Source organism: Pseudochaenichthys georgianus, chromosome 13 (assembly GCF_902827115.2).
Source record: "Pseudochaenichthys georgianus chromosome 13, fPseGeo1.2, whole genome shotgun sequence".
In the NCBI taxonomy this organism is placed as follows: domain Eukaryota; kingdom Metazoa; phylum Chordata; class Actinopteri; order Perciformes; family Channichthyidae; genus Pseudochaenichthys; species Pseudochaenichthys georgianus.
The window spans coordinates 11615581-11687669 of record NC_047515.1 but is presented as its reverse complement, the minus strand read 5'-3'; the positions used below and the strand labels follow the sequence as shown (position 1 = coordinate 11687669).

The 72089-nt window shown below is 41.8% G+C and overlaps 1 protein-coding gene across 1 annotated transcript; it reads right to left on the bottom strand.

Annotated features, from left to right (window-relative positions):
- Positions 1-21034: 21034 nt before the first annotated feature.
- LOC117457673 (alpha-2-macroglobulin-like) lies at positions 21035-49559 on the bottom strand. The gene is made up of 36 exons (XM_034097871.1): positions 49460-49559; positions 48998-49178; positions 40833-40989; positions 39897-39949; positions 39656-39676; positions 37708-37873; positions 37545-37629; positions 37297-37447; positions 34618-34735; positions 34401-34510; positions 34141-34308; positions 33753-33980; positions 33316-33379; positions 33067-33212; positions 32009-32158; positions 30940-31086; positions 30747-30840; positions 30489-30633; positions 29806-30031; positions 28338-28464; positions 28034-28155; positions 27892-27943; positions 26999-27082; positions 26740-26916; positions 26336-26411; positions 24845-25001; positions 24361-24435; positions 23780-23942; positions 23497-23684; positions 22897-23109; positions 22375-22493; positions 22147-22237; positions 21986-22054; positions 21793-21898; positions 21601-21642; positions 21035-21439 (listed from the first exon to the last, which is right to left on the bottom strand). The coding sequence occupies exons 1-36, from the start codon at positions 49543-49545 to the stop codon at positions 21435-21437; spliced, it is 4362 nt and encodes a 1453-aa protein (XP_033953762.1). The 5' UTR covers positions 49546-49559; the 3' UTR covers positions 21035-21434.
- Positions 49560-72089: the final 22530 nt, after the last annotated feature.

Below are 72089 nucleotides of genomic sequence, written 5' to 3'. Positions count from 1 at the left end.
AATCAAAACAGAGACCAAATTCAAAGACCATCAGAACATCAACGAGAATAATCGTCTGTGTGTTTGTGTATGTATTTGTGTCTGGCAGGTGTGGTTCACGTAGGGCAGGGGTGGGGAACCTTTTTCCTCTCAAGGGCCATTTCAATGTTTTCAACATCCTCCGAGGGCTGTACAAATGATTGACCTCTGCTTAAAAATACTAAAATCACAGCCCATTCATTTCACCTTTCTTTCATGCTGTGCAAAGAAAAAGCAACCTTTTAATCCAGATATCTTACCATGACTCGCACATGCATTCACGTGCACAGTTGTGGCATGACCACCAAAACAGAAAGATATGGACACAAGATGTGTGCGAATGTATTTAGTTTCCTATTCATGTGGACATGAAGATTTTTGCACTTTGAGAGCAACATTAAGAGATCTATGGATATATTACTCAACACCCATATGAAACAGAAATGTAAGCAGATTTATTTTTCTTTATGGATATTTTACAAATCACTCCCCTTTCAAACTGTATTCTTGTTTATTAATAACAACTTTTTGTTACCGTCATATAGTAGTTTTATACCCGTTTACTTTATTCTCTTATTTTTGTATTTACTATAATGATCATATAAAGATGTGCCTTTACCTCACTGGTTGTAGAAAAAGCTTCTTATATTCGTTAGCATAGCTAGCTAACCAGATGCTAATAACAAAAAGTTATTGACTGTATGATCAGTATGACAGATGAACAGATCGCCACTGAGCTTTCAACTAAAGACACAGCCACGCAAAAACTGCGGCATGTGTACGGCTCCTTATCGGTACTGACATTTTTGGATGTGCAGGGCGTTCTGGTGCTCTCTGTCAGAACTGCACACCTGTCAGACGAGGCATATACCACGTGATGACACGTTAGGCTTGTGTTGCGTTCAAGGATCCCGACCTTGGCCAGGAAAAACAGGCACTCGCTTGTTTAATTTTTTTGCGGTGTAGATTTATTTAATTGTTTTCTTTTTTGCGTGTGTTTATAAATTACCTCGAGGGCCGTACCAAATTGAACCCTGGGGGCCGCAGGTTCCCCACCCCTGACGTAGGGGGCAGGGTTTCCGCTAGGATTTTTCCTCGCCGGTCAAATGTCCGGGCAGAATTTATTTTACCGGACTAATTTGAAACTTACCGGTCATATTTCAATAATAATAATCAATCAATCAATCAATGTTTATTTATATAGCCCAATATCACAAATGTTACATTTGTCTCAGTGGTCTTCACAGTGTGTACAGAATATCAGTATGACAATACGACACCCTCTGTCCTTAGACCCTCACATCGTACAAGGAAAAACTTCCAAAGAAAACCCAGTTTAAAGGGAAAAATGGGAGAAACCTCAGGGAGAGCCACAGAGGAGGGATCCCTCTCCCAGGACGGACAGACGTGCAATAGATGCCGTGTGTAAATTGAAAAGATAATACATTTGCAACATAGGTAGTCCAGATGTTTGGAAATGCATGTGTGTATAATAGGAAGATGAATCCACGAGGATATCCATCCAGGACTTATGATCCAGGACCACAGCCACAACTCAAGATCCAGGACACAGGACCGCAGGATCATCCATGACTCCGGATCCCAGCGTATATAGACACCAAAAGAAAGACATTTGGGGAAGCTGGGTTAATCGGAACATGAGAGTACACAGGTATAGACAGAGAGAAGGAAGAAGTAAGATGACCCCCGACAAACTAAGCCTATATCAGCAAAACTAGGGGCTGAATCTAATCAGCCCTAACTATAAGCTTTATCAAAAAGGAAGGTCTTAAGCGCACTCTTAAAAACGGATAGGGTGTCTGCCGCCCGAACACAAACTGGAAGCTGATTCCACAAATGTGGAGCTTGATAAGAAAAGGCTCTGGCTCCCATTGTACTTTTAGAGATTTAAGAGTTGTGTAGCTTCCGTTAGCATGTAATTATCGGACTATGAGCAGATACAGTATGCTTCAGTTTAAAACTCAGTTCACGGGCTCATTTTTATATTGCTTCAGTTTATAATTGTAACAGATCGAAAAATTCAGATTCATTTTTCAATAAATGATTCCACAAACAACAAACAACATAATTTTTACATTCAAACAAACTACTTGTAGTAGATAACGTACATTATTCAAAAGTTTACATCAACTTTGAATAATATCACGGGAGAAACGGAGCCTCTCTTTTCCCTCTCTCTCTCCTGACAGCCCGTCAGTTTCTCATGCAGCTCGCTAAACAGAGGGCGGAGCTTCAGGTGATCCTGCAGAGCTGCGTGTCTCGGTCAGACTCAGCAGCTGATCTGATCTCTCTCGCGTCCGGTTACACTTCACTCGCGTTTATGTCCATATCGATCAGATCCAGCTCTCCTGATCGGCCTTTATAGAGAGCACCGATCAAACTATTAAGAGTGAATATCGGCCGATAATGACCGGCGGCCGATCGATCGGAGCCTCCCTAATTATTACCAGACATTTTGACCGTCAGGTTTTGAATTTACCGGTTTTTCATACATTTTACCAGCTAAAAACCGGTAATTACCGGCTAACGGAAACCCTGGTAGGGGGATGGGCACATAAGAGCGGGAAACATCACCTCCCGGACTCTGCATCCCAAACACTTTGTGTAGGCCCGTTGTTTGTGTGTAGAGTCAACAGACCTATAGTATGTATGCTTGGATTAGTGTTGTCACGATACCAACATTTTGGTTTCGATACCGATACCAAGTCAAGAATCGCGATTCCGATTCTTTTTCGATAATTTTCTTTTATTATTTTCATGATCAATACAATTGTAGTTCATGGTCTCTTCTTTATACTTGAGTTTATGTGATTTCTTTGATAGTTAACTTTATATTTTATTAACATGTATTAAGTACAGTAATATAAATAATATAAATAATTAAAACTGCGGTCGCACTTGTGCGCGCAGTGATGAGCGGGCCCTCGCGTCCGTGCGCCTGTCGGGGAGGGCAGCCGGTCGCGAGTAGTTTGGAGCCATTTGGAGTAATTTGTGACATATAATTGGTCAAAAATGGTACAATCTCCTTTAGCCTACGAGCTCCGATCATTCCGATCATTCCCCTAGGAGAAGTTTGCAAGAATGTGCTTAAAATGCATGAAAAACGCACATTTTCCAAAATGGCCGACTTCCTGGGGGGCGGGGCTAATGGAAGGCAATTTGAAATATGTGTGCAATAATTATAGTAATGTGTATACAGCGTTTCATGAATATCGGAATAACTATATCCGAGTAGTTTGGAGTAATTTGCGACATGTAAATCGTCAAAAATGGTGTATTCGCTGTTAGCTTACAACCTCCACGAGTAATTTTTCAAAAATGTGCTCCTCAATTAAGTATCATATTGGATAGGGGCTAAACCTGTCCTGCATTGGAATTGTTCTGATCATTCTCCTAGGAGGAGTTTTGTCAGGGACCAAGCAGTAAGACAACAGGACACAGGATGGTTTAAATAAACTAGGGTTTTTATTTACCCAAAAATCCACAAAACATCATATAATAGCAAGGCCTATAAAAGAGGTCAACAGAAACTACCTCAAAGAAACATAACAGGTGTTAACTCAACAAACGGACCTCCTACAATGAAAAACCAAGGAACCTATATAGTGGCTTGGCCAAACCAAGTTGAACCCAAGGGATAATTAATAGTCACATCATACACAAAGGACACTGACAAAACCCAAATCCCCCTTTTGACATGGAAGCAGGTGGTTTGTCCCAATCTGTCCCAATTGGCTCCTTGCAGTATTTATGAGCCCTCAGCGCTCGGCCACGCCCTTTGCTGAACCAGGAAGTAACCTCCCCCAATGGACATGGTAACTCAAGAGACAAAGAATGTAATTAATACAAACAAATACTTGTGTATTAGCTGTGCTAAAATGTTTGAAGTAATGTCAGATTACAATCAAATAAAGAGTTTACCATCTAGAGCAAATGTGTGGTGTTAATTGGCATGTTTTATTGTAGCTGCACTAAAGCAAAACTACTGAAGATGAGGATGCAGTGTAGTTGGTTTACCCTGTGTGGCTGTGGCCATCACACACTCCCCCCCCCTTCAAGACTCTCGCTGAAACAGCGAGAGAGGTAGTCGGCTGTGACATTGTCCTTGCCTGGGATGTGCTGAATGTTAAAGCGGAATGGTTGCAGTGCCAGGTACCACCGGGTAATCCTTCCATTGGTATCCTTCATCCTTCCCATCCACTGAAGCGCTTTATGATCAGTCTCCAGGGTGAATTCTCTACCCAGGAGGTAATACCGGAGAGAGTCGAGGGCCCATTTGATAGCCAGTGCCTCCTTTTCCACGGTTGAATACCTGACCTCCCTGGGGAACAGTTTCCGGCTGATGTAGGCCACTGGATGGCGGTTGTCTGATGACCCCTGGAGAAGCACAGCGCCCAGACCCCTATCAGAAGCATCCGTTTGCAAGATAAAATGTTCATCAAAGTTTCGACTGTAAAGAACAGGTTTCTTACTCAATGATCCCTGGATGTCGTGAAAAGCTGCCATGGACTCCTCTGTCCACTGTATCTGATTTGAAGACCGGGATCCAGTCTGGTCTGTGAGTAGAGCTGCCCTGGCAGAGAATTGTGGTACAAAGCGGTGGTAGAAGCCTGCCATGCCCAGAAAAGATCGGAGCTGCTTCCTTGTTTGTGGCACAGGACATGACTCGATGGCCTGAATAATAATAATAATAATAATAATAATCCTTATATTTATTATAGCGCTTTATCAAAGACTCTCAAAGCGCTTTACAAGTACACATTACACATACAGATCATACATGTAATGGTCATCTACTGTGGACAATACCCACAGGAGCAAATTCGGGTGAAGTGTCTTGCCCAAGGACACAACGGCCTGACGCAGTGGGGCGGGAGCGGGTTTCGAACTGGAGTTCCCCAACGCCCCCTTGATCTGATGATCAAACGCACAGACCACTGCGCCACCCGTCCCGACATCTTGCTGACCTGTGGCTGTATCACCCCGCTTCCAATGATGTGGCCCAGGTACTCCGTCTCTGCAGCGGCAAAGACGCACTTTGATTTGATTGATAGTCAGCCCCGCAGAGTAGAGGCGATTCAAGACAGTGTGCAGATGTTCCATGTGCTCCTCCCAGGTGGAGCTGTAAATGACAATGTCATCCAGATATGCTGCAGCAAAACCAGATAAATCACAAAGTACCTGATCCATAAGCCTCTGGAAGGTCGCTGGAGCACCATGCAGCCCAAATGGCATGACCGTGAACTGGAAAAGACCCAATGGTGTCCTAAAGGCTGTCAGCTCCCTAGACCGCTCAGTCAGTGGAACCTGCCAATAACCCTTGGAAAGATCTAATGTGGTTAAGTATTTGGCTTTTCCAAGCCGTTCAAGCAGTTCATCGATTCTTGGTGTTGGATAAGAATCAAACAAAGAAATTGAGTTCAGGTACCTAAAATCAATACAAAACCTAAGACTGCCATCCTTCTTTGGCACAAGGACCACTGGGTTGCACCACTCGCTTTTCGAAATCTCAATGATCCCCAGGGACAGCATCAGATCAACCTCCTTTTTTAGTGACGCCCAGGGGCGTCGCCTGGACCTGGAAATATTCGGGGCTTAGCCCACAGTGGCGGCACTACAGTCAAATGTTCTACTGCAAGACTCTCCATACGCACATACACAATTGCGCCATCTGGTGTCACAAACGTGTGCCTGCATTAGCTTTGTTACGGCAATGGATTGTGGGAGATTCTCAAAGCACGTGAGGATCTCTTGAGGGTAAGGTGCCTGTATTATCTCGGTGGACAAAATGTATGTTTTTATTTTATAAGGACAATAACGTACTGTTGTGTTTGTTTAGTTTAATGTTAATTGTTTAATGCTCACAGTCACAGCAACATGTTTTTTGTGTGATTGGCTATTTGTTTTATATGATTTATCAACGTGATCATCAATAGCTAATCTGAGCACCAGAACCCAGCTCACGTGTCCTTTTATGCTGTCCATTGAAATGCAGGTATGTGAGTTTTGTACACCAGTTTATGTATGTGTAATGTTTCACATTGCTCCACATGATGCCTTGACTACAAAGATGATGTGTCTACGCTTCTTCCTCTGCGTCACAGTTTCGGGAATATCAAGATCATTGCACAGGGCCTTGGTCTTGTCATAGACCTCATGTACTTTCTCGTTACTTTGGTAATTTTTCAGTGTGTTCTCATCTGCTGTTTTGTAATCTACTGCCTGCACCAAGTCAAGTGTTTCTTTCTGCAGGTATTTGTGCAGGCCCTGAGTGGTTGAGAGCAGTGTCTGGAAGCCCTGAGTGGTTGAGAGCAGTGTCTGGAACATGACAGCATGTAGATGGTACTGCATTTTCAAAGCTTGCTTTCCAGTCCCTTTGCTAGAGGGGCTGAAAGGCTCCCTAAAGTCTTGATCAAAGCAGGGAGGTCTTTGACATGCCCAGCGAACAAGTTGTTTGTCCCCTACCTCTAGCTGTTTCTGAAATGTTTGCAATCTCTGATGGTGGACAAGAGATGTGGAGAAGAAAGAGTAGAGACACTCCAGGAGATCAACGCAGGTATGTGAGTTTTGTACACCAGTTTGTATAAGTTTAATGTTTCACATTGCTTGTGAAAAATATACTACCACTATACGATCACTGATGTTTTGTTGTTGACTGGACACTTATTTTGTAAAAGAGATAGCATGAGAGGATCTCTTAAGCAATGCAGCTCACGTGTCCTTTTTATAATCTGTCCATTGAAATGCAGGAAAGTAATCACCAGGTCTGAGTGATCTGTTGCCGAGGGGACACTACACCGGAGTTACATAAGCAGGGATAAAGTGCTATTTTGGGGGGAACTCACCTCCTCTGGGGTCCCCCAGGAAGATTTTTTTTAAATGTTGAAGTTAAAAGCATCAATCTTGTGCACTTTGAGAGCAACATCAAGAGATATGGATACATCTCTCAACACCCAGATGTCAAAAAGAAATCAAAGAATCAGAATCGGGTTTATTATTTAAAAACACTTCATTTTCCAATTAAATCATAAACTATGTCAAATTATTAGAAGTTGTTAGTAATCAGATTAAACAGAAAAAAGGGATGGAAGGAGGAAATAATAATCCCTCATCTCTTGCTGTTTGCGGTTGAAATGATCTCTTTTGCTGGCCAAACATGCTGGATGGAAAGCAGTGATGTCTCACTTGCCTTGGCCCTGTATCTGCAGTCCCTAAATCAGTCATGTTACCCATTGACTCGTGTCTGTTCTGGTGTTCCTGTTCATTGTTGTCTCCATTGTCGTTCTTGTCTGTTGTATCTCCTTCTTGTGTGTCCCTTTCTCCTTTTCTCCTTTCTTCATCCTCTACTCTGTTTGGCTCATCTGTGATGACTGTGTAGGTAAACACAAACAAGTATGTAAGTCAATCAGTTTCCAGCTCTGTCAAATAAATGAATTTCAAGATACACACATTTGTCTTCATTAAAATGAGTGTCACCACACTGTCACAAAATGTAATACTAACCAATTGAAAATAGTTACATGTACATTGGAAACCTCTTGTAGATATCACTATTAAGAGTAGTTATCTGCCAATAGGACAGAATCATTTCTATACAAATGCAGTTTGAGTAATTCACTTAATATATTCACTTAAAACTTTAATATAGTAATTTTCACTTAATACTCTAATATAGTCATCTTTCTGCATTCAACACTAAGGAAAGCTGTACAATTTGACATGAGGAAAAAAGGCCTCCGACAATGCAGATCATTTTTTGATCATATCAATTCTAAGATGGGGGTCAAGGCTTAATATGTGGGAGCATAGTGTCCCTTCCCCCTTTCAGGAGCCCCACTGGATTGGCTTTGATCTGAAAGCTTGTTAGCTTGCTGTCCATCTCATAATGTTCACATAGAAACTAGCTGTCAATAGGAAATATCAATCAGAAGAATTATATTTTCATGCAAAATCTGTCACAAAAAGAGGTTGCACATTTAAATGCAGGTGTTGTTATGGCAACGTCAGTGGCCAGACAGCCACATTTACTGCTGCAAATACGTTCAAACATGCTGTCGACACGTAAAGCAGTGGCAACTATGCCACCATTTCAGCTGACTTTTTCTCAGAAATACCGTCACATAACATCCATATATTTCAGTGCTAGGTTGATGCTTAGCTAAGCTAACTATGAACCACTTTAACTGGCAGGACTCAGGATCAACTACTACTGTAAGGTAGCTTCTAGCTTCATGTCGAACACAGACAGTAAGTCAACATTTCCCAGAGAGCTTTCTTTGAAATCACCAAGTAACGCTAAAAAACACAACATTTAGATTGTATGACAAAGTGTTTATTTAATATATCTGGCTAGCTATAGCTACTTGCTAACGGTTTAGCTTACCCCCGCGATTCAAAGTAACGTCAACGTAGCTATAATTTATGCTTTGCTTACATGTTGACATAACTTGTAAGTTTACTGACAGGTACATACCTTGTTCACCTGGCTCAGGTGGTGGCTCTGGGGTTGTTGTGTGAGCCACCACTTGAGAATTGCCGTCTTTTTTATTAAAGAAATGTCTAATGTCCATCTTCAGAATCTCCGCGTCCGGGGCTGACAGTTTAAAGTTTAAACATTGTCACAGAGGAGAGGTACGTACCTGTCAGCCAATAAAACACGTTTATTTCCATGCAACTCTCTGATTGGTCTGGTGGCGTCGTCTTGCCTCTGTGTTGCATTCACTGAACATGGGAATTTACAATTCTGCCGTCCGTCCTATAGGTAAAGTAGGTTAATGTATTATATTAGTGAGGGAGAATTTGTCCGGGGCTAAAGCCCCGGATGACTACCCCAGGCGACGCCCCTGGTGACGCCAGCAGGCGTTCCGGAATCCTGTAACTCAGCCGTCTCACAGAAGCACCTTCTCTAACCACAATGTCATGCTCAACAATATCTGTTCTCCCAGGATTCTCCTGAAATAATTCTGACCTACAGATTGTTCTCACCTGAAGCTGTTTGTCTTCTGAGAGGTGGCTGAGGTCATGGCTCACCGTAGCCCCCCCTGGAGATAGGTATTGCTCCTCCACTTCCTCTTCCTCTTGCACATCCCTGATGAGCATCACTCTTGCTTCTTGTTCAGGTCGCGGCACCCACTCTTTCAAGAGATTTATATGTAGTACTCTACTGGAGCGTGGCTTCCCAGGGGTCGATACCTCATATGTTGTGGGCCCGAGTTGCTTCTTGATCTCAAATGGTCCCTGCCACTTTGCCAACAGCTTGCTGTTATCACTTGGGAGGAGAACTAGTACCTTTTGTCCTGGGTTGAAGGATCTTTGCCGAGCTGACCGATCATACCAGGACTTCTGCTGTTGCTGGGCCACTGCCATGTGAGATTGGGCAAGCTGACTCATTTTCTCCAATCGATCTCTCATCTGAACAACATGGGATACAATGTTAACAGAACCCTCCCTCGCCTTGTTTCCCAAATCTCCCTCAACAGTGAGAGAGGTCCTCGTACTTCATGTCCATACAAAAGTTCAAATGGAGAGAAACCAGTGGAGGCTTGGGGTACTTCCCTATAAGCAAAGAGGAGGTATGGCAGCCACTGGTCCCAGTCTGTGCCACTGTTGTTGACAAACTTCCGTAGCATCTGCTTCAGGGTTTGGTTGAAACGCTCCGTCAATCCATCAGTTTGGGGGTGATATGGTGTGGTCCTCAGGCTCCGAATACCCAGCAAGTGATGCACCTGTTTCAGCAGAGTGGACATGAAGTTAGTTCCCTGATCAGTTAATATTTCATGAGGGAAACCTACTCTTGAAAAGAACTGAACCAAACAGAAAGCAACTGATTTTGCTTTTATGGATTTTAATGGAAAAACTTCTGGGTACTTTGTGGCGTAATCTGTTATGACCAGCATGTACCGGTTTCCCCCCTTGCTCCTCTCAACAGGACCAACAATGTCCATCCCAAGGCGTTCAAATGGGGTGCCAATGATGGGTAAAGGCTGGAGGGGAGCTCTGGAGGGGGTTCTAGCAGATGTTATTTGGCACTGAGGACAACTTCTGCAGAATTGAATTGTGACCTCTCCTCGCAGGCCAGGCCAGTGAAAATAGTGTTGGATGCGAGCTATGGTTTTATGCTTACCCAGGTGGCCAGCCCAGGGGATAGAGTGCCCCAAAGAGAGAATGTTGTCTCTAACTGCTTGGGGAACCACTAGCTGCAACACTGACCCCTGCTGACGGTAGAGAATGCCATTTTGCAGAACATACTCGTCTTCGTTGAATTCCAGCTCAGCCTCTGGCTCTTTTTCCTTCGCCGTCTGAAAAAGAGAAACTAGGGATAGATCAGCTTTCTGCATTTCCATGATATTGGCTGGCATTTGAAACTGTAAGGTTACATCTGGCTCAGTGCTGGATGGTGGGTTCACAACTGTGTGTTGGAACTTTTTCTGCCTCCTCTGTCTGCGAGTTTTCCGAGGTCTACCAGATGTTGTGTCAAGCTCCTGATTGAAAAAAGGTAAAGCACTAAGAGTCTCAGAGTGCTCATTTGGTGATTTTGCCTGTGCTCTAGTAACTACAACATTACATTTTTGGCTTTGCTTCCCCTCCAACAAATCAAACAGCACTGGAAGATCTCGCCCCAGCACTGCTGGATAAGGCAAGTTATCAACAACCCCAATGTTCAAGAGGTAAGTTTGACCCTCTACTTTTATGTACATGTCAGCTGTCGAATAGCATTTCTCATCTCCATGCACACAACAGATTGGGATCGTGTCTCTTGTGCTAATAATGTTGGGTGGTACAAACTTCCGGTGTACAAGAGTCTGACTACTCCCAGAATCCAGCAAGGCCTTGATAATCTGTCCATTAACTTCTATGAGTGTCATCTTAATAGACTGGTCATCCTTACGCACATGCTCAATATGAGGGCGAGGCACAAAGCACATTTGTGTCATTTTGGCTGCATTTTGTGGGCACATAGGTTTTATATGGCCTTCTATTCCACAGAGATAACAAATTGGCTTTTTACCAAGAGGTTTAAATGGGCTGCTAGCTGACTGCTTTTCCCACATGGGAGGCTTACCCACACCGGAGGGTGCCTCCTGATCGTACTGTCGAGCTGGTTTGTGTCGATCCTTTGAACTCCATGAGTTATCCATTGCTGTCCTTTATTACGGGCAGCAACAAAGACGTCAGCCAGTCCAGCAGCCTCCATCGCCGATCCTGGGTCACGCTCTCGGATCCAGACTTAAAGCTCAGGGGACAATATTCTCAAATATTGCTCTAGTATGATTATTTCACCAATTTCATGTATGGATTTACCTTTTGGTTGGATCCATTTCCCATAAAGTTCCTTGAGTCTTACATACAACTCCTTGGGGCTCTCGTCTGGGTTAAACTCCAAGGAACGAAATCTTTGCCTGTAGGTCTAAGGGTTGATGTCATACTTAGAAAGAATAGCAGATTTTACTTGGTCATAGTCAAGGGAATCATCAATGTCCATATGCACATAAGCACCTCTAGCTTTGCCAGTAAGCAATTGTAACAAGTGAAAAACCCAATCTGCTTTCTGCCACCGGCATGCTATAGCAATCCGTTCAAATGTAATCAGAAAGTGTTCAATGTCATCATTGTCCGTTAATCTTTCCATTCTGGGCTCATGGTGTGTGCGAGACTGACCTGCAAGGTTTGGATGGGCAGCCATGGTAAAAAACTCCGCTTGCACCTGAGGATGGTTGCTGGTGGATGGTAAGACTTCCACCTCTGATGGATCCGGGTCTGCGGACAGAGAATCTGGTACTAGAGATGTTCTGGCCTGAACTTCTAACTGCAAAAGCTGAAACTGCTGTCGCATTGTTTCAAACCGCTGTTCCTGTCTTGTAGTTATCTCGCTCTGCTTTGCCGCTTGAGCCTCCGTCTGCCCCATATGAGCCTGAAGCAGGGCCACCAGGTCCGACATGGATGGCTCCTTACCTTCACCCTCAGTGCTTTATACCACTCCAGAGGCCCCATTGTCCTCCTCTTCACTACTGGCTTGCTTCTCCTGGACATTTTAAAGGCTTGTCGGTCCTCCCGGTGTCCTTGTAATTATCCCTCCACGTCCCGGACGCTGCATCTTTTCTTTTTTTAAAAAAAGAAAATAAGGTGGAAAAAAACACCCGTGTCCTCCACTGAATGATCCCACCACTGCCACCAATTGTCAGGGACCAAGCAGTAAGACAACAGGACACAGGATGGTTTAAATAAACTAGGGTTTTTATTGACCCAAAAATCCACAAAACATCATATAATAGCAAGGCCTATAAAAGAGGTCAACAGAAAATACCTCAATAACAGGTGTTAACTCAACAAACGGACCTCCTACAATGAAAAACCAAGGAACCTATATAGTGGCTTGGCCAAACCAAGTTGAACCCGAGGGATAATTAATAGTCACATCATACACAAAGGACACTGACAAAACCCAAATCCCCCTTTTGACATGGAAGCAGGTGGTTTGTCCCAATCTGTCCCAATTGGCTCCTTGCAGTATTTATGAGCCCTCAGCGCTCGGCCACGCCCTTTGCTGAACCAGGAAGTAACCTCCCCCAATGGACATGGTAACTCAAGAGACAAAGAATGTAATTAATACAAACAAATACTTGTGTATTAGCTGTGCTAAAATGTTTGAAGTAATGTCAGATTACAATCAAATAAAGAGTTTACCATCTAGAGCAAATGTGTGGTGTTAATTGGCATGTTTTATTGTAGCTGCACTAAAGCAAAACTACTGAAGATGAGGATGCAGTGTAGTTGGTTTACCCTGTGTGGCTGTGGCCATCACAAGTTTGCAAGAACGTGCGTAAAATGGCTGAAAAACGCACATTTTTCAAAATGGCCAACTTTCTGGGGGGCGGGGCTAATGGAAGGCAATTTGAAATGTGTGAAATCATAATAGCAATATGTGTACAGCGTTTCATGAATATCGGAATAACTATATCCGAGTAGTTTGGAGTAATTTGCGACATGTAAATCGTCAAAAATGGTGTATTCGCTGTTAGCTTACGACCTCCACGAGTAATTTTTCAAAAATGTGCTCCTCAATTAAGTATCATATTGGATAGGGGCTAAACCTGTCCTGCATTGGAATTTTTCTGATCATTCCCCTAGGAGGAGTTCGCAAGAACGTGCGTAAAATGGCTGAAAAACGCACATTTTGCAAAATGGCCGACTTTCTGGGGGGCGGGGCTAATGGAAGGCAATTTGAAATATGGGTGCAATCATAATAGCAATATGTATACAGCGTTTCGTGAATATCGGAATAACTATATCCGAGTAGTTTAGAGTAAATTGAGACATGTAAATCGTCACAAATGGTGTATTCGCTGTTAGCTTACGACCTCCACGAGTACTTTTTCAAAAATGTGCTCCTCAATTAAGTATCATATGGGATAGGGGCTGAACCTGTCCTGCATTGGAATTTTTCCGATCATTCCCCTAGGAGGAGTTCGCAAGAACGTGCGTAAAATGGCTGAAAAACGCACATTTTTCAAAATGGGCAACTTTCTGGGGGGCGGGGCTAATGGAATGTATGTACAAATATGTCCGCAATTCCATGAGGAATGTCTGTGCCAAAATTTGTGAAGTTCTGAGACTTATATGTGACTACCACACAATAGGGGGCGCTAGTGAGCAGTATTTTTGAAAAATTCCTTTTTTTTTATACATTCTTGAAAAGGTCGTGGGCTGTGATGCGTGTCCCAAGTTTTGCATACCGAAACACATTTAAGCACATCGTCATAAAAAAAAAAGTACAGGCCACGCCCACAATTATCATTCGTTGTGACACTTTCAATATAAGTCCATACTCATCCCCAGAGTATGTCTAAAAAAAAAAAAAAAGATTTCGTCCATCATTTCATGAGTTATACATTTGTCATGTTTTTGGCGCCCCCTATAGTCCAAAATGGATATTACTTTTTGTGCTTATTCCCCAATACAGACTGAACCTTACCACCAAAATGTGTGTTTTTTTGGTACATTGTTGATGAATTATGAGCATTTCTATCTAAGCCCCGCCTTTTTGCGAACACGTTTAGAGTAATGACGGCCACATTTATCGACTGAACATGCTCATTCCCTACGATAATGTGTCTGACCCTCCAGCGATAAGGTATACTGAGTTTGGTGTTGTAAAACAAAAATTTGAAATGTATGTGAATATTTAACTGTTTTGTAAATTATGCTAATTTAAAAAAAAATAAAGTAGGCGGAGCTTAGGAGTTCAAGGAGATTATATGTAGAGCAGGTCCACCCGGATATGTGTGCAAAATTTCAGGTCATTTGGAGTTACGGTGCGACTTTGTAAATGTATTCCGAATTGGGATTTGTATAGGTGGCGCTAGCGAGCAAGTTGTACAATTGACTCCAGAATAAGGTATTTTTCACCAGTTATGGCATCCGTGCAAAATTATACAACTTTTTCAGCATCCTAAAGGCCTGAAAACAAGGATTCCGTAATTATATAATAATAATAATACCACGAATAACAATAGGTATCCTTGCACTTCGTGCTAGGACGTCGTTGGGTCCTAGCACTCTCGTGCTCGGGCCCTAATAAGAATTAAAACTGCGGTCGCACTTGTGCGCGCAGTGATGAGCGGGCCCTCGCGTCCGTGCGCCTGTCGGGGAGGGTTGCTGGTCCCCCCCCCCCAGTCCTCCGGAATGAGCCGTTTTTCATCCCTCTAAATTGTTTACCTGACTTTGCGTTCCTTTGTTCTGACCAGGAAATCTTAGGCATGTGCGCCAGTTGTGTTGGTACCATTTTTCCTGCATCAACCAGGTAGCGATATGCCGACAGTGAAGAATAAACATATTTATATCTAGTTTAGCGAGTTCCAGAGGTAGATGGAATAGCTAAGTGTGTTTGGTCTAACTGTTAGTGTGTGTTTTGCTCAGCTCCGCAGTCCGTCACAGCAATAATTAAAATGTAAACCTAAGACGCAAAGAAGTGCAAGATAACAGATAAATATATAACAACCACAATGTAGATTCAATAATATGAGAGAAGTTGTAGATTAAGTGTAGACAGTATTTCAAATAAAGACAATGCAATGTAATAAGTATATACAGTATATGCAAAATGACAAGTACTATATGGCACACAGATGTCATTTTTTAATTATAAGTAAAAGTATGTAAGGCTGAAGTGACAGCAGTGATGAGCTCTACACGTCTACACTCATACGTCTGTACTGCAGTCAGCGGAGGTTTGGGTGGATGATGATCCTGAGCGCTGTTCAGGCTTGCTTTATCCAGCACCTCAGGTGGCAGCTCTGTCCTTCTGATTGGCCGTGCACTTTTCAAAGTAGGGGTCGTTCCCCAGCAGATCCATTTATCCAGAATTGTGGTAATCACAGAGAAAACAAGAGATCATAATAAAGACATGGTTGCTAAAGCATGATTGAACAATGTAACTGTAAGCCTTATAGACAGAGAAGGTGTTTGTGTGGGGGAGGGGGGGTGTGTTTATTTGTAGGCTTTAGGAGATTTTTCATGAAACCATATGGTGCTTCACATAATAAATACAAGGGCTGTAGCCTAATATGTATATTTATTATATGCTTTAGGAGCTGTTTGTGTTTGTTGTAGAACGTGTAGGTGTGTCTGTGTGTGTTTGTGAGCGTTGATGTGCCAGGCAGACAGGCAGGATTCAGTAGGTTATCTGACATATAAATGTTCCAAAAAAGTGGCGGGGCTAATAAAAGGCAATTTGAAATATGTCCACAATCATAAGAGCAATGCGTATACAGTGTTTCGTGAATATCGGAATAACTTTTTTTTTTTTAACGTTTTGTGTCATTTGGAGTAATTTGTGACATGTAAATCGTCAAAAATGGTACATTCTCCGTTAGCTTACGAGCTCCCCGTTTGAGCTAGCAACTATTTTCTTCACAATTTAGCATCATATTGGATAGGGGCTGAACCTATCCTGGATTGGAATTTTTCCGAACACTCCCCGAGGAGGACTTTACAAAAATGTGCTTAAAATGCATGAGAAACGCACATTTTTCAAAATGGCTGACTTTCTGGGGGGCAGGGCTAATAAAAGCCAATTTGAAATATGTGACCCGCTCTATCGAAATCAGTCGGAAGTCGCAACGGCTCATTTCAGAATAAACGTGGATTTACGTAAAAAACTATTTTTTCAGGGTTCGGGTGTTTTGTTTGATTTTAAACAAACCAAGTCTTGGCTTTCAGAATATGAAACTTTTATTTCCAAAATCACACGATAAGTACATTTTTGAAGCTTGTGAAGGGACGAAGACAGGCACCTCTCACTCGCACTCTGCTCTTCCAGCAGCGCCGCCCCCCCTCCCTCCGGCTGACATTATGAACGTAAGAGTATAGTAATCATAGATAACACGGCAGGGTCCGTTACAGTTTGTTTTCATCTGATTTAAATTAAACAGAGTCTTGGCTTTCAGAATATTAAACTTGTTTCGGCAAATTCAGATGATAAATATAACTTTGAAGCTTGTAACGGCATAATTACAAGCGGAGAATGGAGTAATTTAACGCCACAGCAGGCATAACAACAGCCGGTGTTTCTCGTGAGGGTTTTCCCCGGGAAACAAACACAATACACACAAACGCAAAAATACACAAACACACACACGCACACACGTATACACACACACTCGCGAGCTTCCCCTCCAAACGAAAATATCTTCCCTCCGTAGTATTTTGATCATTTGCTCCACTAATAATCAATCGATGGATTCCAGAGAAGAGGAAACTTTAAAGGCCTTTTTCTCAAAATGAGGACTCGGTGACAGTCATTATATAATGTGACATATTTCGCTTAATATTTGGAGTACAAAAACAATCCTGATATCATTAGAAAGCTAGGAATATCCTCTTTCCAACAGTGTACACAACTCAAAATGTGTCTTCGGGTCAATGCGACTGATTTCGATGGAGCAGGTCACATATGTGTGAAATCATAATAGCAATATGTATACAGCGTTTCGTGAATATTGGAAAAACTATATGCGAGCAGTTTGGAGCAATTTGCGCCATGTAAATCGTTAACAATGGTGTATTCGCTGTTAGCTTACGACCTCCACGAGTAATTTTTCAAAGATGTGCTCCTCAATTAAGTATCATATTGGATAGGGGCTAAACCTGTCCTGCATTGGAATTTTTCTGATCATTCCCCTAGTAGGAGTTCGCAAGAACATGCGTAAAATGGCTGAAAAACGCACATTTTTCAAAATGGCCGACTTTCTAGGGGGCGGGGCTAATGGAAGGCAATTTGAAATATGTGTGCAATCATAATAGCAATATGTATACAGCGTTTCATGAATATCGGAATAACTATATCCGAGTAGTTTGGAGTAATTTGCGACATGTAAATCATCAAAAATGGTGTATTCGCTGTTAGCTTACGACCTCCACGAGTAATTTTTCAAAAATGTGCTCCTCAATTAAGTATCATATGGGATAGGGGCTAAACCTGTCCTGCATTGGAATTTTTCCGATCATTCCCCTAGGAGGAGTTCGCAAGAACGTGCGTAAAATGAGAAAGTATCTTGTGCGAACGAGAAAATATTGTGCGCACAAGATACTTTTTTTCCCCATTAACCTTTAAGGGCTCCGTACTTATGCCTCTTCATGCGGGAGATTATATCGGCAGATTGTAAACTAAACACTGCCTTGATTAAATGCCATCATGTTCAAAACCACATCAAGGATTATTTCTGAAACAGTATGGAGCTCAAATGCTTTTTCTCTTGCGGGTTTACCACAAGGTGAGTTCTTTTTTTATGTCCTGCTTCTTTACACATACGTTCTCCAGTACAGCTTAGCTCTGAGTGTTAGCGATGCTTGCTAATATAAACAAAGACCATATTACGTCCCACATTTCCGATATTACGTCATATCGGCATAAAATCTGGATCAGCTAAATTGTACACCCGTTTTTAGAGATTTGCGCACCGAGGAAAAGAGAGAGGGTTGTATTTTCAGACACATTGTAAGTTTTCTGACACACCGGGGACACATATTTATGCAGGGTTCGAGTTATGTGGGAGCCAATGGGAGCTGAGCTCCCATAAGGAGGGGTCTGAGCTCCTATGAAAGCAGTGAAATCATACATCTGTGGGGGTCGCTAATACATTACCAACAACCATTATTTTAATCACAAATGATGCATGTGTCAATGCTAACGAGGTAAATAGGCTAAAACAAAAACATGTTTTCCAAAAGAGCTACACATCGTATTCTCTCTTGAATGACAATATGCCTGCGCTTCTTCCCAAGGTATGCAATAAATTATTGCGCAATCTATGCCTGTGAACGTGCTGCGCAAGCCGAGATGTGTTATGTGGTGTGCGTAGTTGAAACTTTTCATATTTAAGTTTGTAGCAAGGCTGCTGCTGCTGTGTGTGTGTACGTGCGTGTGTGTGTGAGTGCGTGCGCTTGCGATAATTTTAAAGACCCCCATAAAGCTCAGATTATAACTCGAACCCTGTATTTATGTATAGAAGACATCAAAAAGTGCATTTTGCATGATAGGTCCCCTTTAAGACTACAGGAGAACAGAGAAACATTGTGTTAACCAGTGGCGGCTGGCCCATAGGGGTGCTAGGGCAAAGCAGCTGTTGACACCGCCAACAACCAGGGGGCAGCAGAAGCACCAGAGTGAGTGATTGACGTTTGAATGAAAGACAGATATGGCGCATTTCCACTGCAGGCCTCGCTCGGTTTGGTTAGGCCTTATTATGCCCGGCTCACTTTAATGCTGCGCTTCCATTACAGTTTAGGAACTGGGCCAGTTACTATAGTAACGCAGTGTAGGCGGAGCCGTGACGTCATCTTCAATGAGAGCCCCAGAAAAACAACACAGCCGTTAGCTCTTAGCACTCAGAGCTCACAGCTCCTCATATCTGTTCAGAAACTAGACAAAAGTTAAACAAGTACAAACCACAGACTGTCTGTGTCATGGAGAATACAGTCGCTGGTTTATTTATGTCTGTATAGGCCGTTGTTGTGAGTGTGGACGGTCGGAGCATATATAACGTTAGCTTAGCCAAGCTACATTTAGAAAACACGCATTTTAAAAGGGTTTTTCGCCTGCCGTCTGTCTGCAGACTTGTCAAAGCATTAATTCATGGTTTTTACTAACCGGTATCAGTATGTTGTTACTTCGGCATCATTTTGAAACGTGTATTACAATTAAATCACGGTCAAATATGTTCATCTTGTTGTAGTTGTAGCCCCCTTGCCAGCGATTCTCTCTCTAGTTTAGTATACTCAGTCCGACTCAGCCTGGTTGTTCCTGGCCCTAGAACCACGATTTAGTCGGGCCAGAAAAAAGGTGAAAAAGTAGCCCTGGGCCAAAACTAGGCCAAGTGGAAACGCAACCTAAAACGGGGCCCGCACGGCTCGGCACGCTTAAAGCGAGCTACCCGCTGCAGTGGAAACGCGCCATTAGACGGAGACGGAGGGTGTTACTCAATCTCGAGTAAAGCTGCTCCAGAGCCACTATTTCAAGCATACTACGCCATCGAGTGCCGCCGAAGTACTGTTCCAATGTCCAGCATACTTGGAATTCTACCGAGCCCGGCGTACTTCGTTTGGAAAATGTCGAGGCTGCACACGTGTAGAATGTGAACATGTGTCTGAAGCAAGACGCTCGGAAGACATGTGCTACCAAGCAAACGTACTCCAGATTGAGAAACACCCGGAGTGTGAATATAGCACCCATAAGGTTGAGGTTGTCTACCTGCACATGCATGTTTATACCACAAGGGGGCAGATCACCTGCTGGTTCATCATTGTTTTATGCTGGAGATGAACAGAAGAAGTGTGTCGGTGTGTTGTGCTTGGAGATCGTTTGAGATGCTGACATCTTGCACATGTGCCTTGTGGAAGTTAATAAATGAACGTTTTCTACACCTATAATACCCTTGTGGTCTGAGTGGTGTAACATAAACAAAACTAGATAGCGAATATGGAGAAGGAAAATGATGTTTAATCACTTAAAGAAACACCCTTTGAGAGGAGGACACTGGAGGGAAAGCTGAGAGTAAAAGAGCTCGGACCTGATCAGCCTGACATAGGCAGGAGTTATGGACAAAGGAAGGCAGTATCCTGCTCATTTTCAAGGAGCTGCTTTAGCTAGAAGGCTTGGCTAACTACCTGTAGCAACACCAGTGCTATATTTTTGCTTCCCCTGCTTCCCTTTTCAAACGTCAGGATCAGACCAGTCTATGGACCAGACCCAGCATGGATCCAGACAGATGTGAGTGACATAAAGCACATATCAGAAAAAACTAAAAAGCATGAACACACGAACGCAGCTGTCCAATGATGAGGGCTACAGGATAGGGATCAGTAAGCATAATAAGGAGGTTGACAAAAACAGGCACTAAAATAATAGACTGTATCAAGTGCTGTGTGCCTTTGAGCTAGCCCTGTGTTGTAATATGACATATGTTTTCAATTCAATTCAAAACCTTTATTTATCCAGGTAAAATCCCATTGAGATCAATGATCTCTTTTTCAAGGGAGACCTGCTGTTTTGAGTTTGTGTATAAGTTTGCTTACATTTTGGTAGAGCCCCCCCTGGAGAAAAATGCACCAGCCGCCACTGGTGGTAACTCTGATGCTAAGGTCCAGTCAGTAATAAACAAGCAAGTCCAAACCTCTATTTTGACCATGACACTGAAGGTCCTGACGTCAGTAATTGGGGTGTTAAAGTGAATAGAATTCTGGCCAACAGGTAGGAAGATTTTAACAATCATGAAAAATGAACAAACTGAATATGACTATTACCTCCCATAGGCTTTGATACAATAAACTTTACTCCACTTAAAGATATCTGTTCTGGACGCAGTCCTGTTGTCCAACAGATGATTAAAAAAAGTATATACTTCATATTAAAGGATAAAAGACAATAACATTAACACATGGCTTCCATCATTAATGACTTCATGAATGTAGACAAAAGTTGGACTACAACACATTGAGGTACACTTTTAGCATTCAGTTTGTTTTTATTCAACAATCAATAGTCACCAGTCACATAACTCAGCATAGTCTGAGTTATGTTATCCAAAGCTTCCTCCTAGGGTTGTATACAAATGTCCACACCCAGCTGACCTGCACAAATTCTACACTGTGATATGATACATGTAAAGCAGAAGGAAACAGTGGAAGACCAGTTTTAATGTTTTAATGAATAGTTTTTCCAAAAAGCACACATTTCAGATATGTGCTGTAGTTTAACAGCTGTTAGACATTGGAGCAGTAAACTAAGCTAATTAACAAAGTTAACTGGTGTGAAAGTACATCAAATGTATCTTTGATAACAAAAAGTATTTGTATATCGTACTGGAATCCTTGAAGGCCCGAGGATCAGACTTCACACTTTAAGCTGCAAAATACAATTTTAAAAGAAAGTCAGTCACTGTGAAATCTTACAGTCCACAATAGTTGTTTTGCTGGATTTGGTTTAAGGTTACACAAATACCGCATGTATAAAAGATATCTGTAAAATAGACTGTATTTCCGCTTTATGTAAGCACAGATTGTTACCTGAAACACAAGGGTGTGTGTATTCTGTCTCAGCATGGTCACCTGAGAGGAATGAAGGAAAAAGAAGCAGAAGATAAGGAGACAATAATCTATCCAAGCACAAAATCATTTTAAAACATTACTATTCTGATAATGTTCAGGTTGGAGCAGAGTGTATCAGTGTGTCTCTGTTAGGGGTTCGTAAGGATTTACTTGGCTGATAGTAGTCATAGATCTTGACCACGGCTGGCTTCATGTTCTGCACTGGGATCTCCAGTCTGAGATCCAAGCTGTGGTTGATAGGTATGTCTTTTGGTAACTGTTGGGATAAAAAGAAACATACCATGAATAACAAATGTGAAGGGCATCATCAGTTGCTGCTGGCTGAGGATAGGATTTCTCTCACCTCCTGTATGTACACCAGAACATGATCCTCCTTCTGTTCAACGCGATCCACCAGCAGGGCTCCTTTGAGCTGTGAGGAGATGGTAATCAGCCGGGTGGCTCAACAACAGATGAAGACTTTTTTACTTCGAGCTAAAGGTGAAAGTTACTGAAATAACTCACCCTCTTCAAAGATTCTTGGTCTGGGACAAATCCAGAGAGCATTTTGATATCCAGTATCACCATGTTTGTGCTGGTCTCCTTTCCACTAAATCTGTAAGGCAAGTGCTATTCATTTGTCCCATGTCCATCCTCCAGCAGTTACATAGTTCAAGCTGGTAGATGCAGAGGATTGTATCTAAGAAATGTCATGGTTCTTCTTTCGCGTGAATCTGCTTGTTGATAACTTACCGGGACTGAAGATTCAGAGTGAGTTTGGTGTTTTTGATGGCGCAGTCAAACTCTGGTCTTACATTGACACTGAGGGTCGTTGCGTCAGTAGGAGTTGGGATGTTATAGTGTTGAGAAATCTGGAAAAGAGAGACACAAGGAGAACACTATTCATAAAGAGTGAACCTGAATCTCGAGATTGCCTTTGCTTTAAATATATGATGTTGGTTTCCTTTTTTGGGACCTAGGTGGAAGGTAAGTTTGTATACCTGCAACGCCACGTCGAAAACACTCTGTTGGCTGCTATGTGCACGGAAACTTTGAAGGGACCTTTGTGTGGACTCCCAAATTAACAGGAGTTAAATAAAAGTGGCTGAAATTCATTTCTACGGTAGAAATGAATTTCAGCCACTTGTATTTAACTCCTGTATTTAACTGTGTTGAGCGATGAGGCTGCTAACATTACGATACAGTTTAATCAGAAGTTGTTGTTGTGGTGTACGTATTTCAAAGAGAAACAGGTACATCTGCATGACCACTGACCTGCATTGCAGCACATGCAGTGCCCTTCACCTCCAGGCTGAACTTTCCTGTCACGTCCTGCAGCAGCTTCTCCTGGTAGAGCAGTTTGTTGTTCTGGTTCACATCAAATGTCAGAGTGTCACTGGGAGACTGGACTGTCACCGTGCTTGAACCTCCTGGACTGAACACCAGAGCGGAGTAGAGAGCCAGAGCCTGAAGAGCCACCACTGTGTCCTACAACACATTTACACACACATATTAAATACTGTGTTTTATTATTTTGGTTTATACATACAGTAGATTTCATATGTAGGAGTTCAACAATTGGTTATGTCGCTTTTTGGTGAAAACTATTTCTATCTTTATTATATGATTTTGAATGCTTCACTTGAACTGAAGGATTTAGTATTCCTGTTGAGCAGATTTTTTTTAGCCTACTGGTATTTTGGAAATATATGGTTTTCGCAAGAAGGTGATTGTTAAGAATGGTTAAGCTTGTTAGGTCAGATCAAAGTCACATATGTACATTTCAATTTAAATTAACTTTGTTTGTTCATCATTTTGATCAGGGTGGCTTATATGTTTAACTGTAAGTCCAGCTGTAAGCAGTGTGTGCTGTACCTGTGTGGAGGAGAAACCTCCGTAATAGTTCTGCTGGCCCGCCAGCCATCTCACGATGCCAGCAGCATAGCCCAAGTCTTCAGTAGTGGGAGAGGCACTGAGTTTGGCCAGCAGCACGTAGGAGCTGATCTCCACAGACAGAGAGGCTGATTTTTCTGATGCTGTCTGAGACCAGTGAAGGAAACCTCCTGAATCAGCCATCCACAAACACACAAACAGATACAAGGTAAGCTACACCCACATTAGTGAATCCAGAAAGATATTTTTAAGAAAAATTACTCACCATTTTGTATTCCAACAGTGTCTAGGTGATTGAGAAGGTGAGCACGGGTCTCCATGTCGCCTGCCAGGGTGAAGACGTACGCCAGCAAAGCTGTGGTGTAGGTGTTACTGAGGTCACTGATGGACTCTTTGAGGCAAGACAGGCTCTTGGTCACCACAGGATCCTAGATCAGATTCAAATAACACCATTTTTAACAGTCAGCATGTCAAACCTGATTTAATCTATCAAAGCACCAAGTTTATTCTAGTTCATGATGCATTAACACATTTCTATATAAAGGAAAACAAATGTGAATGCAGGTGATAATATTAACAAACATCAGAAAGTTTGGGCTCAGCAAGTCTTTACCAATACGTCAAACCTGAATAATGAAAGGGAGAAAATACAACTTGCATCGACCAGAATGAACCAACAAATATCATTGTTTAAAGACGCCTACAATCATAAAATGTACCCAAGTTCCTAAATATATTAATAAAGATAGTCCAGTGGTCTTATATCCCAAAACTATTTTTAGCAAGTCTTTCATTTATATCTTTCGGCATCAAACACTTGGGTGGAAGACGCTTTGTTGTACTCACTTCCACAGATGTTTTCATCTCCAAGAAGGCAGCAGTGATGTAGGCACTGACAGTCACTTCATCAGACACACCACCCTGACACACACACACACACACACACACACACACACACACACACACACACACACACACACACACACACACACACACACACACACACACACACACACACACACACACACACACACACACACACACACACACACACACACACACACACACACACACACACACACACACACACACACACACACACACACACATGGAAGTTAACTTAAGTACTGCTGTGTACAAATGTCAATACACATTTTGTGAAACCGGTCCCTAGGTTAGCATTAGTTACTACTGAGCCATCTTTGAAAGTCCTGATGGTGTATTTGCATTTAAATAGAGCAGCATGTGGTTTAGTGAAAACAAAAATGTATAACATTCTTAAGTTTCAGTTATTAACAGGTATTTCCATGAGAAGAACGACTTTGATTACCTTCATTCTGTTGTTAAACAGCTTTCCTGACTGTTCAAAACAGCCATTTTCTCGTTGTTTCCTTTGGAGCCAATTCTTAGACTCTTCCATCTTTGCTGGGTCAATGTAGACAAAAGACTGTGCTTTGGCAAATGATCTCACCACAAAAGCAGTCAGCCTGAGGATATTAAAACAAAGTTATACATGACTGACATAATTAAACAATCATGATCTGTTTAATGTCTCAAGATAATCACAACAATATACAAATCATGTGATTCTATTTTATGCATTAATTAGAAAGACTTGAACTTGCGTGTGTTCACATACAGTAGCACATTAATGGTTTTATTGTGAAGAACTTATGAGTAATAAAATAAAATGTCTAAGTACTTCTACATCATCTACTCTGTTAGCACTAGTGGTAAACTGTATGCAGGGGCGCCGCCAGGGATTTTGGGCCCCATGAAAATATATCACATTGGGCCCCACCACCAGGCACAGGCCACGCAAACCAAGCACAATTGCTGTAACCACACCTCCAGAACCCAACCGACTCATTTATGCTTTAAATATCTCTATCTGTACAGGCTTGCATCTATCTTAGTCCAATACTAACTGGACAATATTTACTGACACTGAGCTGTGAAAATATAACACTGTGCAGACTGCAAATTCTACTGCAACATTCTGCTGCAGTAGAATTCACTATTTGATATAACACTAACATTCCTGACAATAGACCTCAATAGTCATCTTTTATGGTGGACATGCCTTTTTAATAACATTTTTGAATGGAACATTAAAAAATCAAAATAAGTATAACTTAAATATACATGACCTCTTAAATTAAAATAAAGTGAACATTAACACCAATATTATCATTTATAACATAACATAAGCAGCAGATTTTCTAATTAAATATACATACCAACTACAAAATAAGCGAGTATTAAAGTGTAAATGGACAACATAACGGAAATGAAAATGAATAGGCCTGATGGTGGTGCTAAATCAGAGCAAAACTCTCTTGTCTTTCTCTCCTTTCTTTTCTTTTTTGAAAGCCTGACTTTGTTAGTCGTTGAGACATCATACACACGTAAGTACTCGCATCCCTGCCTCACATGCTCTCACTCTGCTAGAAAATGCGGTGCCGCACAGCGTTTGGAGACAGGACCAAACCATTACATGTAAATAGAGGGGGGTGTTCGATGCTTTGGATAATTAACTTTTTGAACAAAAAAGGTGAAATGAATCGTAAGTTTAGTGAGTACATTATCAATAATGTTATATTAATGTTAATTATTGATGATTGATGAAAGGTTACTTGAAAATGTTTTCTTAATGTTCTACAATTTTTGGGGCCCCTATCAGTCACGGGCCCTTAGAATCGTCCTAACTTTTCACCCCCTTACGGCGCCCCTGACTGTATGTCTTGGTGTGACATGGTAAATATTGCACAGCATGTACATATCATTATTTGGGTTGATGATCGATCAGTGGTTTTCTCACCAAGTGTTCCCAGTTCCTGTTCCAAATGTGCTGTATGCACCATCATCATGTTTGTAGTTCAGCTGTCTCTGGTAGCCTGCATCACAAAAGTGACACGTGTCAAATTACAAAAGGGTTTTGCTAAATTAATGAATGAAGTAACACTTTACAGCTTGTGATCAACCTGGAAACCTTAAAGTGATTCAAATAAAGAACGCAAATTAATCACATTACCAAGTTTGACCGAAACTTCCTCTCATATATTCAGGATGTTTACCATTATTTGCATAGCAGGGAAAAGGCAGAAAAAAAGGGATGAATCGGCACGGGCTACATAATCATGCAACACTTTCTGATACTGGTTGCATTTTTGTGTGCCAGAATGTTACTCATGCTACATTTGACATATTTCACCAGAGACTCACCAATGGTCAGGAAGTTGGTAGCCTTGTCCTTGATGGCTGGGGTCAGCTGCTGAGTGTTTTTCAGGTACTGGAGGATGTAGATGTTGGGGGCCAGGAGAGCCATGTTCTGCTCACCACATCCATACGGCATCCGCAGCAGCCCATCCAGGTTGTTTAGAGCCCTGCCCAGAATGTCACCTGCAGAAAAACAATGAAGCTAATACTCGAAAATGTAACTCAAAATACAACAAAAACAACTCAACAGAAATGAATGTATTACCCAAGACTGATAGCGAAGCTCGGGCAGATCCAAGAATGACGTTCTCAGGCAGCTGTATTTCTATTTCCTCTTTCAAAGCCTCTCCTGTGTGAAGACAAGGTACAGTCAGCTCAGCACTCAAACAAAGATAGATTTCACGGATGGTTAATGGATCATCGATTGAAACAGGACTGAGAATAAGAATTAGGTGTTCTTCCATCAGGGTGATAAAATGTATTTAAATAATGACCTTATATGAATCTGTGACTCATTGACAAATAAGTTAAGTGCTACCCGCAGTTAGTGAATGTATCTATTATATGTGACTGACCTGCTCCATCAAAATCAGTCACATGGACCCTGAAACACATTTTGAATTATATACAATGTTGGAAGAAGGAGATTCTTTGCTTTCTTTTATATCCTTATTCTTTTTGTTCTCAAACAATCAGAACAAATATCCCCACAAGATGCTGAGTGTGGTCAAGACAAAATGATGAGAAAAAGGCCTTCAAAGTTTGCAGTATAGTTTTAGCCATAGTTTTTAGTTGGTTTGCTTTTTTAAGTGATATTTTTCTTATGGCATAATATTTTTGCAGGCCCCCCCTCAAAACCACCACTCCATTAGATATATGTATTTGTTTGTCCATAAAAAAGCTTGCCAGCAGGCCGTCCCTCTACTAATGTTCATTCAGCGGCTTATTGTTCACTGAGATTCATCGGTGTGTTGTGTGTATTTTCTGAGGCAACACACAACACAGCGCCTGTTGTAATACCTCTGTACGAGGTTTTGGACATAAATCCACGATTAACTCGGTATTCGCAAGACTGATTTCGAAAAGAGGGTCACATATTCTTGATGGGAAATCTCCTAACTTATCATAATTGGTTGTTATTTTTCTGAACAAACTGACCTTTTGGGCAGAGCAGCCAGTTGTAGGTCTTGGACATCTCAGTTCCTTCAGCCTGAACGGAAAAGATATAATGCGAGTTCCAGAGTTACTTTCTAGTTAATGGATGAACTTGTACTTTATCATTTTGTTTAAACGTCCTGACCTTGACTATGAGAGAACGTTTGACCACGTCGATACGACCCCTTTTTGGCACGCTCACAATCTCATTGTCACACGAAGCTTGGGATGCCACAGCCTCAGCAGTCACTGACACATTCATAACACCTACAAGAGAACAACAAACAAGATGTGACTTGATCAATCAATTGTGTTATTTTATTAATAATAGTCTATAAACATTCTGTCACTAAGTTGGATCTTAATGATGTCACAAAGGTAAAAAAAAAAGGTTTAATCTACCTTGGCACACTTTAACATTTCACATCAGTAGAAAAATCTTCTCTCACCTAAAGCTGAGGGGGCCATGGTCCAGCTGAGGGTCTTGCGCTCTCCACCACACAAACAGGATGTGTACTGGTCACCAGAGAGGGGGGTAAGGGTGTAATCTAAGGAGGGGGTTGGAGCCACAGTAACCTGTTCAAGAGAGACAGCAATATATTTTAGAAAATGTAGATTTATAGAAAAAGCAAACAAAAGAGTGATGCAGAAATTATTCTTGACACCCAGAAATGGGTTTGAAAGATGTCTTCACTTGGTCCACGACCATTTCTGAACTTCGCCTTTTATTAAGCTCTCAACTAAATGAGATAAATCACAAACAATAAACTCTTCTGAGTAGACTTCAGCCTCCTTACCATCTTCATCCTTGATGACATAAGTGCAGCCTTTGACTCAATCAACAATTCCATCCTCCTCTCACACCATCAACATAACTGCCTTCTCCTGTTTTACATCATTTCGCTACACCAAAATCCGTAAATAACTGCCATTGCCCCACTGCCCAACTCCCTCATGGTGTCCCCCAGGGTTCAGTCCTCGCTCCCCTCATTTTTGTCCAGTATATCTTTCCCCTAGGAAGCATCCTACGTCAACATGGCATCTATATAAAAAAACTGCCCAAATCCCCTCACCCACTATGCCCAGTCATTTTCACTGAACATCTCATTCTCATCGCCCCCTGCACAACTATTGCATCATCTTCGACCCCACCTTCTCATTCCTACCATATCAGCAAAACTGCTTTTTTTCCATCTGAAGAACATTGCTGTTCTTCTTACACTCCCTATCCTTGCCCTCATCATTACCAGACAAGACTTCTTCATTAGAATACTCTAAGTGTTCACCAAACAAGATCACCAATGACTTGGGTCCATGAGTATGGGACTAAAGCCTTGGTTACAAGGATTGTATCCAGATTGACTTCAGAAAGTCTAGACAACAACAACAAGCTATTTGGAGATGTTTCGACCGACAATACAGATTTCTAAAGATGGGCACAGTGACAATGTAAAAACTATAAGGCAAAAAGAGCTGAGCAGTATCCATTCCGCTACTGGCTATCAACGGTATGATGCACAAATAAATTATCCGTTGACATTTTGAGGGGAGGATCTGCACAGGCAAAGCTGGGAGGAACCTACCGGAACAAGACAGTTTATCAAGAGACAGAATATTTTCTGAGCTCGGACTTCACATGTTCAATGTTTGGAGGGTGAAATGTTGGACCTTTTCTCATGCTTCCTTATAGAAAGCAGCTACCTTTTACTTGCACCAAAGTCGTTACCACAGTGCAATACAAGTAAGTAAATACAGTGAAGGCATCATGAAACCATAAACTGCATAAATATTGGGTGCATTTATTTAACATTTCTTACATTTTCACCAAATAATGAATTGTATTGCACCTGTTTAGCATGTTAGCAATTATTATGAGCATGCTGATGTAATAATAGGTCATGTGAAAACATTAGTTACCATGATGCAGCTGGTCAGGTAGTTGAAGACGGTTGCCTTCAGTTCAAAGTGCTCCCCTCGGATGATGGAGTAGGGCAGGCTGAGCTCGAGGAAGAAGGGCTGGAAGACAGTGATCTCTTTACGAGGAGCCAAGCCAAAACCTTGAGAGGACAAACAGAATGCCTCCGTCTCCCAGGTGGTGATGGTGTCTGGGACTGTGACGGACACATCCTTCGTTCCAGACTTTCTGGATCAGCCGAAGCACACAAACAGATTACGTGACCTGGAGAAATATACTTAAATACTAACTTACATACGTGAAATTGTTTAATTTCCTTGATTTTTGAGATCTCAAAAACTCAGAAACGATTACTTGGTTCAGTCTTGCTAAATCAATTCTGGCAATATTCTAAAGAAAGAACCATAACCCTAAAAATGATGCATACTAGCCCAAAATATTTCCGCACATACCGTCATTATATAAGAAACGTCTCTAAAATGATGAATATACGTTTTATAGAATCACAAATACCCTTTAATTTCCCTTCAAGCCAACATGTTAAACACGACTAGATGAGCAGCGTCATTAAGGGATTTTCTTGCTATTCATGTGTGCTGGGAGTCTGGTCTACATATATATCTGGTTTAAATGAATACATTTACTGAATTCATGACCCTTAGAACTCTTTATTGCATATTCTTACCCAACTTCCAACATGTCCCATATCCAGGTCTCAGGGAAGAAAGTTCGAACGGTCTCAATTGGTGAATCATCAGGAGCACCAGCACCCGCTGACACAAATGACCTTTCCATACTGGATGCCACAGCAGGAATATCATCATATAAAACTAAAAAAATCAAAAAAAGGAATCCAACAAAAGCAGGAGAAAACATGGTAACCTGTTTGATTGCTGGTAAATGTTAAGTATGTGTCACTCAATAGAACAAGAAAAGCAATTACCATAGTCATGGCCCTGGTGGTATTCTCTTCCTCTGTACTTGAGGCATGTCGGCACTCTGATAACCAGGTTTGTTGCCATCTTCATACCTACATTCTAAAGACATGAATACAGGAATCACTGAAAAGTTTATAAAAAATGGGCTACCGCAACATATATTGCTATATTAAACATCATTGTTTGTGGAGTTAGTACCTGGAAAACTGTATGAGCATCATCTCTCTGGTTTCCATCGGGAAATGGCATAGCGTATCTTCTGGGTCTCACGAGCAAGCATTCTCCACGATCTTCAACATTATATGGAACATGTGTTGCTTTTCTGACAGGCAACAAGTTGAATATCTGAGAAGAAAGGTATGATTCACCACTATATTCTCACAAGAGTTTTATTGTTTTTATGACAATCTGACAATTGAGAAACTGCGGATTACAGGGATGCATTTAACCCTTATGTTGTGTTGGGGTCTCCCTTGACCCGTTTCAAGTTAAAATGATAAAATAACTAGGCTCTAGTTTTTTTTTACGGAACAAGGCTTCAAGATACCCTCCACAACAGCTATATAAACACTACAAAACTGATTTTGACAATTTTAGCTAAGTCTGAAGGTCTCTAAAAAAAGTGTATATTTTGGTGTTCGGGTCTGGGAAGACCCGGCAGCATTGTTGGGGGTGACTCTGGGTAAAATTTGGCCCAATCAAGATTAATCTTTGACTATAGACACCCCACCCCCACCCCCTTCATCCACTGTAACAATAATTAAAAACTTTTTTTGGGGAGATTGTATTCTAATATTAGTCTATTATAGTCAGATAACCTAAAGATCCACTGTCTTCACTATAGTGAATATAATGAGTGAATTGAATCACAAGTTGTACTTGAATATGTGGTGTAATGTTTTTTTGGGCCATAAAATGCAATTACAACAGGATTGTACGGTTATGAATGCATAATAAGTTAGTTATGATGTAATTAAAACAATATTGGATGATAGTCTATTTTTGAGTGTTTTGGACTGAGTTAAATCATGGGTCAAAATTGACCCGCGGACACCATGAATGGTAACAGCTTTCAAACACAACACAAGGGTTAACAGAAAGTTGGTAACAATATGTAACTGGTAGAATAATAGAATAAAGAATGATTGACCACCAAGGAAATATCAGAAAAATCTTGAACCTCTGCATGACGAATGCAAATTAAGGAAAATAAAATGCTATGGTAACATTAACTTTGTATCTATTTGTGGTTGATTCTAGCAGGTACCTTGTCTGCATCCAGAGTTTTCCCTGGCTCCTTGATGAGGACGCTCTGGTCGACAGCGCTGACACCACACAGAGAGTCTGGCAGGGCCTTCACCTGCAGGATGGTCTGCTCTCCGGGGACGGCCGAGGATGGAGAGAACTCCAGCGACACCTTACATATAAAAAACATCTCACCTGAGACTTCAGTGGCGGTAGAGGACCTGAAATGTTTTGAACTTGACAAAAATGTGTAGTTTACCTTTACTTTTCTCCATGCTCTGGTTCTGAGGGGAATGGCCCCATGCCAGAGACGCACATGGCAACATTGCTAGCATTTTCTCTTTAGTGGACTAACATGGCCTTGCTGTTGGTCCTACCAACGCTTAATAAATTACATGTATTTTCTTTGAAGTGGTTCCATGGCCAGTTCAGAACACGTGCCTGATTGCAAATCAGTTTTTCCACTGCAACTACGCCAGCTCTCGGCCTTTGAAACTGGTTCACATTTCTGACCAACAATCTGCTATGCTGGAACTGAGAACCTCATCCATGGCTATACCACGCTTACAGTCCAGAAATCAATGCTGCACTTATTATACATAACAATCCATTCCTTGTAAATTGGCTGAACTTAACACTGATTTTCCCGCCATGGCTTTAGAGAAACATAATTTCTTTACCCACAAAATGAACTGTCTTTTGTCTTGTGTGCAAGTAGAGCAAGGACTGCACCTGGATTATAAATCCTTAATATTGCTTAATAAGGTTTAAGGTAATCGTTGTAAAGAGATATTTGCATATGAGTGCAGAAGGATTATGCTTTTAGTCCAGTTCACAGTCCATTTGAAGACCGTTTGTAACCTAGTAGTATTGACAAATCAGGTTTGAGCAATTTGTTAGTCGAACAGACTTTGGCAGGTGGAAGAGTCCGCATGGATAACAAAAGAGGTGTTGCAAAATGGGCCTAAAGAGTTATAACCAAATGGTTTTGAGATTGTTAACTTGATAGCTAGTGTGATATTTTTAATTTCTCCCAAAAATTACTTGCATCTGAAAATAACAGAAACTTCTGAAACTGACCTTGTTCCTGAAGCATTTCTCAATGGAGAAGTCGGCGCTGTTGGCGATCACAGTCTCACTGGGGAGGATGGCGTAAATTATAACCTGGATGTCTGGAGCCATGTCTGGAGACACTGTGAGCTTAAAGGACACCTGGCCCTCATTCACTGAAACACAAACCAACTGTTATGAACCACAATCATCAATCATATGATTTTGTTGGCAATGCTTATTAAAAGGGAGATTTTTAAGATGTCATTCTTTACTCACCTGATTGATCTTCCACATCAATGCGGTTATGTCCTTGCATGACAATGGCACCTCTAGATAAGACCTGGGGAATTTCAGAAAATTGTCACAAAGAACTAGATTTGTACCACAAAGCATGGCTGGCAGTGTTAGCTCTGACTTTAACAAACCAACTCCAACTATGTGCTTAAGCGGCAGGAAAGGAGGGGTTTGTTAAAAACAGCCAATTAAATGGAGCATCAACATATCCAGATCATCATTTATTAGACTTGCTATGAATTATTGATTCATGCAGTAATGAAATGTATAAAAAGAGGAACTCAGCTGATTATACTCAACTGGAAAACAACTGTACTAGCGGGTGTAAGGACTTAGGGTCAGGGGTTGAACGTGTTCCTTTCAGCCAGCACTCGGTTGTGAAGGTCATTATTAAAACAAAAAATGATTTTTTTACTCACGAGATACATCATATCCACTGAGCCCTTGGCCTCTCCAACCACAGTGTATTGGATAAAGATTTCTTCTTCTTTGTCACATGGAAGTGGTTTATCCTTCTTCTTCATCTCCAGGAAGCTGACAGTTTTAGTATCAGGAGAAGAGACTTGGGCCAACAAAACTATTTGATCTCCAGTCTCGTAATGTGCCGCTCTATAAGGAGCGTAACCCAATGTCGGTGTGTTGCTTAGCTAGACAACAGAAAAAACGATGTTAACATTGGTTGGGATAGAAGAAAGCTACATGTTGTACCACTTCGCCCAGTTAATGTACATTGAAGAATTGATTTCCGGTTGTTTTATGCTGTGACAGACAACATGTTGGATACAAGATGGTTATTTTCCTATTTACCTGGACATGGATGTCCCCATGTAGGTTAGCGGTGCTGAAATTGAAAGGGGCAACACCATTGCTGTCAGTGGTAAGATTCTGCAACCAACGTGCTGACCACCTTTCACCCTCAAAAAGATACACCGGCATGTCAGCAATGGGTGTATTGTTGTAATAAACTGCTTTAACCTGTTGTAAAGAAACAAGTTATATTACTGAGAAGGCATTTCAGAACAATTTGGTTGCATGACCCTGAAGAAGTGAAGACAAGATGCACTCACTTTTCCCTCCACAACTGATCCTTGGTCATAAATCTTGGGTGTGTCAGTGAAGGACAGCTTTCCAACAACATATGAAATATCCATAGACTTCTCTTGTTGGTGTGAAATACCTGTAGAAGGATGCTCCATATCAAATACATGAATTATATATTGTTTAAATGAGATATATTCATCAAGAGTAGGATCAAATTATGAAGAAATAGATCAAAATACTTGCCTGTGCCCTCCTCTTCCACTTTGGCACTGAGTTTTAACTGATCTCGCAGCACTTTTTGTGCAACTTTTGTGAAAGTTGACATTGAGAAGATAAAATTGGCACAGCCTTTCTTGTTCGTCTAAAAAGCACAAAAATATAGATGAAATACAATGAAATACATTCTGGATCGTGTTTCTACTTCAACCCCCCAGGAAGTGAGCTGGCCATTGAAGCACATTTTAGTAGTGGCCAAATGGTGGTACTACACTTATGTTCTAGTCCACGACATAATGAAGGCCTCCGCCCACTTAACAGTAAAAACAAGGCATCGGCGCCAAGCAGTATTTGACTTCCTCTACAAAAAAAGGACAGTAAAAGAAACAATCTAATTCAGAAATCAAAGTTTAAGTGCTAGCTTGCTGCCTGCCACTCATTCACTGGCAGACTGACCCCTATTGATTTATATCAACGCCGAACAAATCAACGCCGTTCATCAATCTCCAATAACATTGTTTAATTATTTGCTTGTCTGAACATAATATCTGCGCTCCCTGTCGATAAAAAAAGGCGCGGTATTATAGTTTTTTTGATGTGATCGGCGAAAACTTCAGAATCTGTATTTAGCGCCAGTCAAATGATAGAGTGTTTTCACCCAAAAAGGGGCATGGCCTTGCGTAGAGGGAAAGTACCCAGATGTGTTGCTCTCATCTATTGACTTACATTGGGAAAGAGACATTTTCAAATGGTCGTACAATCAATTACCCAGTAATTGTATAGCCCCTATATAAATCATAAGGGTCTTAAAGTTGTAAATGTGTTAAAAGACGAATCTAGAGTTATTTTCCTTCTGCATTAATTTGACTGAGTCGAAAGCTGGATATCAGAGGCGGGGCTTAAGAAATATCAAGTGTGCATGCTCTATGGCAGTGGTTCCCCACCTGGGGGGCGCGCCCCCATTGGGGGGGCGCCAAAGATCGCAGGGGGGGAGCCAGGCCTCAGATGATTTGAGGCCAAATATCATATTTAGATTTTTTTTACATATAATTGTAACGCAATTAGGGCTGTTAGTCGATTAAAATATTTAATCGCGATTAATCGCATGATTGTCCATAGTTAATCGCGATAAATCACACTAAATGTGTGTGTGTGTGTGTGTGTGTGTGTGTGTTGGATCGTTGGAGCTATGTGCAACTCAAGGCATATGCTCGAACGGGAGCTGCCTGGACGCTGCAATCATGTTGCTGCAATCATGAGTGTGCTGACTTTTCATACAATGTCCCACTGTCTGCTTCCTGCATAAAGTCAAGTGCTCGGCGCAGTTGTGTGGATAGAGCGCTCCTCTGTTTTCATTGAAACAGCTCCTTATATCCGTTAGCGCAGCTAGCTAGCACCAGATGCTAACAACAACAATGCACGTAAGGTCTCTCTCTCGCTCGCTCGGGCCACACATACACACACCCTCCCGGTCCTCCCGATGGCCAGTCGGTGCTTGCCGGTGAGCGTGGAAGTGTGGTCTGCCACAAGCAGCAGCATCAGTTTGTAGATGGTATTTTAAACTCGATGCGCTCTGAAACTACGGGGCGGCCGAGGAAAAAAAAAAGCCTTGTCTATACATTACAATAAAATATAAAAATAATTGATTCATTCATTTGAATACAAATTCAAGTTGCTATAATAGGCATACAAAGAAAGAAATGTATAATTCTTTCTTTAATAGACATTTTTCTTCTGCCCGTAAAGTGTCCAAACCGGGCTTTTCTGGATAAGCGCATTTTTAAAACATAGTCATTGTCCATGCCGGTTTCAGTTGGATTATTTGTCACAGTTGCTCCGATCAGATCGGTCTCCTCCATTTTGTAGATTATTTACGACTTTTGAATCCACATAAACATATCGGCAAAATCCGGTGTGTTTTAAACAGTTTAATCCCTTTGTGAATTTGTTCCACTTCCATTGTTTTCTGTCCTTTAATTTCTTCATACAGCGGGAATCCAAATGAATGAATCCTGAGTCCAATAACTATCAAAGTCACTCCAATAGTGCTCCTTAATTACGCTTTCATCCTCCTTTAACAACATACTTCACATTCATCCAGTTTGTGATAGTAGTTGTAGCATTTTTGAGACTTTTAAACTTTAATTAATTAATGCTGATGCCCCCCCGCGCAACTTCCAACAGGAGTCATTTGGGGGGGGGGCTCTTGAGAAAAAACGTTGGGAACCCCTGCTCTATGGGACCAAGAACAGATTTATTTAGTTTTTTAATCTCCAGTAGTTCCATTTTGGGCCACTGAGCGCCACTGAGCAAATCTTGTAGGAATGAACAGGCTAGCTTCAGACGCTGTATCCAGTTCTCTTTATATCCATGCATTAAGAAGGAAACTCTATTTGCTGGTGACGTTTGTGAAATGCAGCTCCCAAGATAATCAGTTAGCTTGAGTTCACTTTTTTTTACAATGAAACTACTATATCCATTGTGATTAATCAGTTGATATGCTCATCAATTTCTACACTACACTGACAACGTAGATGACAATATATCTAGTCCAATGTAGTATTACAGTAAGTGTGCACGGTATGTCGTGTTTGAATAATACAACTTAATACAATATGTAAACATTCTGTAGGAGGTAGATATGTAAGGTCTACCTTTATGTGCACATTTTAGATGGACATGAGACTGTCGCCTCAGCAACTGTACCTTCTTTGTTTCCTTGTAGCATGGGGCGGATATTTCAGGGACTCCCTCTGGATTTTCCGGGGTGTATACTAAGCTTCTTTCAATGTAGCTATTAAAATGTCTGCACATCTCCAGGTTAACACTGCCTGGCACAGGCTGTCCATATGTATACCTAATTAGGTTGATAAGAAAACTGTGTTTAGAAAAGACCCATTCACTCACCAAGCAGGAACTATTCAAGAGCAAATGAGCGAAGAGCTTTCACTTACGTTGCACACACTTCTGCTTTGATTTCTTCCTGATCGATACTTACTTCGTCAGATGCAGTTAATTTAACATCAAATTTAGGCAAAACTGTGGACAAAATAGGATAATTAGCATTCTTGCTTCATTACTAATGGATTGTGTTCGATGGCTTAAAACATACCTTACCATATTTCTCCACTTTGAAGCTGTGATATATTTTATTAGACCCAGTCGACACAGTAACTTGGTAGGATCCTTCACGAGCCTCAGAGTTCAAGGCATAAGAAAGCTGCAATATTTTACTATCAGATGTTTCATTAAGCCACTGTCCAATCTTGTTCCTGTTAGCATCCTATGCAGAAAAGGGTAAATTGGAACAACATTCAGGATTTAAGATTCAAAGGTTTTATGTCATCTACAGGGTCAGCTACAGTGTATGACAATGAAAATCTTAATTCCCCGGCTCCTCCAACAATGCAACATAAATATGTATACAAGACATAAAACACTTAAATAATAAAAATGATGCAAGAAAAAACTGAATAGAAATGACAAAATTAGAATGTTGATTTTTTATTTTTTTCATTCAAACAAGATGGTAGAGGAATTGTACTTGTTGATTCTCAGAGTGAGAAGCGGGTAAAGTAAAGATGTTTGTAAGATATATACGATACTGTATGTGCAGGTATTCAAACTGAAAATACAGGAAATTAGCCTCATGTTGTCTTTCAATTACAATAAAGGTAGTTTGAAATTGTAAGTGGAGCTTTGTTCACACTACATTTTATTGATATATGGAGGATATACACTTCAGTTATATCTTTGAGCTTACAGATTGATTGTCTAAAACAGTGGTTCTCAAACTTTTTTCAATAATGTACCCCCTTTGAAAAGTAAATGCAGCCAACTACCCCCTGATCAGCGCAAAACAATTGTTAAGGACAAAATGCCTATATAAAGAGGTACAGTACAGCGCTGCACCATCAGTGTCTGATTTATTATAACAACAACTTTGTAACTGAGAAACACTTAAATGCTACATTTCAAATGTTTCCAATCCATCACTAAATTCATGGCAAACCTATTTTAACATCATGCAATAACACTAAGACGACATTAGTTGCATTGAACTGATCTTTTTAATAAGTTGTACTTACAATTTAGTGAGAAACATGGGCTTGTGCTTCACTGAGGAACTTTGTCATTCTCAGTGACAGGGAGGCAAACTGCAGTTATTACACTTCGCATTTTGAAATATGTGTAACTCTGTTAATATAAAACCCACACTTCTCAAACTTCGTTTCCTAAAATTAGTATATTTATTTATTTTGGGGCGTGGGGAATGAAGAGAAACAGATATATGAGCATTTTATGAGCATGCATTTTGACCCCTCATATAAACATATGCATAATGCTATACTTTGCGGCCACACACCGTTGCCAAGCAACGCTTATTGTTTAGGTCCTTTGATAAGCAGGCAGTCATATCATTAACTATAACTAGCTAGATCTGATAGATTTGGACATAAATGTGAGTGAAGTCTAACCGGACGCGAGAGAGAGATGCTGACGGAGAACACGCAGCTCTGCAAGATCACAGCTTGTCCGCTGTGACGGACCGTTGAGCGGAGCAAAATACACTAAGAGTTAGACCTAACACACTTAGCTAGTTTATCTACTCTGGAACAAGCTAAACTAGTTATACATATATATTTATTCTTTACTGTCGGGTCACTTATTACAGGTTCAGCGAGCTGCACGAGCCTGACGAGCTGTCAGGAAAGGGAGAGGAAAAGAGAGCACCCCGTTTATTGTTCCCATTTTATTATCCAGAATTATTGTAAACTTTTGAAGAAAGTAGTTAATCTACTATTAGTAGTTTGTTTAAATGCATTACTTACGTTTTTTTTTTCATTAACATAAAATAAATCTCACGTACCCCCTGCAGTACTCCAACGTACCCCTAGGGGTCCGCATACCCCCATTTGAGAACCACTGGTCTAAAAGAGAAATCAGTAAACTCGACCATCTTGCTTTAAAGTGTTCCTAAATAATCAAACTTGTCACCTTCAGACTATATTACCAGTTCATGTATATTATTTCTATATTTATTCATGTATATTTGTATTCTTACCTCAATTTCGATGGTATTATACTGCAAAAAGGAAAAATAATTGTTAAAGGATCAGCTGTTTTCATCATTCAGTGCTCAAAGACAGTCACAGTAATAGTTTCACTGTCATCACCAATTCAAATAGGATTATGCGTAACAAAATGTTCCAAATGTGGCACAAATAAAAACCCGCACATTTAACGTAATCACTAAAAATGTGTTTCATGAAAGAGATATAAGGAACGATTTTTCAAACACTCACCATCTGTTGGGCAGGTCTCATCTTGGTGTCCAGTGAGATGACTCTGAATTTCACTGATAAAAAATGCAGAAAGATTACATGAAGCTTTTACAGCTCTCCTACAACAGTGTTTCACATCCTAAAAGGGTTGTGAAACTGATCTTCTGTCAACTCAAAACATTATGTAATGAACTTGAAATGTACAATTAAGAATATTAGATCATTTTCTTTTGACATGTACAGTATTTCCTCTGTCTGGCAACATGTCTAATTATAATCAGTGAAAAAACTATTTCCCAAAAAGTAAACCTCCCTTTTTGGCTAACGGTATATAACTAGCTATTTGAATTAACGTGTTATATTACTGTGATATCCAGAATGTAGGGACGCATACTTTATTATAAATGCCAACATAACATTTTTAGTTCTAAACACATTTTAGTTTTATATAAGCTAATGTTTCCTTGTTAACGTTCTTTTTTTCATATTTATGTTAAGTTATCTTTTTTACGGGAGTGGAGTAGGGACATCTTTTTTGTTTTGTGCAAGCTTTTGGACAGATATTAAAAAAAAATCAAATGTGGCCCTTATCCTCTTCTTTTTCCATGTATGCAACCAAAATGTTTTTCATGTTAAGCTAAGTTAGGGAAATGTGCCAATGATACTTTACCAGACTCACATGTTGTCTCTGGGCTTCAGTCACTTTTACCCATACTGTGTGTTCTTATACTGGGGTACACACACATTTTATTCTCAAATATGGTAGTACGGTATTGGGTAAATGTAACACTCACTCTTCTATTGGCTAGCACTCCAACACATTGTACGTGACAGGCTAAGGGGCGGGACATGTCTTATACAAATGAATTGTTTACTCCTTGCTGCATGCTATTGATTGTAAAGGGGAACCCGGGTACCAACAGTTCACAACATCATATATCATTCGCTCAACGTTACCTGTTTGTCCAGGAAGGTAGATTGGTTTATCTGTTTGGATAAACGTCATTGGTTGATAGCTTCTGATCATGACTTTCCTGACTTCTTTTGAGTAAAATGTGTCGCCTCGTACTTCCACCTGGAACTCCTGCACCACATCATCTTCCACTGAAGGAGTCTGTGACAGAAAATATAATGTAGACACAAAGGGAGCCTTCAAACGATTGAATTGTACCTGTTGCAATGATAATAAAGGAATTATATTATATTCTATGTTGTACTATTCTACCTCTTACTGAGAAAAAATGTATGAGAACTTAACTTACTTGATCTCACTTGATCTTTGAAAAAAGCTAATAGCAAAAATGTATTCTGTGTTACAAAAGCGTTAGTCATTTTTACATTACATTATTACATTGCATTTAGCTGACGCTTTTATCCAAAGCGACTTACAATAAGTGTGTTCGACCAACAAAATACAAACTTGAAGAAAACAGAATCATATAAGTACATCAGGTTTCATAGAGCAAAAACATTTCAAGTGCTACTCAACTGGCTTTAGGTAAGCCAGTCCTTTATTAGTATATAAGTGCTTTGTTAATAGTTCTATCGCTCGAAGTGGAGTCGAAAGAGATGAGTTTTCAGTCTGCGCCGGAAGGTGTGTAAGCTATCTGCTGTCCTGATGTCAATGGGGAGCTCATTCCACCATTTTGGAGCCAGGATAGCAAACCCACGTGTTTTTGCTGATGGGAACTTGGGTCCCCTTCGCAGCGAGGGTGCAGCGAGTCGTTCGGCTGATGCAGAGCGTAGTGCACGTGCTGGGGTTTACGGTTTAACCATGTCCTGGATGTAGGAAGGGCCAGATCCATTCGCAGCATGGTACGCAAGTACCATTGTCTTGAAGTGGATTCTAGCAGTTACCGGAAGCCAGTGGAGGGAGCGGAGGAGCGGCGTGGTGTGGGAGAATTTAGGAAGGTTGAAGACCAGACGAGCCGCTGCATTCTGGATGAGCTGCAGAGGTCGGATGGCACATGCAGGTAGACCAGCCAGGAGGGAGTTGCAGTAGTCTAGGCGTGAGATGACGAGAGCCTGGACCAGAACCTGCGTCGCTTTCTGGGTCAGCTGGGGACGTATCCTCCTAATGTTGTAAAGCGTGTATCTGCAGCAGCGGGTTGTAGCAGCGATGTTTGCAGTGAAGGACAGGTTGTTATCTAGGATCACGCCCAGATTCCTTGCAGTCTGAGTCGGGGAAACAACAGAGGTGCCGATGTTGATTGTTAGGTCAAGAGTGGAACAATCTTTTCCCGGAAGGAAAAGCAGTTCAGTCTTGTCAAAGATGAGCTTGAGGTGATGAGCAGACATCCACCGAGAGATGTCAGCTAGACAAGCAGAGATGCGTGCGACGACCTGGGTCTCTGAGCGAGGAAAGGACAGAATTAATTGGGTGTCGTCAGCGTAGCAGTGGTATGAAAAACCATGCGGGCTAATGACAGATCCGAGCGAGTTTGTGTACAAGGAGAAGAGGAGGGGACCAAGAACAGAGCCCTGAGGGACCCCTGTAGTTAATTTACAAGGGTCGGACTCCGACCCTCTCCAAGTAACCCTGTAGGTGCGGTCTTTGAGGTATGAGGTGAGGAGGGAAAGTGCAGAGCCTGAAACTCCAAGTTCTTGAAGAGTGTGAAGGAGGATCTGATGGTTCACCGTGTTGAATGCAGCAGACAGGTCCAACAGGATGATGACAGAGGAGATGGAGGCTGCTTTAGCCGTGTGCAGTTCCTCAGTGACAGCAAGGAGGGCAGTTTCTGTGGAGTGACCTGCCTTGAAACCAGACTGGTGCGGATCCAGAAGGTTGTTCTGATGGAGATAACAGGAGAGTTATTTGAAGACAGCGCGTTCAAGTGTTTTAGACAGGAACGGGAGGAGAGAGACAGGCCTGTAGTTTATAACATCAGACGGGTTGAGAGTGGGTTTCTTTAGGAGAGGGTTTACTCTTGCCTCCTTGAGACTGTTTGGAAAGTGACCAGAAGTTAGAGAAGTGTTGATGAAATGGGTGAGAAATGGTAGAATATCAGGAGCGATAGTCTGAAGGAGGTTTGAAGGGATAGGGTCCAGAGGACAGGTGGTAGGGCGGGCAGAGGTAATGAGGGTAAGAACCTCACTTGGAGAGCGAGGGGAAAAGGAGGTCAGTGTGTGGGTGAAAGGAGGGTCTGGTGACCCAGCGGTGAGTAAAGGTGAGTCAGAAAAAGAAGAGCGAATATCATCAACCTTTTTTTCAAAGTGGTTAACAAAGTCGCTTGACAGAAGGGAGGAGGGGGAAGGGGCTTTAGGGGGGTCCAAGAGGGTGGAGAAGATGGAAAATAGTTTTTTAGGATTGGAATAGGAAGATTGGATCTTATCTTGAAAGAAAGTGCTTTTTGCCTGAGAGATCGAAGCAGAGAAAGAAGAGAGGAGAGCCTGATAGGTTAGGAGGTCGTCATGGTGTTTGGATTTCCACCGTTTCCGCTCTGCTGCCCGAAGGACGGTTCTATTAGCACGCAGTGCGTCATTTAGCCAGGGAGCAGGAGGGGACTGACGAGCCTGCCGAGATGTGAGAGGACAGAGAGAGTCCAGAGAGGATGAGAGAGTAGAGAGGAGAGTTTCTGCAGCAGAGTTTGGAGGTAGGAGTTGGAACGAGTCAGAGGAAGGCGGACAGGTGCAGGATGAGAAGAGATTAGTTTGTTATGTTTGGAAAGGGGTAGAGAGAATGAAATGAAGAAGTGATCGGATGTGTGGAGCGGGTTTACAGAAGTAGTGCAGTTCCTTGAGAATATGAGATCAAGGACATTGCCAGCTTTATGAGTTGGTGGGGATGGAGACAGTGAGAAAGCAAAGGCGGTTAACAGAGATGTTAGTTCGTCTATCTTCCCTGTCTGGAGGTTGAAGTCTCCGAGAAGTACAGCGGGAGGGCCATTTTCAGGGATGTGTGAGAGGAGATTATCTAATTCCTCCAAGAAGTCCCCCAAGGCGCCTGGTGGACGGTAGAGAACAACAATGGTTAATTGTATAGGATGGGTTACTGTGACGGCATGGAATTCAAAGGTGGAAGGAGCGAAGTTAGGTAGCTTGAAGAGGGAAAAGCTCCATTTGGGAGAGAGCAGGAGACCAGTGCCACCTCCTCTGCCAGTGGGTATGGGTGTATGGGAGAAGGAATATGCTGTGGAGAGAGCTGCTGGGGTGGATGTGTTGGATGGAGTAATCCACGTCTCAGTGAGAGCAAGGAAATCCAGAGACTGCAGGGAAGCGTAGCCAGAGATTAAGTCAGCCTTAGGAACAGCTGACTGGCAGTTCCACAGGCCGCCTGAAACTAGATGTTGGATGTCAGTGGAGCATGTGGGATAGACGAGAGCAGGCCGGTTATATCGATTACGAGATACGCGGGGCCAGTGATAATTGCGAGAAGATACATAAACAGGGGCTTAACAATAGTGATGTTATGTATTGCGCCGAGGCTTCGGAGCGTGTGTCGAGTAATCCCCAAAGCTTTTTGTGAAGCATGTACCGAGGCTTGTATCGTTTTGGGCCAGTGACGTCATCGATGACAAACGAAGCCTCGCTGCCTGTCGATACCACGTGACTGCTTCAGGAAGCGATTCAGATCGGTTGAACCGTTGAACCACAACGCTCATAATACCCATGGATGTATACTAAGAACCATATTACCCCTCCTGTACCCGGGCCCGATGACACGATGGAATCAAGAGAGCTCAGACCCTCACTCATATAGAGGTCGGAACATGTCATAAGTAGGCTATAAATAGATACAAGCATAAATAAATGTCGGAATAAAAACATCAATAAATACAGGAATACATATCTTACAGTGTTTTCAAGGAGATTCAGCGTGTGTGCTGTAGCTCAGCCTGAAAGCAGTTGACTCATGACCGTAGGGTCCCTGGTTCAACGACTGAACAATATGTATGTTTTGTTGTTTATAAAAGCTACAGCTAAATGAGATAATGTAGTTAATAAATGTATTCTTTGATATGGTTTAGCCTTTCTCAGGCTACAACATGGTTAAGTTTACGAATATTATTAAGGAATATAAATCCCTCTTTGCAATGTTTACCAGCGTCCTTTGGATTTTCAATCACAATCATTCAACTGTAATACAAACAATATTGTTAACATGAAAATATGATTTAATGTTCGTTGTTTAGAGTTATTCTAAGGCTTTACTCATTGGGAACTCGGTATGAGATAGAGCACACTGTTGAGATGTCCAATCTGCCTGTTTTACACACTTTGACCAACAGGGGGGGTTTGTGTTCAAATGAAGCCCATGATGAAGCCTCATGAGATGAACCCTTTTGCGAACCAATTGGCTGGAAAGCTTCAAAGCTTCATAAGGCTTCATCTCGCCATCACTACTAAACAACCGAATAAAATAAAACACCAGCGATACTTAGCTCAATCAAAGTAGGATTTGCCACCCTCGTGACTCCAGCAGTAGTGATGGCAGTTTGACACTGAAGCTTCGAACGGAGCTTCAACCCTGGACTTCCTATTTCATAGAAGCAGTGCTTCAAAGCTTGCTTCAAATCACGTGACATGTGACGTCCGAAGCAGCAACTGCTTCAAATCACGTGACATGTGACGTCCGAACCAGCAACTGCTTCATTTCCTGAATGAATCACTTGACTGGTTCACGGTCCATTCACGCGATTCAATGCACTGCCTCGTCTCGATTCTGACAGGTGACAGGTTGAAACAGTTTCAAATTTGAGCGCTTCAACACTTTATAACCGCTCTAAACAATGCGCAATGTGTGGGTTGTTGAGTTGTTGTTGGCATTGCATTTGAATTGGATCATTAAAGAGCAAGCCAGGAAGAAAGATAGGTCGTTATGGCTCGGGAAACACTTCAAAATGTGGAGAAGCTGTGAACAAAAAGAAAATGAGTAATATAAAAACACTTGAATGGTCTAAGGAATAGATAGCCCAGTGGATAGAGCCGGCGGCCAGGATGCAGCGATGTCCTCCGCGCAGCTGGTTCAAAGCCCGGAATAGTTACACTTTTAATCATTGCTTTTCAACTTTAATACTTGAATGACTGATAAAAGGCCCTCTCCGCCCCAAAAACATGTCTAGCACTCTCTCGTCTCTTCTCAATAACCCAATACACACAAATATCAATCTTTAATTGCAAATAGAACATGATATTCAGTCTTAGTGTGTGTGTGCATCGAATATTTTTCAAGGCACAGATACGTTAAACCCACTGCAGCCTTGCACTTCGCCAGGAGAGGTCGCTGTAACTGAAGCTTCGAGAAATGAACCTATTTCCGACACAATTGTCCAAGTGGTTCGACGCTTCATTCAAAGCTTCATTTTGCCATCACTATCCAGCAGGACTCCTTTGTCTTTGTCAGTCTTACTCCCGCAGGACTGTAATGTCTTTGTCAGTCTTCGTCTGTCTGACGCTCCAGGAAAGTGCTACCTAAAATGGACACCTGCTTGCTGAGTTCTCACAGCTGTGGGGCCACGTCCCTTTAATTAGTTAACTCTCTGCAGCTGGTGGCCCTCAAAAGGAAATCGAGACTAGCTCCCTCCTGAGTTGTTATTGTCTTTTCAGTGGCCCAATGGTTTTACAATTACATTAAACCCTAAGTTATAAAGTTATGATTGTAACCCTTAATACAGTTACACCTAGTCAATAAAGCTCTTAGTATTCTACAAATGTTTAAATCAAAGTTAACCCTAGCAGTCAGTTAGTTCAGTTTTAAAGAGCCTGTGACACGGTTTTCCCCGATCATCCAAACCCATCAATTTGAGTACATATTGTCCCCTTGAAAACCGTTACTGAACTGATTTTGGATATTTGTACTTTGATAACCATTAATCTGCCTTCAATGTTGACAATTTTCTGGATCTTCTCGCGGATTCTTCAAGTCCCGCCAAATGATGGGTGACGTCATTGCGGGCACAGCGCTCCAGCTGCACCGTCCAGGATCCCAGCATCTGCATGTAAACCTTTATATATATACAGTCAGATGTAAACGCACGACAGCGCACACAGCAGCAAGCTCAGACAGCGATGACAGGTTAATGTTGAACGTGTCTGAGAGCTCATATGAGGCTGAAGGATCGGTTTATGTTGTATCTGTTAGAAGTTTAGGAATGAGGTGCGTCAATATGGGCGATCATATGGTCATGTAGCCAGTGGTGGAATGGGACTAAAAATCATCCCGGGACTCTCGACCGGCCCACTTCGGTACCGCTAGTAAATTGTCAACGGGGGGAGCGGGGGATGTAAAATACAAATATAATGTATAATGTCTGTGTCTTTGACATTAGCGCTGCTAGCCACCTGTGCCCTGTACTACGAAGCCAGTTCAACAGACCCTGGATATGTTTGAGTAACAAACAAACTAACAACAAACTAACAAACGAGATCTCGCTAAGCGGTCCTACGACGCTGGTTATCAACTCGGTAAATCAAGCCAGGGTTTCTCTCTCCAGCTGAGAGCGCGTTCACGTCTAAGACACGGGTGGATCTGACTTTAATTACATTTGTCTCGAGTGTTTCGTCAACATAATGTGTTAAATAATACTTCTGCATACAGTCTGTGACACTGTGAGTGTTGCACGGCCAGATGAGGCTGGAGAAGCTTACTCAGATAAGGAAATATATGATATATTATGATATTATATGATCGATGATCTGATTGATGATGTAATATGAATGATAAGTGCGACACGTCGGCGTCTTCTCTGCATGGCAGTTTAAACTGTATTTCCTTTATCCTGTAATATGACTTGAGAGATTTAAACTCCGCACACTGAGTGGATCTCTTTTCTATAGACGCCGGAGGCGGGCAGCGTCAGGTAAAAGAAGTTATTTAGCCTTCTCAAACCTGAGCCTCACGCGCCGCCTATGGGGGATGTGCTAGTTACTTATCCGACCGGCCCACTTCGGTACCGGCCCATCGGGATTCGTCCCGATGGCCAGTCCACCACTGCACCCAGCCCACGTAAACTGTCAACGGGGGGAGCCTCGCTGCGGGGAAACGGTGGACCTAGTGTCCCGATCGGAGTGGGAATAATAATAATAATCCGTGCATTTTATCCATTAATTTCCCCAACATTGTGGTAAAAAACCACACGTTTAATCCACGTTGGTGTACTACAACTACAAAAAGCATCGGTTTGTTTTCTCATCAGTAAATGCAGACCGGCTCAAACAAACAATTTTTAATCATCATCCTCACTCATCATTTAATGTATCATATGTTCGCCGAATTGACATGAAAGCACTAATAAATGTAGTTTCATCCACTTGAGTTTATAACCACAAAAATAATCGATTTGTTAATTTTGTTTTTATATCACATCCGACGGGAGGAAATTCAGCAGCTCTCACTCCCGATTTTTAATCCTAATGTAATCATCATCTTCACCACGATCATTTATGTTTATGTCGCCGAATTGACATGAAAGCACTGACAAATATGAATATACTGTAGTCAACTTCATTAAAACGTTATTAACGTGCCTAATCTCAGTAATTCACCATTTCTACGCATGACACAACACACTTTGTCCGTGTTTGGCTCTCGAAGCGTTCCCGCATTGACGTCACTTCCGGCTTCCCCCAAAACTTCAAAATGAGTGAAGGAATTTCCCCGCGATGTTCGAAATTATTGATATTTAACGAAACGGTATCGCTTTTTCTTTTTTAAACTGACGGTTCGAGATTACTAGTAGCCCAATATTTCATTGCACAACAGTTGTTGGGATGGTGTCACAGGCTCTTTAAGGTTTCAGTCAAATTACTTGTCCCAAGTTTCTGCCTGACAGATACTGTAGCGGTTTTGAGATTTAAAATCACAATTTCAGTCAGATCAACTACAGAGCATTTATACAGAGTACACACACTGAAACAGAGAAGTCTAAAAACAGAATGTGACTCACACAATTCTAGAAGTCACCAGTTGTTATCCTGTCAAAATCGAATTGCACACACTCATTTAAGCCCATTTTTGCTTTTTATATAGTTTACTTTGTGTTACAAATCTGTGAGTGTGTGTCAGTGTATAATGTATAACTGTATGAAGGATGAAAGCTAATTTAGACTCCACAACAAAACATTTAGCATTCTAAAGACAACCTTTTTACATTGTACATATGAATCAAATCTGGAGAGCTGACCGTGAACTGAGTGCAGATATGAAAGTCTTCACTGGACGTCTCCTGGATGAGGGTTGTATTCGTCTCTTCCGACATCAGAGTGACGGTCATCACAAGAGTCTCGTTGGGCTGCAGGAGACTCGCACAGAATTTGGTCTCAGCTCCAGCTTCAAGAACTGCAGGAATGGCTACCATGTACTGCCTACAACCACAGAAACACACACACACACACACACACACACACACACACACACACACACACACACACACACACACACACACACACACACACACACACACACACACACACACACACACACACACACACACACACACACACACACACACACACACACACACACACACACACACACACACACACACACACAGTAGATATCTCACTGAGTCTGAAATGGATAAGCTCTCTTGACTTATGAAGAAAGTCTTTAACCAACACTCATTTTGGAATCAGACAGTACTTACGGTCCTGCCACTGCTGGACCCACACACATCCAGCTCAAGAAGACACACAGTGTCCGCCCCCACATCTGAATCCCTGGACGACCCATGACTGACTGCAATGATCCTGAGTCACCCTCATGTTAAATAGCCCCTGATAGAGAATCCCACCCCTTCTTCTTACACACAACAAAACCACCCACTCAACCACTCAACCACCCACCCACACACACACACACACACACACACACACACACACACACACACACACACACACACACACACACACACACACACACACACACACACACACACACACACACACACACACACACACACACACACACACACACACACACACACACACACACACACACACACACACACACACACACACTTTTTGGCTAACGGTATATAACTAGCTATTAGCATAAACGTGTAGGTTCAGAGTTAAAAACGTTTGTTATTTTATAACTATACAAATTAAACTGTGAATTATAATAAGCTAGTAATAACATGGACTACACATGCTCTGCTTTATTCAGTTAAACAGAACCTTGTGAGCTTTACATCTAAGCATTGTAGAGCTATTTCATTAGATTTCACGGGTGTTTATATTGCTTCACTTTATATGTCTTTTGAGGATATTATGCAGATTTTAAGCATCGTCTTCTAGGTTGATATCAGGATGCTTGGGCTGTACCTTTTTCAAAAATAAATTGGGTGATCAGTGTAACTGGAGTTGTGTTCTGTAATACTGCCCTTTAACCAGCCAGGCTGTTTGATTTTGTCTAGGGCCAAAGTAGACCATTTACAGGAAGCAAACATTTGTGAACTGTCAATACTGGTCATGAGTTACAGCACACACAATTTGCTTAGTGTCAACAATAAAACTAAACTTTTTTGTATCTTAGGAACTGGACCCGCATATAAGGGTATTTAAGATGATTTACGGTGTCACACTTCAGTTATATCTTTGACCTGTAAACAGTAAATAAAATGGGAGTAAATTACCGGCGGTAACAGTCATGACTACGGATGGGTATCGTCGGTATTTTTCGATACTCTTATCGATACTTCTCAATAATTTGGTGCTCAAAATTATAGACATGAATACAAGATGTGAAGATTAAACAGTCATTTTATTGTAATTTTCTTGCAGCAATAACTGTATAACTTATACACTAGCTTCTCAGAAGCAGACACAAATAAATAAAATGATTTAACTAAAAAAATACTGAATTATAGTCCTGTAAACTTAGCTTTAGTTTAGACGGAAATTGCACTTTTTGGTGATAGGAACATAGGACTCCATCACTTTTCACTCATTTATCAGAAAAACAGAAATCCCTAAAAAATATACCATTCATTTCATTTCATTTCAAACCTTTATTTAACCAGATTGGTCCCATTGAGATCATAGATCTCTTTTTCAAGGGAGACCTGCAGCATATAGGTTCCACATGAAACATAAAACAATAAAGGGCATTATACATTATATTTACCATTACTGAATTGTCTAGGGTGCTATTGAACACTAACCAGTAGTTGTATGGACATATCTGGTACAGTTCTATTGCAAATGAGATTTCTTTAGACATAGGCCTACCTCTTCTCTGATACAGTCACATTCCGAATGGGGGATAAGTGGCATAATAGCCTATAAGTTAAGAATGCTCACTCTGATGGTCATCATATTTGGAGAGGGAAATACCAGGTGGCTGAACTACATCACCAAATAGTCAGAATAAGAGTAACCCAATACAATAAAGTGTATTAGTTCTAAATTGCAAGCCTCTAAAACATAGGTGTAAATAGTACAGGTTTTATTGAAACTGGAACCTTAATTCAAAGTACAGTATACAATTCATCAAATAATTCTGTGTGAGGTCAAGTATATAGATACTAGAATATAATGTTAAATGTCAGGTTCCTCAGAAACGTTAGGGGACACATTTTGACATTCTGCACAGCAGGTGCAGAACTCCGTACAGGGAAGGCCGACAGAGAGGCACTGGTACTTTCCACTCTCTCCACACTTTGCAATACAAGTGAGTAATGTCTCTCACTTCTGTAGGTGCTGGGGTTTTTGTAATAGCACTGGTTGAATGGCCCCATCTCTGACAATCCACCCCCTGCCAACAGGACTCCATAACAAGGATTTGGGTTCGGGCTATTACATGTTGTTGAAATGCATCCTCTGTTGGCGGCAGATTCTCCGAGGCTGCATCTGTTGTTGATGTAATTATGAACCTCAGTTCATCCAAGTTTGTGCACATCAGTCCAATTTCCTTTTTCCCATATAGCAGAAGCGCAAATTCTCTTGCGACTGGCAAAGACTCTTCCAAGCTGGCAGAGAGTCCAAAATGGGCCAGATCTTTGAGCTCACTGAGATGGGTCTTGAGTTTGGTGAATGCTGTTGTCTTTCCCATTCTGTACAAACTAATTGTTGTACCACAGCCAGTGAGTGCATGACATGCTGGTAGACATCATTGTATTTGCAGGACCATCTCCAACTAAACGGCCTCTTTGAGAAATTCCAGTCCGGTTTCCGTTACGCCCACAGCACTGAAACAGCTATGGTCAGGGTCACAAACGACCTGCTTTGTTTTATATACTGATGCATGTTCACACACCTACTAACTTCACACATTACTGATTAACTGACTTCACAATTTACTTAGTTTTTTTTAAATAAATGTACTTTAATTGGAAATGAATCATGTGTGGTCTCCTTTTGTTGTCCGTCCTTGAGCCAGGGCATGACACTATCCCTTGAATATATAACCTGAAGTTTTGAGGGTCTTTTTGTATAAGGGCAGCACTACAGCATTACAGATAAGCTTTTTCTCACAGTCGAGAATCTCTATCCACTTTTCAATGCGTGGCTGTTTTATTATTTCTCTTTGGGGACGGAGATCCTGGAAATGAAACCATAATATAACTCATATCCATTAGTCCTAATGCACTAATGTTGAAAAAATATGCAGTTGCATGAGCAACGGACAGAGCGAAGATTGTTATCCGGATATTGTGAATTCATAGAGTTTTCAAATAATGTGGTGAGACAAGTACAGCTTAGGAGTATATTGTTATTGTTTAAAAAAGCAGATCCTAAACATGTCATTCTGAAGAGCAAATACATACAACTTGCACATGTCACTGTTGAATCAGTAGAAAAATAAATAAACCAGTTGTTAAAGCAGTAGCAGAAAAGATAGTCACATGGGAGATACAAACTGACTGATTGTTTAAAAAAAAAAAAAGAGGCACATGCTAGTTCTTTGTTTAATAACTTGCTTGTGCCTTCAAAAATATAGTTTTGATAATAAGTTGAGGACAATGTTTTGATCTAAATGTTTCCCAGTATAAGTTTATTTATCACAAAAATATTGTATTTTAATACAAATTATCAGAGGGGTTCATTGGACCTTATACTCTGCCGACATTTGGATGTAATTTGGAAGGGCTCAAAGTGTGCGAAGTAACAAAGTGCAAAAATAAGTAACATATACATTTGTAATCAGCAATCACCCATAGAACTCAGCCAGCAACAATATGTACTGCACAGTACGGCACCACTTCAACCCTTAGATGCATAAGTGGGTCTTTTTGGACCCGGTGAGGTGGTTTTCTTAGAGTATCTTTGTAAATACAAATTGTTATCATTTCATGGAACATGAAATGATAACATTTGTTTTTTAAACATGTTTTTTGAGGAATAGCTGTTCCAGCTATTCCTCAAAAAACATGTTTTGGATATCATGTTTTTTCTTAACCATAATGACAAAAATGGCATAAAAACACATACTATCCTAATACGGGTCCTTTTCGACCCACTTATGGAAGAGTGTAGGGTCCAGTCACTCGTGCATCTAAGGGTTAAGACTGTCTTCCATCCAACCTTCCCTCCCGACTCCACCCCAGCAGCTTCCCAATCATGCCCTGCCCAGTTCATCATGTTGATTCTATCATTTCTGCCGTGCACTGTTGCAAGTCACAGAGGAGAAAAGACCAAAACACAACTCAACGGTAAGAGATTAAAAAAAACCTTCAAAAGATTTTTTAAATATTGTAGAATCATTTGAGACTTTATGAAACAGCAACTGTTGTCTTATGATTGTGTTAAGTTGAAGTTTATTTACACATTACAGCATGATATTAGGGTTGGGAATGGGTTACTGCTCCAATAAAAGCGAAATTCAAGTCTAATGCTTGATCTTATTGAATGGTATTAACAAGATTTAAAAAGGTATTTTGTACTACTTGGGGCAGGCAAGGTCAAAAGGGATGATACAAATAAACATTGCTTGTGTGTACAGTAATTGTGTAATTTACACTTTATTTATATTCAAGGAAGTATTTATGTGGATAGATAGCACATAGGCAAGGCTATGTGTTACTCTTGTCGGAATGAAAAGACATGCATTATTGTAATCGAATTATCACTTCAATTACAATTTTAAAGTGTAACGTGTAGTCTATTAATTTATGGATTTCTCTCTTCTCTCCTCAATGACTGTGTGAGGGCTACAAGCCTCACAAACGAACACACATCGTAAAGGTTATGATTTTGTTTACATTACACAGAGATTAAAGTATCTATTGTGATTTGTGTTGTGTGTAATCCTATTGTCAGTGTCTTACAGCTCACCTTGCTCCTGGCAAAAGGCTGAGCTGATGAAAAACACCTGCCTTTATAGACGTGTCAGCTAATTGGACTACACCATTCCTCTCAAACCCTGAGGGGTGTTTGAAGAGGCCACTCCATTTAAGCCACCCCTTTTTAGAGCCTCTTTCCCCTGCATGCAATAATGGACTGATCAGTAGTGCTATAAATTCCTGCAGTGTGGAGATGAGGGGGGGGTATGTGAGTTGCTCTTGGACAGAAGAGCACACAGGATGTCACCCATTTTTGTGACGGTCTGCTTATGCGTTTACATGCTAGATTGTGTCTGTTGATATCTACACCTTTTTGTTTAAACCTAATTGATTTTATTACCCATCTTAAAACTGTACATATATTGGGTCAATACAATCTGTATTTTTGCACCTCAACCTGCACTCCTGTTTTTTCTGTACCCTGGTCCTTCACAGACTGTACAATGTTTGTTTGTGTCAAGTGTCAAAGTTGGATCAGGAAAAATGCACACCTATGTGTTTCTGCTCTTCCTCTTTATAGGGAAGCTCACTTAAAACATTTATTTTTATTTTAAACTAATATCACAATTAAGTATTTAAAGGATCTATTTAGACATATCCTAATGCATGATGTAAGATTATACTGGTGGATGTGAGCAGCTGTAAGCGGTTGATTTCCTAGCTTTGAGAATCAGGAAGACACTAATAACATTTTAATGTGGTCACTGCTGCATGTGTAACAAGTTTATCAATCAGCAGAACCAGCCCTAATCAGATTTGAGATATTGGATTACATCACTGTTACGCTGTTGAGTTGTTTCTGTTGTGCTTGTGTTTTTTCCTGTTGATGTTGTTTGTTTGTCATCCATCAAAAAGCATTTGATCAAAATGGTAATTTGCCATAACATAATGTATTCCAGTTATGATATAATAAAGGTTCTGCTGTGTGATGTTACATCATTTACAGTATTAATTCTACATTTTAGATTATTAATGCTATAGTCTAAATAATGACACCACCTTCATGTTTGTGCATTAAGTACTGAGCAACATTGGGAGCTTAAAGGGGAACTCCACCAATTTCACATATGAAAGTATGTTCACCGATATTGGGGTGTGTGATTACAAATGTTGTACGTTTGTGTAAAGCCTTTTTTGGCTCTTGAGGCAGCTGTGTAAAGTCCGATAAATCCCCTCAGTTTGTCACTTGAGTCAACGTTGGTTCGGCTTGAGATTACAAGTTTTAAAAAGACAAACAAATCTGAATATGGGGATTAAGAAAGTTAGTGAGTTTGCCAGCCTCCTGCTACCCTGACGTACTAATGGCCAGCGGTTCAAGGCAACATTAACATTGGCCGAGATGAGCTTTACATACCGAAATCTCTGGGCGAACTGTAGGCAGACTAATTGCATTTAAAAAAAAGTAGGTGCCAGGTTCGCCAAGAATGAAGAATAGTTGGAATAAATACCTTCTTTATAAAAATAACACAATTGTGAGTTTGACAATTTCATATAGGAGGAGTGCATTAGGATTAGACGCATGGCTCAGTCAAAACTTCAGAATTACAATTTGATGAAATGTAAAGCTTAATAATTAGCACTTTGATTGTTTACTACATGTGAGAGTGAAATTGATACAGTCAAATGTGTGGTAAAATATGATCTATATGTTGTTATTATATGTTGTAACTATTACTGTTATTTGCAATTTTTGTAGGTATGTGTCGGTGTATTTACGAGAAGTACTGGTTAGCTGTTTGCCCCTTTTCAGTCTTTATGCTAAGCTAGGCTAATTACCACCTGGTTGTAGTTCAATACTTAAGGCACAGACACGAGAGTGGTATCAACCAGGGGCGGACTGGGACTACAAATCAGCCCGGGACTCTCGACCGGCCCACTTCGGTACCGCCGGCCCACCGCGGTACCGCAAGTAAATTGTCGACCGGGTGTGGGGGTAGACAATTTACTAGCGGTAGACATTAAGGGTAAATAATGTCTACCGGGCCCGGAGCATTCGTCCAAAAAAAAATAATCGACTAATAATGAAGAAAATTAACACATTTGTTGCAATAGTAATGTATGCACTAACTACATTACTACTTGTACTACAACATTTTAATCATCAGTTCTTCCTCATTTTCCTCAATTGTTCATATTTGGTTTATTAAAATAATGATATTGTGGTCATTGTTAAAAAATGTCTGCTATTATTATTATTTGTATAATGCACTTTCTGCCTTCCTGTCATTAGGAGTTAGACATGTAATGGCCATGTAATTTATTTGATTAGAACCTGAACCTTCATTATCCTAAACTGCTGGGACATTTTGCCAATACCTTTATATTGTCTACTCTTCACTTACTTGTCAGCATAGGTCGGCATTGATGTACAGAGCCGACAGAAGACCTTGTTTATATTGGCATCATATTGAGAGGTGCAGCCAGTGACGCGTCCTAAAACCAGGAAGTAAGCTGCTGGTTCCCTCGACAAGGGTTTTGGAAAATAGCTGGAAATAAGGTCTGTGGAAAACAAACCTGTTTGATAAATGCACGTTTTATTCAGCCGGATAATCTCCACATGTCTACCCTACTTTTATAATTTTCGAATCATAAATCTAATCGATAGATTATAAAAGGGTTTTAGGACGCGTCACTGCAGCCAACTGCATCGATCAAACTGGCTGAAACGTTCTCTCCCTCTTCTTCTCATACTCCCTGTCACTCTTCTTTAACTCCTCCGGTGACTTTCTTTTATATGAAGATTGTTTTTTGCCCGGCGCTTGGCCGGTTACCGCTGGTATTAAAAACATTTGGCGAATGGTTAGGTGGCGCGATAGTCTGTAGTGAAGGAGCGCGCTCCCGTTGCGCTCCCGCTGCGCTCCGCAGCAAACAGCTGTTTGCTTTTCACCCAACAACAACGACAACCGACTCACGGAACGCTATGTTGTAGCATTGATAAACGAAACTATTTAACTAAATTGCTAGTCAAAATACCAATACCACAGGACCATTTTTTTAAAGCAATATTTTTAGTGGCCCGAGCGGGCAAGTGGAAAGTACGTTATGCTGGCCCGGGGTGTCTAAATAGTGCTTCCGGGCCAGCGGGCCATTTAATGTCGAGCCCTGCCGGTTACCGGCCGGCCCACATCGTCCGACCGGCCCACTTCAGTACCGGCCCATCGGGATTCGTCCCGAACGTCCCGATTGCCAGTCCGCCTCTGGTATCAACCTTTTTATCAGTTCTTAGAAAGAAAGCAAACGATCTCCTAAAATACTGCACTTCTTAAGTGACCAAGCTGCTAATCCACAATAATTCCTGACTTTAACAAGAATCAAAATCCAAGAGATTTTAGAGAAAATTGTGCAAAACATTGCATAGTTTGGATTACAATAAAATCACTATAATAATGTACACAACATGTACCATTTATAACCATGTTAGCTGCTGGTGTATTGGATTTGCTGAACAGTTGGTTCAACTAGTTCTTCAACTCAACAATGTCTATTAACTTTCACTTCAACCTTCTTTAGACTCTCACAATGTAGTGCTGAAGTACTGAAATTGGGTATACAAGTCTAAGGAGCATCTTAAATCATTTTGGAAAATGAAATGTGGGCGGTATTATGGTGGGAAGAAGGCTACAGTAACTTGCCTCCTTGGGTAATGTGGGGCAGGCAAGAGGAGCTTTGTCCCATTCTTATTACAGTTTTGGCCATACATGCATTTCCTTTTCCGTCCAATAAGCAGCAGTAGTTGCATTTCCGGGAGTTAGGGTTAGGCTGTAACAATTGTGGGTTTAGTGCATATTTTGGTTATCACCTCATGTACCTTTTTCATAGAGTCCTTCTTTGCCTAGTGTCACTTTTGATAGGCTTATAATGCAGTCTTTATGTGCTCTTAAAAGTGCTATTTGGATTTATGTATTTGAAGAAAAATGTTGTGTCTAATGTTGGTGGTTTTTTTCAGAGTCTGAGGTGGTACCTCATTCTTAAGGCGGAGGTGTGACGGCCCTCTAGGCCTCAGACTCAAGTCCTTGGTTAGCCAATCAGGAAAGATGGCTGACAACTGATTTTGGTTAACCCTTAAAGACCTAGACGGAATTTTCGCCTGCCTGACTCTCCTGTATTTATTTGTTTCTCCTAACCTGTTCTAACCTTTTATAGGAGTCAGCATCAAGTGCTTTACCTCATTTGATTCAGGAGAACCTCTAGTTCAAGTCTGGTTAATTTAAAGTCCACATTTTACCTTAACTTTGTGTGATAATGGCTGAATTTACCAGCACTTTTAAAAACGCCTGTACAAATGTTGTGTTTTTTTACTGTTTACTCCGCCAGGAACATAGGAATTTTCTTTTTTATTATTTACAAAGCTGCATTTAGATGTTTTAGGCTTTCAAATGAAATTTAATCTGCGTATTATGTTCCCTGAGTAAGTTACAGCTATTTATTACAATATTATCCTAGGCGTTTTTCACTGAAAAATAATATATAATATAATATGTAATAATTAAAATGAAATGTATTTCCATATTTAAATGACTGACAATTTTTCTTCTGTCAAAAAAAGTTTGAGAGAGTAAAAAATTAAACCATAACAGATGACATTGCAACAAAAATAACTTGTTTCAGAGAAATATATTATCATTTGAACATTTAAATACAAACACAAACAGTGAAACAAATTCAAAGTGCAAATTAACAAAGTGCAAATTATATTGAAACTATAAACAAAGTATTAGGTGTCAGAGAATATTTTAATCCGATCTGTGTATTTTAGAGATTCTCAGTCTTTCCTGCATGTGCCCTGTCTGTAATTTGAGGAGGACAAAGGTCAAGAGGTCCTCTGTCTTCCTGTGAGGGAAGTTTGGACCATGCAAGTTGGTAATAACAAACCAGTCTTTGTTCCAAAAAGTCTGGTACTAATTAGAGAAAACGCAGGCTCTTAGTTCCCTCCTCTTCTAAATGTATAGATGTGATTCCTGTCCCTTTGTCCTGTCAGAGTTGGCTTGGAATCCCATGATGAAAGTTGTGAATACCTTGTGAACTCTCCGGCTGTTTTGTCTCTCAATAAATATCAGTGTATTGACTAAAGACGTTCCAGTTTCCATCCATTCCTGAACATTGGTTCTACATTGCTGCATCAGAAGTTTTCTTCACAAATTGGCGTCACGACACGATACAAAAACATCTTCAGAACTGGTAAGTGTAATTTCAAATCTATATTTGGACATTGCCTTACCAGAATCTGTGATTGACGGTATCATAAAACTACATCGCTGCTCCTCTCCGCGCCTGTGCTCCCGGCGGAGATGTAAAGTGGATTAAACAGCCGGTGTAACGCGGTGGGATTACCTTCTCGACTCTGCTGTGCTGCTGTAGCTGAGGCCTGGTTTCACCTGCTCTGCTCTGCTGTGCTGCTGTAGCTGAGGCCTGCTCCACCTTGCTCCGGGAACAGCGTGGATACTGTTGTGCTGGACTGGGAGAATGGCGGGTGTCGTGTTTCTGCTGTGCCTTTTCTTGGCTGTACTGGACAAGGAGAAGATCGCTAGTCGTCCTGAACAATCTACTGGATTCGGGTATATTCTGCCGGACGCAGTGGACATCCCCTGTACAGTTTCGGAGGTGTTGCACAAACAATTGCTGGTTGCACTGTCGCGGACATTCATTTCGGAAAATGTTTGTCTTTCTCACATGCCTGCCACGATGGTCCTTCAGAATTGTTTTTTAAACTCTAATCTCACTTTCGCGAAGTTTGCTGGTGACTCTAGATCAACTGACAATGTATGTGTGTTGATTAAGAGGAAAAGGTGCCTGGTATTTTTATTGTTGTTACTATCTGGAAATGTACAGCCAAATCCAGGTCCACCTAGCAGTATTAGTCAAATAGCTACTCCTGCTGATTTTATATCTAGATCTGGGCTAGGTTTAATTCATTTAAATGTGCGTAGTCTGTTACCTAAATTAGATTTTGTCCGTATTTGGGCGAGTTCGACTGATGCTGATGTCATTGTCTTATCAGAAACGTGGCTAGATAAATCCATTTTGGCCTCTGACATTTACATAAATGGTTACAGTGTATATCGTACTGACCGGCCTAAAAAAGGTGGTGGCGTTGCCATTTATGTGAAAAATAAGTTTTGTGTAACTAATATGGTTTCCAAATCTGTTGGTAAACAGCTAGAATTTTTAGCCGTGAATATTGAGGTAACAAAGGGTCAATAGCTCATGGTGGTGGGCTGCTACAGGGCTCCTTCGGCTGTCAAGGACTCTTTATCGTCTTTGGCAAAACTGTTATCGCAGCTTTCCTACAAGGAAATAGTGCTGCTTGGTGATTTTAATTGGGACTGGTTAACTTCTGTGTCAGAGGATTTTAAAAACCTGTGTACCTCTTTGAATTTTACCCATATTATAGACAGTCCTACTCGCCCAAATATTAAGTCCCCAAACAAATCCTCCTTAATTGATCTAATTTTAACAAATGTTCCACATAAATACTCATCTGTGGGAGTATTTGCTAATGATGTGAGTGACCACTGTGTTGTAGCCACAATTAGGGACACTAAGGTCCAAAAGGTTAAACCACGTGTCATCACAAAGAGAGACAAAAAACACTTTGTGGAGCAGGGTTTTGTGCATGATCTGTTTGATTTTGATTGGGGTAAAATCAATCTGTGTGCTGATGTAGAAACTGCATGGTCTTATTTTTATCTTGGTTTTATGAAAATTATAGATAGACATGCACCTCTGCGTAAATTTAGAGTGAAGGGACGAAACAATCCCTGGTTTTCTGCTGAGCTGTCCAGTCTCCTTCATGAGAGAAATAATGCTTGGGCTAAGGCTAGGAAATCAGGCTCAGAGGTAGAATGGCTACATTTTAGGCAGCTAAGAAATAGCTTCACATCCCAAATAAAAAGTGCTAAATCAAAGTACTATTTGTCGGTTACCACAGAAAACCTGAATAACCCTAGGAAATTACCGGACAATTACACACAGCAAATATTCGGAGAGACCTTAAAAGAGAGCATCAGTAAAGTGGAGCTTCTGCATTAGGAGCAATGTGATAGATTTGTATTGAAACAAATCGCCGAATTCTGGAGATTTCAGAGGTTAAACTGATTAAATCGACAGCTGGCATCGCTTCCTAGCTGCCTGCCGATCCTCCCCCCTGTGGCGGAGCCGCAGGCAAGAGAGAGGAAGGAGCACAGTGTTACATTATTCCACACCATGGCCAATTTCGAACTAAAGAAAGCGGTTATTAATGGGAAGGGTGGTATGAGAATGTGACATTGCGCTGTGTTTTCATAACTGATGAGTTGCTGAATTTGGCTGTTGTTTTAGAAGAAAGGGTGGGGATAAATGAAAGTCTATGCTCCCGGACAGACAGCATAGCACTGCTGACTCAGGAACGTGGTTGTTGATCGAGAATAAATTAGTTATTGCTCTTCAACAGATTCCGTTCTTAGCACTTGTACAAGGATTATGAGTAAGAAGGCACTCATAATTAAACAGATATTTCTCTACCCCCTCTGAGATCTCTCTAATTCGGATTAAATTAAGTTGGAGGAGCTTTCTGTCACGCTGATGTTTGTTACGAGTTTATGTTTGTTTGTCTAAATTGCAGTGTTTGTTTTATTGTACTAACCGTTAAACATGGGTAATACTGTCTCCACAAACGATTCAGTTGGTAAGAGGAAAGCGAATTCACGCACCAAGCCACTTCCAAAAAATCCTATTACAGACAGCCACTACACTCACATGTTTTCCCCCAATATGCCGTCTGGAATTGTCGGAAGAAGCTTGGATTGGTCTAAAGTTATGCCGTTTACCTCGTTACTTTGTGAACACTCACAACAGAATAGTCAGAAAGGGAAGATTCAATTTGATTGGCCTTTAACTGGCACTTTTGACATGGCCGTGTTGTGGCAGGCGTTCAAATTAATTGAACATGAGGCGAATTGCTCCTGGGATGTAACATACATGAAATAATGTGTTAAAGCTTGGATGGCTATTGCAGAAAAAAGAGGTTATGATGAGCGCAAACATGACAAATCAGTTGGCACCGAGCGAGGCTCCATTGAGCTCAAAGCGTTGATTGATAGGGTTTCTAAATGTGCGGCGAGTTGTCATTTGCTTAGCCTAGAGGCTGCTTTTGATGTTAAATCAGAGAACATGTCCAGAATTAAGGAAAGACACGGAAAGGACGTTGCAGCCATTGCGAAATCAGTTATGTACGATTGGCTGAAAAGACAAGGGAAAGCTCCCAGCCCCTCTCAGTTAATTTGCATCTTAACAGACGCTGGGCTGCTGGAGGAAAAGCAGGCTGTAGCTCTCTGTACAAAAATAATTCCCGCGATAGAACTCTCAAATCCTGTTGCGAGAAACTCCGATGATGATCTGTTAATGACAGCTGCAGCTATCATGAATGAAAATGGGTTGAGATATCAGTCAGGACAGTATAGAGAACAAGATATTGAGCAGCAGGAACACAGTGCAGCGAACAGTGGAGGGGATGTTTCAGACAGCAGCCCGTTACAAACCCCCACTGCTCGTCTTCCACCAAAAACATTATACAATCCAGACGGCAGCAGTTTTAGAAAGCCTGTCCCGCATAGAATTATCACGAGACTGCAAACATCTCAGAATAATAATTCTGCTGAAACTGTGACCGCCCCGAAAATACTAATAGGAGAAGTTCCAGTTTATAAGCCTTGGACACCCGCTGAGGTCATGGATGTCACTAATCACGCTCCCAGTCCCACTAAAAGCCCAGATGAGTATCTGTCGTGGTTGATTAACTGTTTGGTTCATGATGTTAAACAGCTGATAATCCTAACATACAAGGCAGATTGGCCCACGTGCAGAGACGAGTTTACATTTCCTGAGTGTACGCCTGCAGGTGACTGGCCTCCGACACAGACGCGTGATATGTGGATCCAGACCGTCGCTGCTTTGGCTATTAGAGCATGCGCTAAGACTCAGACAGATTGTTCGCAAGTGATGGCTTGCGTACAGAACCCAACAGAAACTGTCCCAGAATTTCTCCAGCGTTTCATGACAGTGTGGGATAATAATGCGGGCATTAAAAGGGAGGGCAATGATTTGTTCGCCATACAGAGTTTGTTACATAATTTAATCCCTGAGACAGCTCAAGCCTACATGATGGCGACTCCTGACTGGCAACTTAAACCCTGGAAAATCACGATAGCCACAATGCGTGCCCTGCATAGGATAGGAGCCAGATATTTCTGACCCCCAGAATTGCCCAGCTGCTGCAACAATTGCCTCAAAATACACAGGCTTATCAGAGTGCGGATAACTCCCAGGAGTTTCAGGGACAAAACCGCACACAGCAGTATCAAAATTGGGGAAGATCACAGGGTTATCAAGACAAGAGCAGACAGCAGCAGAACAAATATTCCAAAAAGTTGACGCCATGCAGGGTTGGGAGGGTTACTTTGTAAATGTAATCAGTTACTGATTACTGATTACATGGCTCTGAAAGTAATCCGAATACAGTTACAGTTACGTGTCTTAAAAAAGTAATCGTAATCAGATTACTTTTAGATTACTTTTGGATTACTTTCTTTTTCCATCACAGATGGGTATGTTTTGGTGAACAGGAGACACAAAAAAGCAAAAGGAAACTGAACCTGTTTTTACTGTTTTAATGGCTTATCAAGAGCACAACTGAAACATAACATCTGAAACGATTTAACAACATAATACACTTGTTGGGGATGCAGCTTTGGATGTGAGGAGTGAGGGACAAGGCTTAGAACGGGCGTGTCCTGCCAGTGTTGGCAGGACAATTAAAATGTCGAACTCGGACTTCATTTTAAGGACATTTCGGCCAGGGGTGTAGAGCTATAGTTTAAGCACCGGATTGGCAAAACAGGAGAGGGTGCACCAGTCTTCCTTGATCTATGAATTAATGTCCGTGACACTCACAGTATCTGCTGCCCACAGCTGTTTTTTAGAAGGAAAACCTCCTTCACTTCATGAAATCTCTGCAGCGCCAGGAGGCAGCGGGAGGGTTAACTCCGCCTCTGAGAAGACGAGCACGCCGCGCACCGCCTTTCACGCACCGCCTTCACTGTGTATACCTTCAGAAATAATCATTAGTAAGGCTAAAGACTAAAGAGCGACCGCAGGCTGATGTGTTTTAACCACACACACCTATATATACACACACGCGATTTAAACGCAGACTTTTGTTCCTCCATGTTTCGTTGTTATTGTTTCACTGAGCGAGCGGACCCTAGACCCTCCAGAAAAACGCGGGCTAAAATCCTTGATTATGCGGGCTAAAATCCTTGATTATGCGGGCTAAAATCCTTGATTATGCGATCAAACATGCGGGGTTTTATGTGATTTTATGCGGTGAAATTGCGAAATATGCGGAAAGTTGCGAAATATGCGGAAAAAATAAATATTGGGCTGTCTTATTTATTTATTCTCTCTCACACACAACCTGCCACTAACGTTAAACCCCTTTACTATTCAATTAAACACATTCAATGTTTATTTATTGTAAAAGCAATTGGGCTATTTTAATCACACTCTCTCTCTCACACACACACACCCACCCACACACACGCACACACACACACACACACACACACACACACGCACGCACGCACACACACACACACACACACACACACACACACACACACACACACACACACTTCTCCGCCTCATTCTGTTTTCATTTACTCGTTCGTTATCTAACCAGCTTCAATCTTGTAGGCTACTCACTTCGTTTCTTGTAGCCCTCGAAAGGGTTTTGGAAGTTGATGCCTCGGTGAACGTGAGTTGTTTGGCTTTCTTGTCCGCAGCAGCAGAAAGCATTTTCGAATGTTTGAATGAATCAAAGTGGGTCGTCACCGTCGATGTTCTCTTATGCTCCAACACAGTTGCACGGGGTGCAGAATAGTTTCCCCCCAGACATCGGGGTACTGCTTTGCCCGGTCTTTAGCAGAAATGTTCGTCGGTAAATGAGATGGATTAGATTTTTTCATCTTGGTGAAAAGAAACTCTCGTGTGAGCTCCACACGTTCACTCTACGGTGTTGTTTACCTTCTGTGATGCGCGAGCTGATGACGTCGCGCATAATCAAGACGAGTTCACTTTTTTTCCCCTCAATTTTGTGTGGAAAAATGTGGGGATTATGCGGCCTTTTGATAAATATGCGGCTTTTTAAAAATATGCGCCATTTTGCTGATTATGCGGTAATTTCTGCGATCGCAGAATCGCGTTTCTTTTTTTTTCAAACGCTATTTTGGTCCGTCTGCGGCGGTAATAGGTTTTGTGGGCTGTGATGATTCGGCTGTTACTACTTGAATATTAAATGTTGAGAGGAAATCCTTCCACCAATAATTCCAATAAGTAATCCAAAATGTATTCACTTCAGGTTTACGAAAGTAACTGTAATCAGATTACTCGTTTTTCAAATGTAACGCGAGCTGAATACAGTTACTTGATTTTTGTATTCTGATTACGTAACGCCGTTACATGTATTCCGTTACAACCCAACCCTGACGCCATGTCATGTTTGCGGTGCGACGGACCACTGGGCGGGGCAGTGCGAAAAGAGGTGGGGAGCTCAGCAGAACACACAATCCTTGCCTGCTCTCCCCCAGCCCCCCAGGCATCTTGCATTATTACCGCCCCCCCTTACCAGTCACTATGACAGACAGGCTCAACACTTTTGTCCGCTTTTACAGACTGGACGTCTCCGCTCCAAGCGTGGCCCGAGCAGTGCTGGGCACCTTGTTGAGTCGGGACTCCACCTGTTAAATTCTGATTGATCGGTGATCTTCGAGATAAGCTCGTCTGGCAATACGGGAGCTACAATATCCCATAGTGCGACATCGAACGGAGTGTTATGAATGAGAACTATAGGTTACTTACGTAACCCCAGTCTCAGAGTAACATGAAGTGAGATGTCTCACCAGACGGCCCTCCTTGCTATGGTGAAGCGAGAAGAGGTGCTTATTTTGAATGACGCATGCGTCTTGGCGCAGGCTACTTATAGGGGGTGATTTCCCCTGACGTTGACGTCAAGAATCACCGGCCAATCAGGATTGGCGTAATGAGATTGATGCTTCTGTTTGCTCCGCGATGAGGCGCATCCCATAGTGAGACATCTCACTTCATGTTACTCTGAGACTGGGGTTACGTAAGTAACCTATAGTTTTTCTCTGTTCCTCTGCATCCAGAGAGCCAGTATCTGTTTGCATTTACTTTTAAAGGTAAACAAATCACATACACGCGCCTCCCACAGGGGTATGTTGAATCGCCTACTGTGTACGCAGCAGCGGTTAAGAGAGATCTGGACACTTTGGTCCTTACAGGAGGTAGTACCTTGCTTCAGTACGCAGATGACCTGTTGTTAGCTTCTCCCAACATGGACGCCTGTCGCATCGACTCCATTCTGCTCATGAAAATACTTTCTGAATGCGGACACAGAGCATCCCTGGCTAAGTTGCAGTACTGCCAGACTGAGGTGACGTATTTGGGTCACATTCTGAGAGATGGACACCACCTCCTCTCGCCAGCAAGGATTTGCCTTTTGAACAAAGTGCCACCACCTCGCACAAAGAAGGAGATGCTTTCCTTCTTGGGCATGGCAAACTACTGCAGACATTGGATATACGAGTACGCTGCTATGGACTCTGTCCTGCGTGCTGCCACTCTGCAGGCTGCCCCTAACATTGTTCGATGGTCTGAGGACATGCACACAGCTTTTCAGGACTTAAAGCGAGCCCTGACATCAGCTCCTGCCCTGGGGCTCCCTGATTACCATCAACCTTTTCATCTACACATCCATGAAAAGGGGGGCTTTGCAACGGGCATCTTGGTACAGAAGCATGGCTCTAATTTCCGGCCTGTTGCATACTACTCATCTCGACTCTCCCCTGTGGTGCTCGGTATGCCTTCATGCCTGCGGGCAGTGGCCGCAGTTGCAATTGTTATCAAACAATCCTCTCCTATTGTACTGGCCAGTGACTGTGTAGTACATGTCCCATATGCAGTTTTGCATATTCTGAACACCTCTGCTACTCAGCATATGACGGCAGCAAGGCGATCTGGTTATGAAGCGATAATTCTTTCAAGCCCACACATCACACTTAAACCCAGCTACGCTGGTGCCAATTCCAGATTTTGAAATAACACATGACTGCGTCACAACGATTGACATGTCTTCTTCCCCAGAACTAATAATAATAATAATAATATATAATATTTTTATAGCGCCTTTCAGGAAACCCAAGGTCGCTTTACAAGTCGGGTAGGGGGGGGGGGAGTAGGGGAAACAAAAGGCAGACAGGTTAAGGGGGTGGGGGGCGAAGTAGTGGAAAAATAAACCTATTAAACTAACTATACAGTGGGGAAAGCCTTGGTAAAAAGGTGCGTTTTGAGGGCTTTTTTGAAAATGTCCAGGGTTGGGGCGCTGCGGATTTTGGGGGGGAGAGAGTTCCAGAGGGTGGGGGATGCCACACTGAAGGCTCTGTCACCAAAAGTCCGCAACCTGGTGCGGGGGGTGGAGAGGAGATCCTGTCCAGATGATCTTAGCTTCCGGGATGGAGTGTGGTAGCGGAGAAGGTCAGACAGGTATTGGGGGGCGAGGGCATGGAGGGATTTGTAAGTCAGAAGAAGGAGTTTATAGGTGATACGGTGCTTGACTGGGAGCCAGTGGAGGTGGATCAGGGTGGGGGTGATGTGCAGAACTGATATGTTGCAAACTCCTATCCCTAATTCAGATATGATTCTATACACAGACGGGTCTGCGAGCAGGCCGTCTGACACAGTACACTTAGCAGGCTATGCTGTTGTGAACGACTGGGAGGTCTTAGAAAGCTGGGCCTTGCCAAATGGCACGTCGGCTCAGGCTGCAGAGTCGTATGCTCTGCTGAGGGCGTGTATTTTGGCTAAAGGTAGAGTTGCAACCATTTTCACAGACTCCAGGTATGCATTTGGTGTGTGCCATGATTTTGGTGTCTTGTGGAAAATGCGCGGTTTCTTAACATCGGCCGGTAAACCTATTCAACATCATGCGTTAGTAGCTGAGCTATTAGATGCTATCATGATCCCTGCACAGCTAGCAGTAGTTAAGTGTGCTGCTCACACAAATTCTGATGATCCTATTTCGCGTGGAAATGCGATGTAGGAAAAGGAGGGATGAATGGGATTATAATGTCACAATGGTTTGCTCCAGGCATCACACTAGCTACACAGACCCTTGTAGATAGATGCATGATATGCCAGCAGACAAGAAGAAGAAGTGGTCGAGTTCAGCATGAACACTTACCGCCCCCTCGGGGCCCTTTGACTTTTCGCATATGCCACCATGCCAAGGATTCAAATATATTTTGGTAATAGTGTGCCAGTTCTCCAAATGGGTAGAGGCCTACCCTACCAGAAAAGAAGACACCAGAACAGTTGTAAAGTGTCTTCTCAAAGATGTTATCCCTAGATTTGGTGTTCCAGCAGGGATTAACAGTGACAGAGGTCCAGCATTCATTTCTAAGATAAACCAGAGTCTAGCTACAGTGTTAGGGTTCAAATGGCAATTGCATGTTCCCTATCACCCACAGAGCTCAGGCCAGGTTGAGAGAATGCACTTGACTATAAAGGAGAAACTCACTAAAACAATGTTGACCACAGGACTAAAATGGGTAGACGCGCTGCCGCTAGTTCTGTGCTCCATCCGAAGCTCACCAAATGCAACGACAGGGCTTAGCCCACACGAAGTATTGATGGGAAGGGTAATGTTTGCAGGGTCTAGCCCCCCAGTAACACCCCACAAACTCACTCTTTTGTGGACAGATGATTACATGACTAACTATGTCAAATATCTAACTGACATGTTGAGAATGTTTCACAGGCAGGTGGCTGACAGGCTCCCTCAGCCTGGAGAGGAGCCCACCCACCCTTTTCAGATTGGTGATGATGTACTAATCAAATCTCTTGAAAAAGATGCTTTGTCTCCCAGGTGGAAAGGTCCTTTCCAGGTGTTAATAGTGACCAGAACAGCCCTGAGAGTACAAGGTAGACCGGAGTGGATTCACGCTTCCAGATGTCGTCTCTCTCCTCTACCGGATGCTGGCGTGTGAAGGCAGTCATCATCGTCGTCATTCTGGGACTACTATACCTGCCCAAGGAAGCCCTGCTAGATGAAGCTGTGGAAATCCCAACGACATGTGGCGAGGGATCTCGCCCCTCTGAGGGAGAAAATAAGGTGCTCTTATCGAAGAGCGCAGACGACTTGACCACTCAGGGCCCAGACCCTGAGGGCAAAACGACACCAACGGCCAACTCAGTGCCTAGCGACAAGGACAGGTTGTATCCAATCACCACACAGACATTCAGTATGGTGCGAGAGACACAAAGAGAGAGAAAAGGAGGAAGAATCAGGAGGATTGTCTCCCTCCCTGATCGTAAATCAGAGACTGTTTCTTTTTACTGCCCAACTTCAATATGTGACTCATCTAACTGTATTATTGTGTTTCCTGTGTCCTTAGTTTACTCAACGTGGGAGATGTATCCAAAGAACCAGTACCATTGGTTCAGGGTCTCATCAGAGGGGGTAAGAATAGCTCTCAACACCATTGAATAAATGCCCCCAGAACTGTGGTGTAGCACTGTAGAACAGTTAAAGACACTGATAAGGGATAAGGTAAAATGTACAATGAGGAAACCAGATTACCAGGTTCCCAATCCAGGTGTTACTGCATGCACATTTACTGGACCAGATAGAAAAACAAATGTTCTATCCACTCCACTTAAACAATCAGGAGGTGATGTAGATTTTTCAAAAAAGGCCTTAATCACTCCTTTTAAACGAACTAAAACTAATTCTGCAGTAAGTTTAATGTTAGACTACGCGCATGAACGCAATATTAGCAACTGTTGGCTGTGCCAAAATATGCCAGAATCCATGTATTCTCCCATGTTTAGCCCAATTCCTTTCATGAAAGCTGACTATGGTTTAGTGAGCTGGAATGACATAGCATACAGAATTAGCGATGAGGCCGAGGAGTGCTACACTCCTTCCTACCCCATAGACTCTGAGCAACCTTTACAGTATGAGGGCTTAGTCTCTCTCATTGTTGATACAGTAAATAAAAATTACCTGCATGACGGTTTCAAACGATTGATGTTTTTAAAACTAATATATGTGAAGAAATACATCAACCTAGCTTTTGAATACAGATTCCAGTTAGCTCTAGCCCAGACTAATTGTTCGGCTAACTCTACAAGTCCAACATGTACAAAACAACCACACACGCTATCGTTGTTGGTTGAAGCCTTGGTAACAGTTGTGCCCTGGTTTGGCTCCAGAACAGTGGACTCCGTTGAGGTTAAAATTAGGGCTGTCAGTCGATTAAAATATTTAATCGCGATTAATCGCATGATTGTCCATAGTTAATCGCGATTAATCGCAAATTAATCGCACATTTTTGATCTGTTCTAAATGTACCTTAGAGGAATATTTTTCAAGTTTGTAATACTCTTATCAACATATGAGTGGACAAATATGCTTTATGCTAATGTTTATTATCATTTGAACAATGACAAATATTCTCATGAATATTAAACAACCTCTGAACATTACAAATATTCGCCTCAATTCAACCTGGAACCTCACTCATACACTAATACAATACAAATGGTGTGTGTGTGTGTGTGTGTGTGTGTGTGTGTGTGTGTGTGTGTGTGTGTGTGTGTGTGTGTGTGTGTGTGTGTGTGTGTGTGTGTGTGTGTGTGTGTGTGTGTGTGTGTGTGTGTGATGGATTGTTGGAGCTATGTGCAACTCAAGGCATATGCTCGAACGGGAGCTGCCTGGACGCTGCAATCATGTTGCACTATCCGAGCTGAGTGTGCTGACTTCTCCTACAATGTCCCACTGTCTGGCTGCCTGCATAAAGTCAAGTGCTCGGCGCAGTTGTGGCGAAATGTCGCTCCTCTGTTTTCATTTAAACAGCTCCTTATATCCGTTAGCGCAGCTAGCTAGCACCAGATGCTAACAACAACAATGCACGTAAGGTCTCTCTCTCGCTCGCTCGGGCCACACATACACACACCCTCCCGGTCCTCCAGATGGCAAGTCGGTGCCTGCCGGTGAGCGTGGAAGTGTGGTCTGCCACAAGCGGGCGGCAGGAGCGGGGCTGTCAGCATCAGCTTGTAGATGGTATTATAAACTTGATGCGCTCTGAAACTACGGGGCGGCCGAGGAAAAACAATACACATGCGTTAATCGCGTTAAAATAATTAGGATCTTACAACTCTCCAGATGTGGGACACAGCGACTGTAATATCATAGTGAGGGTACAATTAGCCAGAATTCCCCTCCCACAGAGAGTTTACTTAGTTTGTGGGGACCGGGCCTATGGCTGTGTGCCCTATGATGTTTTTTATGGCACCTGTTATCAAGCCTACCTAATCCCTTTAATCCGTAAAGTAGAGGCTAATGAGATTGCAGCGATACTTCCCTCTCTACACAGGAACAGCAGGTCCATTACACAAGGACAACAGATAGCGAGCCTATTTTTGCCTTGGTACGGTATTTATGTTACTCAGCAGGAAATCGTGGCATTGTCCAAAGTAGTGGAAAATCATCTAAATGTATCTAACACAGCGATGTTAGCTGAACACAAAGAATTGCAGGAAGTTAGGACAGTAGCATGACAGAATCGCATGGCGCTGGACCTCCTCTTAGCTGCCCAGGGGGGCACATGTAAGGTGATTGGAACTGAGTGCTGTTCTTTCATCTCTGATGCAACACCTGAAGTTATGGATATGGCTCATGATACTGCTAACAGGATAAAAGAATTGCATGAAAATCATGGGTTTACATTTGGGGATTTAAGTGGAACCTTTGGATCCTGGGGAGCGGGGTTGGTTACATTTGTTGTTACTGTTTCAGTGTTTATCTTGGTTGTGCTAATCCTAGTGACCTGTTTGATCACTGTAGTTAAATTAGCCATACGCAGGGTTGCCAAGACTA

What these genes read in the sequence shown, in the direction of transcription:
- LOC117457673 (XM_034097871.1), bottom strand. Translation starts at nt 49,545, where the DNA reads ATGGGTCGTCCAGGGATTCAGATGTGGGGGCGGACACTGTGTGTCTTC. An exon ending in CTTCAAAGTGGAGAAATATG is followed by an intron (nt 37,630 to 37,707) that starts GTAAGGTATGTT and finishes TTTTGTCCACAG; the next exon opens with TTTTGCCTAAATTTGATGTT. An exon ending in AAAGCAGAAGTGTGTGCAAC is followed by an intron (nt 37,448 to 37,544) that starts GTAAGTGAAAGC and finishes CAACCTAATTAG; the next exon opens with GTATACATATGGACAGCCTG.